We start from the raw sequence: 72,089 nt of genomic DNA, 5'->3' as shown, positions 1-72,089 counted from the left end.
AAGGAAGGAAGGAAGGAAGGAAGGAAGGAAGGAAGGAAGGAAGGAAAGAAAGAAGGAAGGGAGGGAGGGAGATAGAAGGAAGGAAGGGAGGGAGATATGGAGGGAGGGAAAGAGGAGAGGAGAAAGGAAGGGAAAAAATTAAGAATGTGCTAAGGAAAAACTCCAACAAAGATGTAAAGGGAGGCAGGAGCCAACTGAAAAGAGCATTCTTTGACTAAGCTGGAACAATCTGGGCAACAAGTGAAGGTGTTACACAGTGGATTATTACCTGAAGTATAAAATAAATATCCTTAAGTTCATACTCATACAAAGAAGTAGCTGAATAAATAAAAAACATGGGGGAGGAAAGACAAGTCTCCCACACGGAATTGTCCAACTATTTTATATCAATTTTCCAACTGCAAAAGATGGAACACACTTTCCCACACTCTAAGTATGGTCTGGCTCATAGTAACTTCCTTCATAAAGATCTCTATGGAAATTGGCAAAGAAAAAAAAAAAAAAAGAAAGAGTCCCTTTACATTGGGGACACCAGGAAATCACTACATCAGCCAGGTGATTAAAATCAATACCAAGAATGATAAGTTACATTGATAATATGCATACTTGCTATAATTTGTTTTAAGTGGCACTTTGCCTTTGTGGTTTTCTTCTAAAAACACATAACTCCAGTCTAATCATGACAAAAATAAGTCTGATAAATTCCAGTTGAAGGAAATAAGTCTGATAAATTCCTGACCAGTACTACTGAAAAGTGTCAAGGACACCAAAAACAAGTGAAGTCTAGAAACTGCTATAGTCAAGAGGAGCCCACAGAATGTAATATGAAATTTTAGATGGGATTCTGGAATAGAAAGAGGCTGTATGTTCAAATTAATGATGTCTATTTAATTTATTATTTTAAAAAAGATAGATTCATTCATAATAACTACAACTAAGAATGTACAGACAACTTCAAAAGGTACCAAATTTCCATCTTTCCTTTTTTCTTCTTTTTTGGTACTGGGTATTGACTGGGTATTGAACCCATGTCCAGTCATTTGTATTATTTTATTTTGAGATGGAGTCTTGCTAAGTTGCTAATGCTGACCTCACACTTAGGATTCCATTGTCTTGGTCTCCCAATTACCTAGGATTGTAGGTGTGCACCATCACGTCCAGTGAAAGATACCACCTCCTATTGAAGTTTTTGCCTGAAGAAATGGAGTTCATGGTGAGAGATTTAATCCTGTTACTCCCAGATCTCAGATGCCATTGAAAGTTAACTGTCTGGTTTTCCATTCATTCTAATATATGCAAGACAGGGTCAAGCTGTCTTCTCTCAAAAGCAATCTGTTCAGGATTTCAGCTCATGGAAAAACAATCCATATTCCCAGTAAATTGATCATATGCAAGGAAAGCTCTTTTCTGCCTTGACACAAAGCAAATACTTTGATTTCATCAATGTCATTATCACCATTGATATCTTTAGATAACAGCATATGTGGATATAGCTCTTAATGTTTTAGGAAGTCTTTGTCCCTACTGTATTCAAAGACTCTGTTCTTTTTGAAATAGTAAGAGTTAAAGGAGTTATAAAAGTCAGCATCTGTATATCAAAGAAAACATTTGGGACTTGGTTTTTTTGAGTTTGGCTTATTTCACTTAGCATGATATTCTCCAACTCCATCCATTTACTGGTAATATTCCATTATATATGTGTGTGTATATATATGTGTGTGTGGGTGTGTGTGTGTGGGTGGGTGTGTATGTGTTTGTATATATACATACATATATATATATATATAATATATTTATGACATTTCTTTATCCATCCATCTGTTGAAGGACATCTAGGTTAGTTCCATAGTTTAACTATTTTGAGTTGAGCTACTATAAACATTGATGTGACTGAGTCCTGGTAGTATGCTGATTTTAAGTCCTTTGAGTATAAACCAAGGAGTGGGATAGCTGGGTCAAAACGCATAAATGCATTCTACTTTCATGTATTAACTAATTAGAACAAATTAAATTAAATTTTTAAAAAGTCAGTGATATCGTATGCATGTGTACTCAAACATATACACACTCATATACATACATATACACATGTAAATATTTTATCTACATTAATACCATACACACATAGGCTCATACTTACAGTGTTATCAATGAGTGTATCTTTTATATGCTCTCATTCTTTGATCCACACTGTAATGGTAAATTTGAAGAGTCAACTTGATTGGATTAAGAGATGCTGAAGATTAAGAGGCTTCTGGGTATGTCAGTGAGGGTGTGTCTAAGAATGATTGGCATGTGGGATAGTGAACTGAAACCGACACTCTCCCTAAGCCTGAGCAGTACCATCCAATAGGTTGGGAGTTTGGATCCAATAAAAGTTGGAAGAATAAGAATGCAGCAGCAGATGTAAGCTTGATTCTTTTAGAACTGGTTCTAAATTGCTGCTGTGATTACCTAAAAATATCAGACTCTCACTCCTTCATTCTTCCAAATCAGACTCTACCATTGATTCTCTAGGGAGTTTCTATAAGCCTTTGGTCTCAGAATGGGGTAGCAATATTGATCCCTCTAATTCTGAGGTTTTGGTGTCTTGGATTGCCCAGGTACTGGTTCCTCCAGCTGTCCAGCCTATAGATGGCCATTGTGGACTATCAGCTTCTGGTTGTGTAAGCCAATTTAATAAGTTCTCTTTTTATAATCATATCACATGTTGGTTCTGTTCCTCTAGAGAACCCTGACTAATACACACACCTTTTCTCTCTTCCATATAAGCATGTAAAATTTTCTCTTTTTCTTTCCAAAGGACAAAAATAGGCACATTAATTTGAATCAAAGTATGTTAACATCGCTATAAAACTGACATCACTGCCTTATAGATATAGTGTTCATAAAGAAAGCCTTGCATTCTCTTTCTGTCTCTCTCTCTGTTTCTCTGTCTCTCTGTCTCTCTGTCTCTGTCTCTCTCTCTCTCACACACACACAAACACACACACACACACACACCATGGTTTCCATTCCTTCTTCTTGGAATGTTGCTTTCTGAAAACTACCTTCTCTTCTCAGTCTTTGTTTCATCTTTTGGGTAACTATAGCTCGAATATGATCATGTGTTGGGGTCTTAAGCCCCCTTGCTCTTCTTGATCAGTGACAAGGGAAGGGAACACTCCCCAACAAGTCCAGACCGGGATAGGTAGGGTGGCAGAGGACAATCAGATGCGTCAGGGAGACCAGTCACAGTAGGAACTTGTTTATTGAGGAAGTCACACAGCTTTCATGTAGGGTGAAGTCTAGGCAGGAACCAATCAGTTTAAAGGTCAGCAAGGCATGGGGGGTTCGCACAGGTGAGAGTCCCATAGGACTATATGGCAAGCACGAGCAGATCACTTAGCGGAACTGTTGTTAACCAATCCCTGATGGTGGTTCGATTTATCGTCATTAACTTTTGAAACCACCTTTGAGGCCTTGATCTTGCTCACTCGCCAGGGAGTAAGGAGTCAGCCTGAGTTAGTTATCGTGTCATTAGTCCCAACAATCATGACCATGATTTTTCCTGGTTCAAAATCTGGCTTCAACACTGCATGGAATTTTATATCTATAGAACAGAATGACACTATTATTTTTCTTTCTTCTAGTTCAACATCTCAAATGAAAAAAAATGGATTATGTCAATGGCTTATATATCCTTGGCTCAATCTAGGTATTTCTGAGCTGTGCTGTTAAAATATGTGGTCATGTGTGCTGCCCCTTTCTCAGAGCAACATGGGACAAGCAAATTCTCTCTTTTGTTCTGATGCATTGTACAGTTAATGCAAATCATTTAGGTATTTAATGTCTATTTACTAGTAATCATCTATCATTAAACTTTATTAGTAAAGTTTTTCAGTTAATTAAAAGTAGTTTTTCATTATGTGTTATGGATTATCACTACCTTAGACTCCACCAATTATAAAATATAATGCTAGGTTTAATGAAGTTTATGAAATAGTTGAGGAAGAAACCAACAGTGTATTTGAAATAATCAGTAAATAATTGCTGATTTCTGTAACATATAAATATTGTAAATAAGAGATAATTGAATTAAGGGGAGTATGATCTGAGCAAATTTCTTGGAGTAGAAAATAATTAATACTTTCCTAAAATGATAGGGCTTCCAGAAATTAGAAGGAATATATATCCAATACAAATACCTAATATAATTTAATGTAATTTAAAGTGACACCTAATATAAACTTTTCTAAAGAGAACTTAGTACAAGATGAAGAAAAACAGAACAGAAGGGGATAGTCTTGAAATAAAATTAAAAAGGATCATCAGAAAAGCCTATGCTCTAACAAGAGAGTAGTCAAATAATAAGAAAAACAAAACAATTGATCAAGGAGAGACTGAACTTAGACTTTCTGGAAGTTTAAATGTAAGGAAAAATCATTTATTTTGGTTGAAGGTAATGACTGTAAATATGAAACAAATATGAGAGCATGGGCTGTCAAGAACTGAGCAATCTGGAAGCAGGTGTCTGTTTCCAGACCAGAATCGGCTAATGGGTACTGTGTCCTGCAATGAGCACTTTCTCTGGGAGTTTTCTTCCAAATGATGCCTTTGTTATAATATTCTCTAAGGTTTCTTCTAATTTGAGACTGGTAGTGTTGCTGATAAATATTGAAGAAAGTCCTTACTATTGGAGTTTACAACAGACAAAGTAGGGGAATAAAGGAGAGAGAAAACTAGAAATCAAGGTATTTCTTGCTTGATTCTATAAATTTAGTGTATCAAATTTCGCTTAAATAACTATGGTTTTGGGTTAAAGTAGGTGCCATGTTAAGATTTTTATGCTGGGAGGTTTAATGCATGTTTAGTTTGTTTAAAAGAAGGCAATTTGGTTATCATGATTTTCATATTAATATGATCTATGTTATATTTTAGTAAAAGTGGAGTAAAAAGTTTATCATTATTTTTACTATTATTATCATCATCATCATTATTATTAATGGTTAGTGATCTAGAAAGTGTGGATATATGAGATTTTTGATAACATAATTCTGTTACAGTGTGGAAATTAGTTGTAGATTTCAGCAAACCTGAGTCCCTGCTGTGTGAAATAGGAAACCTGGATATAAGACAGATCTGTCAAGAGAATAAGTGAGCTCAATACTTTGATTAACAGGCAGCCAGGTGTTAAATTTAATTGCCTCTAGAAAAGTTTTGCTTTTCAGCATTAGTCTCACACTTTCTAATCATGGTGGACTTTTACAGACAGAGTACAGGAGATGGCATACGTGTGGCAAACATATATTTTAAAGAAATGCATTTGTGGTAGAGATTTTAATTATTACTTTTCTCTTTTTAAATAGATTTTATTATAAAATATATAAGACAGAATACTGAGTAATATACTAGTCACATTTATACTATTAAACTTTTAAAAATATTACCATTTATGATATTTATTTCAGATTAATTTCTTGAGAAACAAAATACTACAGATTAAAGTGAAATCATTGACATAGCCTCTATGATCTTATTTGTATTTTTCTCAGAGATATTAAGTAACTTAAATTCATTTCATTCATCATGAAGGAGAGATGATGGTTTTGGCAAGATAAAATATCAACATAATTACATTTTCATAAAAATAGAAAATATGATATTGCATTTGCATTTGCATAATTGCTTTTGAAAAATATTCGCAAAATTTATTAAACTAGTATCAGTTTTTCATTTTAAAGACAATTTCTAGGAATTATCTGTATAGGTATGTATATCTTGATTTTATTCCATGTATAAATATGCCACCATTTATTTATTCATTCTCTCTTTAATGAACATCTAAGTTTTGGCTTTTTATCATTAACTCCATAAACAATTTTCTTTATATCCCCATGGAGAGGCATATTACAGTTTCTCTATTCATCTACAGGTGCAGAGGGCTAGTTTAAGAATTTTGCACATGCTTCCCATTTACCTTTTCCAGACCAGTCTCCAAGGAGATTATATGAATGCATCATCTTATAAGGTAAATGCAAGATTTCTGCTTATTCATATCTTCATTTTAAATTGAATTATTCAGACCTTTAAATTTCATCAACATATTGGATAGTAAAATAAATAAATAAATATCACCTTGTTTAATTTACATTTTCTGGTTGTCAGTGGAATTAAACTAATCATATGCATTTATTGACTTTTCTGATTTCCTTTGGTCTAAATTGCCTTTTTGTTGTCCTTGCCAATTTTCATAATGATATGCATCAAAATTTAAAAATAAATTATTCATGCTTAACCTTCATTTGTAATTTTCTTCACATATGTCTTGTATGACAATTTAAAAACTCTTAATGTTCTCTTTTGTACACATAAATTTAAGTACACTCACATGTATGAAGAGTTTCCTTTATATGACATACTTTTCATTAGTTCTTTCAGAAATATTTCCCTAGGTTAAGATTATAAAATGTTGCCTCATATATATTTGGTAAAATTTTAAATGATAAAATAACTATTAAGACCCATCTAAAATACATTATTTTCAGCATATGGTTATTTTTTCCAACATTGATAAGCAACATCATTTACTGAGTGATCTCATTTTCCTACCAATATTTATGTGACTACTTTCTTAAATGTTTAAGTACATGTTGTTCATTTCTGAGCTCATTATAATAAAATGATATGTAGTAAGATTAATCCTGCCACTTGATACTTTTTTAAAATTATATTTTATTTCCAGTTTCCATATGAATTTATCAATAAGGTTATACTAAAAAGTGTAAGACACCTATTGAAATATTGATTGAAATACTGATTTATTTTACAGTTTTGCAAACTGAACCTACACCGCTAAACTACATCCCTAACTTTTTTATTTTTATTTTTTTATTTTGAGACAGGCTCACAGTAAATTGCTGAGACTGGCCCTGATCTTTCATTTCTCCTGCCTCAGCCTCCTTAGCTACTAGAATCACAGTCATATGCCACTGTACCTGGTTTAAAATATTGATCATAGTGACAATTAATTTAATAGTTTAATTTAGAAGCAATTTACATCTTTGTGACATTAAATCCTCTTTTTCATGAGAAAAGTAAGTATCTCCCTTTACTCAGGTCTTTTTATAACCTCAAATAATATCTTTATATAATTTTCTACATTTATTCTTAGAGATGTTATACTTGTGTTACATGGTACATAGGAATTACCAGTAAAACATTTTCAAATTAGAATTATAAACTTAGAATGCTATTATTATTTGAAGGCAAAACATTTAGTAGAAATATTACCAAATCCACTATAACTTACTAAGCCTTATCATGACATTTTTCATAGAAATTCTATTTTTGGAGATAGGGATCATATTTATCTCTTTATTTCCATGTATTATACATTTTATTTTTTTATTGGTATTATGACCCTGTCTAGGATTTATAATATTTTGTGATTTTTCCATAGATTACTTGGAATTTTCTGTACAGATATTCATATAATGTTTCTGGTTAGTCTGCCTCTTTTTCTTGCCTTGCCTTGCCTGGTTCCTAACCAGAACCTCCATTACTATTCGAAATTACAGCAGTGGGAGCAGAAACATTTCCTCATCTTAGAGGATAGGTATTCAGTCTTTACAATTACACAATTACATACAATGTTAGCTGTTGGTGTTTCAAAGATGCTTTTTATCTTTTCAAGGATTCCTCTATATTTTTAATTTTCTGAGAGTTTTTATGTTATGAAGGAATGTTGAATTTTGTCAAGTACTTTCTGTACATCAGAATGTTCATGTGATTTTATTATTTAGTTAATCTAGTAGATTATTCTGATTGATATTAAGATACTGAGACATCTCTACATACCTATAACAACCCCAAACTGTCCAACATCTCTTCTGAGGAGAAAGTATCACATTTTATAGCTTATTATTTTATAAGCATTTTTGTAAAATGAAAAATTAAGAAAAATCATTTTTACCAGTGCAAAATAAATTCAGTTAACTATAACTCTGGCATTGCTAATAGTATAGTAAGCTTAATTTTATGCATTTATAGACTTAAGTATTTATGTCCTTGCTACTTTTTTTTTTTTTTTTTTGGTTCTGGATATTGAACTCAGGGTGCTTTACCGCTGAGTCACATCCCCAGTCCCTTTGATTATTTTTATTTTGAGACAGTCTCTCTAAATCGCTCAGGGGCTTATTAAATTACCAAGGTTCACCTCTGATTGTGCTCCTCCTGCCTCAGTCTCTGAAGTCACTGGGATAACAGGTGTGAGCCACCATGTCTGACTCCTTGCTGCTTTCCTAAGAGTTATTTCACATCATCATTATGTCAATTTTCTTCCTTCCTTCCTACCTTCCTTCCTTTTTTTTCTTTCTTTCTCTCTGTCTTTTTCTTTCTTTTCTTTCTTTCTCTCTTTCTTTTCTGTCTTTCTCTCTGTCTTTCCTTCACCTTTACAGAACTAACTCTATTTGCTGAAGACATGTCCAATCTCAGATTCTCTGAAGATCTTTTCCTGGTTTCCATCACGTCTGTACCTTTGATATTTTTACCACTGCGATTTGGTGTTTTAGTCACCTTTTGGCTGCCATGACTAAATAACCTGACCAGCACAACTATAGAGGAGGACAAGTTTATTTGGGGCTCACAGTTTCAGAGGTGTTAGCCCATAGAAGGCTGGATCCATTCCTCAGGGCTGCAAGTGAGGCTGAATATCATGGTGGGAGAGTGTGGTGGAGGGAAGAAGCTCACAACACAGAAATCAGGAAGCAGAGAGAGAGAGAGATTCCACTCTCCAGATAAAATATATATACTCCATAGCCACACCCCAATTCCCATTTCCTCCAGCCACACCCTACCACTTCATTAATCCCATCAGGGATTGATTCACTGATTGGGTTAAGACTCTTACAACCCAATCATTTCTCCTCTGAACCTTCCTGCATTGTCTCACATGTAAGTTTTTGGGGGCCACCTCACATCCAAACCATAACATTTGGCAAACATTGAAGTCTAGTGCTTTGTTGTCTTATTATTCTATGTAATTAGTGTTGTGTGAAAGATTTTAGTTCAAGCTTCTGTTTTTCTCCTTTCTGATCCGAGTTAATCACTACCTTAAGTTTGATATGGACCAAGATAGGAACAATGTTTCTGATGATAAGAAACTTGAAAGAAATATTGGTTAAATAGACTGTATTTGCATCCTGGATCTGCCACTTATTAGTGGAAGGCAAGTCATTTAACTTCTTGGAGTCCTAATTTTCTCATGTACAGGATTGAATGGAGTCCTACCAATCACACAGAGTTGAGTAACAACAAGAAATAAATGATATAAAGTTTTTCACACTTAAGCAAATTTCAGTATAGGGTACAAATTGATGCTACTCATACTGTTTTGTTTGCTATCCAGTCAGGAAAATTTACAATGGAGAGATAACTATAAAATTTCCTTAAATTGGATAGATCTTTTCTTACGCTACCCAGAGCACTTCCCTGTAATGAGTGGAGTCATTTCTCAGGTTCATCTTATTTTCCAGCTTTGAAAGCAGCTGTGGTTAACTAGCTCAATGCAGTCTCAGAAACAGTCTTGTCCTGAAGCTGACAGTAGCCTAACAGCAAATAATAATATAAAGTGAAGTTCTTGGGTGGAAATCCTGAATTAAAGAGAGAATAATTCTGTATAATCATTGGAGGTTGGAACCCTTGTCAGCTTAAATACATGTCAGGAGACTTACCATCTGCAGCAACACCCCCCTCTGCCTTCCAAGTTGTGAAAGAGGGTTTGCTAAGTGCATTTGTTCTGTATCAAGTGCCATTTGCTCTCTTCTTGTCACAACCTTATAGTCTTTTTAAATGAAAGTGAAAGGGACATCCCAAGACATTTCTGGCACTGGAAAATTCATTTCAGGACCAACACATCTAGATGGGCATTTAAAAAAATTTTCTTTCCTGCAAACTGATATACTTGGTTTTCTCCTGCAGACCTCATTGGCAGTCTGGGACTATTCCAGCTAATCAATAAATAAAGCCCAGTTAAGCCACATTTATTTCTAGAAGCAAATAGCAATCAGTGCATTACTTCAGGAGCTCAGGCCCTGTCTATCCACTGAATCAGTACATAATAAAGGGTGGGACGTTGAGACTTCAGTCTGAAGAAAAACTGCTGCCTTGAAGGCAGGAAAGTGGGCCAGATCACTTAGATTTATACATATATCACCCTGCTTAATTACCTGGAGAATAAGCTCCACTCTGCATTTCACTTAAAATGCACTACCTCTTTGATGTATCATCTTTTACCAAGATTTTGTTGTTCTTGTTGTTTATCTTTTAATGACTTAAAAACATTTAATAATTATCTACCCTCCTATTTCAGGCACTTTTATTTATTTTATCCCATTTAATTTATGCCTACACTGAATAAAAAGGAGGAAAAGGTTTTAGTGGTGACAAGTTCTGAGATTATTATTCAATTGCCAGTTTATTAAAATGGTTGTTTACTTGTTTTAAGGTGTTTTTAAGCACCTTAAAGTCACATAGCAGGTCTCATTCAACTTCTAACATTAGAAACCTGCTTGTTAGTACTTAGTAAAATTTATCGATTGAATGAATGGACAGAAGAGTTCAGAATAAAGATTCTTAGAAGTAGCTATCTAATTGTTATACTCTTTTTCCTCCAAATGTAATGTTACCAGATGTTAATTTTAATTTATGGAATCAAGGGACAGATAGAATGACTATGTGCAAGCTATTGCACTTCTTTGGGCTTCATTTTCTTCATGAACAAGGAAGAAAAAGTCAATTTGTGAGTATCCTTTCCATTTCTAAACTTTGATGTAATTTCCTCTGGAAAGAGTTGCAACAAATCTTGCTTTATTCATAATGCAACCCCTAACATCTTTTGTTGTGATGGTACCATGGGACATGTCATTACAGGTTCAAATGTAGAAATGAAAGTGTTATAATAGGACTGATAAAGTGACAATTATATATTCTTTCTGTGAAATCTCAGAATCGTGGCCCCACCTAAGCTTCACCATGAAGTACAATAACAGTCATGTAAGATTTCCTTTGCAGCAATTATATTAGCAGAGAGTACACAGCAGAATCAAGATTTTAAAAATGAAGGTCCTTCCTAGAAGTTATTATTTAATAAGGGATGTAAAGAATTATTTATTTTTAACCTTTCGTCATAGATTGCACATTGTTTGAGGGCAAGAATAAATATGGGTTGTTCACTACAGCATAGTTCCTAGAACATTTAATGCACTGTGTGTGTGAGTGTGTGTGTGTGTGATTTGAATAAACACTAAAACTCTGCTGTCACAATTTACAATTTTGGTGAGGAAGAAATTTCTTAATTCTTTAAAATCTTTTTTGAAATCTTTGTTGCTCTACCACTGAGCCTCATCCCTAGCCCTATTTTAATTTTTTAATTTTTTTTTTATTTTTACAGAATGCATTTTGATTCACTTTACACAACTGGGGTACATCTTTTCATTTTTATCATTGTGCATGACGTAGAGATGTAGATTCATACCATTCATGTAATCATACATGTACATAGGATAATGAGGTCTATCTCATTCCACCATTTTTCATACCCCTCTCTCACTCTTATTTCCCTCTACCTAAGCTAAAGTTCCTCCATTTTAAGACAGTCTCACTAAGTTGTCCAGCCTCCAAAGTACCTGGGATTATAGACAGCCAACAGATTCTTTAATATCTTTAAAGTTGTATCTGGTTTTTTTATTCAGACTACAACAATACTAACAATACTTGACACACTGCTGCTGTGTATTATCATAAACAGAAAATTTCAGCTCCTAATGTTGTATGTCCACAAGCCAATCTGCAGCATCTGTTCAATTGTAAAACGTTGCCCCAAACTGCTATGGAGAATGATTGCTTATTTCTTTAAGGTACCCTCAGGGCCTTTCTAATAGTGATTTTTGTATATATTATTGAACTACTTTTTTAAGTTAAAGTATCAAACATTTTTGTTTTGAAAATCTGATGAAAATTCATCGAGACTTTCTTCCACTTGAAAAAATTAGATAAAAATATATACGTAAACATGTTTCTTTTACTACATCACAGAAAAATGGCAGTGAAAGCATAACCTGGTGTCACCACTGGCAGCAACAGTCTCGCGGATATTTGTTACCACCTGCAGCAACAATCTCGCGGGTATTTATTGGAGGTGGACTGGAAATAAACTCCTTCTATTCCTGAGCTGCTTCCTTGCTTGCTTGCTTATTCTTTAGCTTATAGAGGAAAAGAGGCTTGCTTGATTTTAGAGGAAGAGAGGCTTTGAGAGGGAGTTTTAGAGAAAGAGGCTTGCTACACTTTCAGAGATCTATTTCTTCTTAGAGTTCTGCTGCTTCTTCTTAGAGGTGCGTCCTGCATCCTGCAAACTAAAGGTACATGCTAGAGATGCGTGCTAAAGGTGCTGTCTATCAGGAGTGCTTCTTAGTGGTGCATCCCGCTTCCTGCGATCTGTCATCTGCGACCTAGAGGTGTGTTCTTAGTTCTCCGCTCTGCCATCTGCCATCTGCCTTCTGCCTTCTGCCTACTGCTTTTGCTGCTTTTCGCCTTCTGCCAACTGCCCGCTTATATTCCCTCCAAGAGGCGGAGGGTAGGGCCACACCAGTTAAGCGAAGATCAGGCGAGGACCCAGCTGCCCAATCATGGCAAAGGTCAAAACGAGCAGGCACAAGCAGGAGCACTCGGGAACACATGTGCACGCTGTCGTGTGTGTGAACTCACTTGAATACGGCCAATGATAAAGCACCTGAGTGTGTCTATGTTAACCGACTTCCTCACCGCCCATGTGATCAAAACAACTTCTGGCTGGCTGCCAGGTGCCATCTTGGCGTAGTCCGCACGGCATAGCCCCCAACAACCTGGGACTTGCTTCCTAAAATATTGCTTTGACTTCAGTGTGAAGAATTTGATAAGGGGCAAACAAATGAGGGCCAGATAGGAGCACCAATAAGACACACAGATAATGTGATGTGGGCACATAGCAGTTCACAAAGGTAGAGTGGGGGAAAAAAGCAGGTGTATCTGAGGGATGTTGGGTTTAGAATTCATTGCACTTGGTGTTTTGTAGGATGTGGAATAAAGTTTAAAAGATGACTCAATGTAACTGGTTTGAGATTTATAAAGATAAAGTTCATTTAGGTAGATTGATGAATTATCTATAAATTTAGACTTTTTAGATTAGATATTCTAATTCCTTAGTATTCAGTTTTTGTCTATTTCTTAGAACAAAGTCAAAGAGATGTATACAAGATTTTGTTTCTTTTGTTGTTATTATTGGATAGCAGTATTTCATTGTTTTTTAATTCATTATTATAAATTATATAGATTTGCTTTTCAGTAAATTTTTTAGACTGTTAAAAATCAGTGCTGGCTTTTTTCTTACCTCTATTTAATTAAAAAATATGTTCTGGGTTTTTTCTTGATGTACTATTCTTTTCATCATTTACTATGAGAATCTTTGTCTTTTAACAAAAGCATGATATTGATTTTTTTGTTTGTTTGTTTTTGGTGATATGTTTAATTTTATTAGATGAGTTATATATTTATGCTTTTTATGTTTTTTCTATAACTCTCTACGATGGGCACATTTTGGTTTTTCTGTTGATTTTCAAATATGTCAATAGTTATCTTTAAGTTTTTTCAAAATATTGATGAACCTATACAATCTGATTATCAAAAGGAAAAATAAAATGTACCTTTTCATTTCTCTTCAAAGAAGGAATTAAAATATTCCACCAGTGGTCGTAAAGAAGCTTATAACAGAATTATTTGAAAAGTCTTGACAAATTCCAAAGCCCAGCTATACTGCTTATCAATTAAATCAGATACTTGAAGGTAGAGCCCAGGCATGCACATTAAAACAGCAACAAAAACTCCTCAAGTGATCCCAATGTTCTGCTAAGGTTGTAATCCAGAGTTCCATTCCTCCTCTTTTTGCTACACTTAACCTAATGCCCTCCTTCAAATCCTGTCCAGCTGTCTTCTGCAACAAGATACTCCAAAACGGAATTTTTAATGCCCAAACAATTTTATTCTCTTTCAGGATTCTGTGTGTTGGGAATTTGGGCAGGGATCTATGGAGGGACAATTTCATTACACGTGATATTACAAAGACAACTTGAGGTTATTCTTCCACTATTGGTCTCTTTTGGAGGATTGAGATAGCTTTATGCACACATAAAACATCTTGGTGGGTGTGACTGGAGGGCTGGAATCAATAGGGTTCTATAACAGGGTGCCTCATCATGTCCTTTCCAGTATAGTTGACTTTTGTTTGTTTTTGGAATTATAGAATTACAGAGTATTTCTTACCAGAGAAAGTCAAGAATTGTGTTAGAATTTTTAACACTACATAAGTGTTTTATTTGTTTTTTCAGGATACTTAATTGAAACAGAATAACTCCCACTTTTATACTTAGCTATTTTTGTTTTTCATTTTCTAGTTATGGAATTTTTAAAAATAGTTTTTAATACTGCTTCTGTACTGACTATTCAGATTTATTTCTCATGAAGTATATTATTTTAAGTAGTACTTTAGCTAAAATATTACAAACATAGGATACCATAATGTAAATTGCATTACAACTTCAATTTTCACAATGTGAATTATCAAAAGAAAACATACATCCATACAAAGACGTGAGCAAAATGTTCATACCTCCTTGTGTTTTTGTAATATCCCCAAACTGGAAATTATTCAAAGATCTCTGAGCACATGAAAGTACAACTGATTGTACTATATCATTATATGCTATCATATGGACATAGTATATAAATATAAAATATACTAGTATACACTGTACTTGCATACAACATACTATTCTGTGATTAAAAACAACAAACTATTGGTACATACAAAAACATGGATGAGTCTTAAAATAATCATACTTAAGAATCCAGACAAAAATGCATGTATAATGAAAGATTGTATTTAGAAATACAGGTTTATTTCTATGTTTGAAGGAGGACATTAAGTAGAAGTGTAGAAGTTGATCAATAGATGCTTATGTAGAGAATGGAGGGGAAGAGTAGGAGAGAAATATGTTCACCAACTTAACTATAGTACTATTTTCATTGCTCTCTATATTTGTCAAAATGAATGAAATTGAACAATTTACATATTCACATTTATTACATGTCAGTTACATCCCAAGAAAGTGACTTTGTATTGAAATATGCAGATCTGTATAATGTGCATGCAGTTGAAGATGCAGAATGTTTTCTATACCAGAGAAACCCCCATAATGCCTCCTCCTAGGTAATATCTTCCCATACATTAACATTAAAATATTAAAATTAAGAGATCCTCAGAGACCTGTGTAATAATATTCCAGTTTCAAAACAAAGGAATAACCAGAGCCATCAAAGAATACAAGAAAGATGTGGGACCAGAAAAAATATTTTAAAATAATGACCTGAAGAAATTTCCAAATTAGATGGAACTATGTGTAAGTTTATAGCTCAAGAATCTCTGACTTGAGAGGCTGAGGCAGGAGGATTGAGAGTTCAAAGCCAACCTCAGCAAAAGCAAGGTGCAAAGTCACTTAGTGAGACCCTGTCTCTAAATAAAATACAAAATTGGGCTGGGGATATTGCTCAGTGGTCAAAGGCCCCTGAGGACCCCCCCCAAAAAAAAACCCCAAAAAACAAAAAAAAACAAAAAACAAAAACCCTCCAAAATCACCAAATATAATTTTAAAGAAAACAATGCCCATATAAAACTACTGAAATTCAAAGATAATGAAGAAATATGAAAAGCACCTGCAGAAGAACAACTTCCATACAGATTCTAGATGCCAGAGGTCAGGGGAACATATCTTTAAAATGCTGAGAAAAATTTCTGTCACTCTGAACTTCCAAACAAGAGGAGATATTCTTTTTTTTTTTTTTTTTTTTGTCTTTTTATTCTTTAGGCAGCAATACATTTTCAGTTAAAGGAAAATCAAGGTAATTTTTACTACCAGTTCAGTTCTGGAAGAAATGCTGAAAGAATGTGTTCAGGTGGAAGTTTAGTGAGGACAGAGGAAATCTGCATCTTCTCCAGTTAAGGAAGAACAAAAGAAAAGGTAACAGGCTGAGTTAATACAAATACATAATTCATAATAATACATATTTCTTATATTCCAAAGAGAACTGACTAAGCAAAAGTGACAATACTTTTCTCATGAGGTTGTCCATGAATGTAGACATGATGCATATGACAGCTGTGATATAGGCCCGTGGGAGATGTAAAAAGGACACATATGTTTGCAGGGTTTCTATATGTTATGCAAAATAGTACTTTATTAACTTTAAATAGTCTGTGAATGATTCAGAATGTATATTGAAATTCATAAAGCAACCATTAATTAAATAGTATAAAAACATATAAATCAAAAGCTAAAAGATAAATTTAAATGAAGTATTAAGACAAGATAGGAATGTGGGAACAGAAACAAAAGCAGGAGAGAAAAAAATAGGTCAGATATAATCAAACTATATCAACAACTACATTAAGTAAAAATAAATAAACATAAAAATAAAAGAGATTGAGAAGATGAATTAAAAATGACCTGCTTTAAATATAAAAGCATGAATACTTTGAAGTTTAAAGAAGATAAATAGTTTGTTAGGACTGCTGTAATAAAGTACCAGAAACTGTTGGCTTGAACAATAGTAATTTATTGTCCTGCTGTTCCTGAGTCTGAAAGTCTAGAACTCAAGTGTTGGCAGGATCAACTCCTACAGACTTTGGGGGAAGGATCTGTTATAGATAGGCCTCTCCTTGGCTTGTAGATGGCCATCTTGACATTCACTTTTCATTCTCCCTGTATGTGTTCCGTTTTCAGGTTTTCTCCTCTGTAAGGACACCAGTCATATTGGATTAGGGGCCCACACTACTCCTGTATGACTTTCTCTTAATTGCAACTGCATGATCCCATTTCTAAGAAAGGTCACCTTTTAAAAATTCCATCTATTCCTTGAGATTTTCAACTGATCTATACTAAATTTTATTACACAATTAGAGAACCATAGACCTGCTTTACTTTGTAATTGTCCTCTTGAGATTGGCCCCACAAAATTATATTAAAGAACACTGCTGTTTGCCTGTTTGAAAGAGATAATAAGAAATAGCATTATAGAACATGTCACCATGTTTATGTTAACTGTAAGACATTGGAGTATTATTCATTATTTTATCCAGTGTCTTAATGTGGACAAGGGGGAGAAATTTCTCCTATAGCTTAGTAGTAGTAATTGCTATTATAAGAAATAGGATTGATTGTGAAATTTGTAATCAAATGGCTTCTTTATATCTTATAAACACTCTACATCTTGAATATTGGATTTTTTCAACACAATCTCCTAGTAATTCAGAGCCACATTTGTTGCACACCTGAAACAAGTCAAAATCCCTACATTATTGCATTTTAAAATTTATTTATTTTTAATATGTTTGTATTTTAAGTCACTGAAGTAATATTTAAAAACTAGAATAAAAATTAAAGTAGGAAGTACCTGAGTTTTTTAGAATAAAGCATTTAAATTTTACACTGTTTCACAGTTTATATTTTTTGGTATTTCTGTTGAAGCATACATGAAAGAAAGAGAATCTACCAGTTATCCCTTCCTATTGTTGTTAAACAATAGATTTTTATTTATTAAATGCACTCATTGTAACAAACTCCAAGACAGAGCTTGCATTTATTAGGTTCAAATTTTTAAAAAAGACAAGAGATTTAGTAATATTACTGAACACTTACAATGTTTCAAATATTTATTATAAGTATTTTTGTCACATTAACTTTTTATAACAAGTAGGAGGTCTGTGGAGTGTAGCTCAGTGGTCAAATGCTTTCCTAGCAAGTACTAAGCTCTGGGTTTGATTCCCAGGATCATAAACAAGCAAAAACAAAAACGAAAGAAATAAAAAAACAGAGAATCTAGGTTTCCCTAGTACAGAGAGGCTTCTAGAAAAACCCACATAGCCAGGTAAGTGACACAGTCAAAATTCAGCTCCAAGGCCCACTCTGCCAGACATTGCATGGAACTACCTCAACAGAGTCACACAGGACCTTGCTTTGTATAGCTTTCACTTAGGAATTTCTGGAATAATAAAATATACTTAGAATATATTTGATTTACTCAATCTCTCCTTACAGAATAATTTCCTTTTGCTTTTCTATAACTGTTTAAAGTATCTTCTCAAATTTATAAATAAATATTTTATTGCATGATTACACCACAGTGTGTCTGTTTATGTATTAGTTAGGGTCCAATCAGAGAAGCAGAACTGCTGAGTGGTCTAGACTAAGAGGCTGGGCTTATGTGAATGTGCAAGCAGGGGTGGAGGTAAGCTAGTTATTCAGGTTGCTGCCCTTATATCTAGTAGTAACTCTGAGTCACTGTAGATCAGTCAACTTGTGGTTGGGAATGAAAGCATCCCAGGGCAAGGACAAAGACAAACTGTACCCTGTGTCTGTCTTTCACAGTCTCCAATCTCAAAGATATAAGTCAATTGAAGTGAAAAGCTGACAAACTTTGTCAAGGGGCTGCACATGAATTTGACTCAGGACTCAAATTCAGGGAGAGGATCTGACAGGATCTGGAGGAACTGCATGTCAGAGTGCTGAACCACATGAGACAGAGGCAGAAGGATGTGGCTCCTTCAGCACCCTTAAGATCTGCAACTAGAAGGTGGGTCCTTGTACGTTTGTCATGATTTTGTCTCCTAATTCTTCCCACTTGGAACAAACCCAAAGCTCAACTAAGTGAAAAGCAAATGGCAAAGCTATTTGGGAATCATCCAACAACTTTCATGTGATATGTTATTTAATAACACAAAATCCTCACACTATAACTTGGGATAAAGTATCTTAAAGAATTTAATCAAGAAAAATGTTTTGTTTTAGTGTTTTCATTTAGCTTGGGACTATCAGAAAGATTTAATTTCTTATATACAAGTATGGCTACTATATAGTGTTTATAGTACAACTGCTTGCAATGATAGCTTTTCTTTTAAAGAAACTCCTGTTACTTATTAATAAGATGACTATTCTGAAATATGACTATTCCTAGACACTGTTGAAGATTCTGTTCTATATCTTTAGTAGATCATATATCTGCTTACTTCTCATTTCCATCCTCAGGTCATATAGGAAGAAATAGTTTAGACTTTGAGTCAGATTTGCATGCAAATCCTATTTTTTACAACTTGAGTAAATGACAACTTTTAAAACCAAATCATTCATCTGTAAAATAGAGAGTCTAATCATACTTAGTTGACAGGATTACAATAAATAATTGAAATAACTCAGAACAGTCTCTGACATATAGTAATAGTTCAAAAGACTATCTCTGATTCAAGAACTTTAAGTAGGATTAGAGACAGATTGATTGAACCAACACATGTTGTTAAGAGTTTGGTTCTTTATCTTCTATCTATGGAATGTGTATTATAGAAGCAAGTAGTAATAGTAATAATATTGGCCTTTTTCTTCGTAATATTGACTTTTTCTAGGTCTTCAAAGTTCTAAATCCTGTAAAGTACTAGATAAAGTTTAGAATTTTCATATTCTGGAAAACTAATATGCATAATCAAACACTATGATAAATTATTCATGTGGGTTAATATAGTTGCAACTTTAATAAACGTGAAACTATCTACTTCTGTAGATGTGTTATTTTAAATAACAGTACTGTACATATTTGAGTATGGATTTTCACTGAGATAGTTAATGAGGAAACAATATTTATTTTAGTAGAGAAAATAATTTTCTAGATGAATAGAAATTAAAAATATCAATCTAACAGAAGCTGCTTTTAATTTCCTTGCTTCCTCACAGCTCTACCTGATAACTCCTAAAGAAAATGTTTAAATACCACACATAAAATTGTTTTGAAGTCAAGTGGCACAGGTGTTCACTATAAGCAGTATTTCTTTCAAAACAATCACTCTTAGAGGTGTTTTTTGAGTGAGCTCATTCTTGTTTTACTTTGTAGTCACTTGAAGATCATTCTGGCAAGGCTGAAATACATGGAAGGCCCTTGAGTCTCATGAATAACCATAGTGAATCAGCAGAAAGTTCTTTTTTTGACTAGGTGTTTCCACAATTGTGAGCAATGGGGGTGGGGTGCCTATTGTGCTCTATGACCTTCATCATCATCCCCATTCTACTGAAGCAAAGCCAAGGTGCCATATACAGTTTGCAATAGCCAGTGAACTTTACCAAAAGACATCTTGCATTTCATTTGTAGGATATAAAATTAAGCCTTGAATTGTGGCATGTAGCTATTCAACTCATTGAAAATAATACTTCCAATTTCCAAATAATTGGTGAACACTTAATTTTGGTATATAGCATATGACAACTATAGTTATCTATAAATCATAAAGAGTGTAAAAATACAAAGAACTGACTACTTTTCAAACTGCTTTTACCAATCTTCTATAAAGTTCACAGCCCTTTGAATTAGGCCAGAACCTTAATTTACAGAAGAAATTTGTCTACAAAAAAAAAAGAAAGAAAGAAAAATAAATATATATATATCGCTAAAGTCACTCAGTCAAAAAATGGCAAGGTATTGGGGATTAAAACTGGGCCACTTATTTTTGCTCCTTTCAATACCACATAAATCTGGCCACATATTGCTAGAGGATATCTCTTATTTTTATTGACATATAACTATTCAGGCTGTATAAGTACTTTGGCTGGTATTGGTGTTCCTTAAAACAGTAGCACAATTTAGGATGCCAAACACAGAATGAGATAAAAGCAACAGAAATGATGTTTTTACAAATGTTTGACACTGACTTTTACAAAGTTAAACAAGAATGAGCTCACTTAAAAAAATCTCTTACAAATACCTTTACAACTCCTTGTCTGTAGTTTCAAGAAGCTTCAAGTTAGTTTTGTTTGTTTATTTTTTTTGGAAATCAAATCAAATTTTGTGAAAAAAAATACTTAAATGCTTACTTAAATAAATTTAAATACTTAAATACTTAAATCATGAAAAACACATTTTAAAAATAGCAGATCCTTTGAAAAGCAGATACCCAGATTTTGCACTTTAAATTAAATACATGTGGTTTACCAAATGTAGCTCCACATGGTTTATTAAATGCAGTAGTCTAGATATTGGGGCTTTAGGGTGTATTCGCAAGTAAGCCTAATAACTACAATTTGCACCTGGAATCACCATCAATGGATCTACACTCCTTGCCAGAGGTGTGAGGAAAGTCAAGTGAGAATTTTTTTTTTCTTCCAGAAAAACCACCACAAATTAAATTAAATTTAACATTTTAAAGTGTTAAATTAAATGTCTGTCCTTAAGGACTTAAAGACAAGGACACTTTCCTTGAAAACTAAGAAAACCTAAGAATCTTCTCTCATATTCTCTTGACTCTTTGTCACTTTCTCCATGACCTGAATGATCAGAAATGCAATAACAAACTATTGGTCTTAATTCCATGAGTTGTGTTTCACTATTAACTTTCATTGAAAAAAATCACAAGAACAGTCTCTGCCAGCTCCACCATCGCTCTTGAAGTGCTCAGTACAATGTCGTAACTACAGTGAAAGAAAAATACATGTTTGTCCAATGAAGAGTAAAATGGTTAAAAATGCATACTACTGTATCCTATTTTAAACAAAAGGATTCAATATCTTTAGAAAACTATATACCAGCATTTTTAGAGAGCATGCCTAGATTTTACAAGTTTATGGGTGATTTCATTTTGTTCTTTGTTCTTAATTGTATTTGCCAATATTTTCATGATTAACATTGGTTTAGTCCATGCTGCTATCACAAATACCATATACTGGTAACTTGTAAGGGACAAAAATTGATTTCTCACAGTTCTACAGGTGGGCAAGTTCAAAGTCTATGTGCAGGAAGTAAGCCTTCTTCCTGTGTCCTCACATAGCAGAAGTGGCCAGTGCCATGTGTTTCTGTGGGGGATGGTGAAAGACCAAAAGAGTATGAATACTGTGTCCTCACATGGTGAAAAATCAAAGGGATAAAACCCCTACCACAAGCCCTTTTGCAAAAACCCCACTCCCATCCATGAGGTCTCCCTGCCTTCATGCTTTAGTCATCTATCAAAGTCCATGCTGCTGAATATTATCAATTTGGCCATTACATTATAAAATATAAATTGTGGGAGACACAGTCAGACCATGGCACCTATAAACATTTTTATTAAGAGGAAATAATTCTAAAATGAATTTCTTTAATTTGAAAGTATCATCATAAATCAAAGGGTTAAAGAAATTCAATGAGTGAAACAATTAGTTGGCTAATGAGAAAAACTTAGATCTTCATATTATATAGTACATGAAAATAAATTGCTCTCAATATGAGTTTAAATGCAAACAAATGAATGAAGTGGACAGTTGAAGGCACAAGTGAAAGAACTTTAGAGGTAAGGAGACATTACCATCATAAAAAAATTTATGAAAATCTCAAGAAAATATTGGTAGATTTAAGTTCATTAGAGTTGAACACACCCCTGTGTTAAGAAACATAAAATCAATTGAAGAAATATTTTGGAATTTTTTATAATTTAAAAACTACTATAAACTATAAGAAAAACAAATCTCCATTAGTTACCTATAAGAGTATTTCATGAAAGAGTAAATTCAAAAGGTTAATGAACATGGAAGAACATTGATATTCATTGAGTCAAATCCATATTAAAACATCAGTGAGATGCCATTCTATACTATCAAGCTGGAAGTTTTCAAAACTACACTTAATGCTGTCAATATTATAGTGAGACAGGAACTATTTGTATCACAAATTAGATCAACTTTTCTGGAAAGTAATTTAATGTATGCTAGAAGACCTAATTTAACAATTCTTGCTATAATTTGTTCCAAGGAAATAATTAGAAATACAAAGATGTGCATGCAAAGAGTATCATTGAAGACTTATCCATAATAGTGAACAATTGGACAACTTAAATGATCAGTCATAGAGTAATGCTTAAGGAATTTATTGTGCATCCTAATTCTCTTGCATAGGTATAAAAATGTTTTTAAATAATATTGTAAAATCTCTGTAATAGACTAAAGTTGAAGAGGAAACTTAAAAATTATTCATACTGAATAGCCCACATTGTGTTAAAACATATAAATAGGACTGAAAAATACATCAAGGGTAATGGTCTATTGGTTAAGGGTATTTCTCTTAGTGCTGAGGCAAGCATCACCACTAACACTGCTCTGTCAACCAGAGCTCACTGCTGAGCAACTTGAGTGCACTATCTACCTAATTCTCACACAAATCCTAAAAGCAGGTTATATTATTCTCTCCAGGTTATAGACGAGACTTAAAAATCTTAATTGACTTATTCAAGGTTATACAGCTACTATGGAGTAAAACAAGGATTCTAAATGTTTCCAGAAAGAACAATATTGCAACATCTCACTTATATGCCAAGTTTAAAAAAAAAAGAGATCACATACAGAGTAGAATGGTAGTTACCAGTGACAGGGTAGGGAAAGGAAATGGGAAGACGTAGGTCAAAATTGTAGTTGTATAGGACAAATAAATATTAATAAAAATACAGAGGGAAAATATTAGTATTAGATTTTGTTTTGCAAAGTTGCTCAGCATAGATTTTAAGTGTTCTTAACACACACACACACACACACACACACACACACACAAGATGGACTATGACTATGGAAGGTGATGGATATGTTAACTTGCTTACTTTCAGTAATTCTTTCACTATGTAAATGTACATCAAAACATGTTAAATTAATACATTAAAATTGTTTCAATGTATTTTTAATTAAAAAAACATGGTTTGCCACCACACAAGTACTTAACTTTTAATCATTATGAGTTTGTGCTTTGACAAATATTTAAAAAAAGTACTTAATGAATAATATTAGTAAAACGTGGCTATAATTATGATAAAGCATGTCCAATTAAATATCTGATATTACAAATATTTTCTAAATATATGATATATTTAAGTATTTTTTAACATAAGATGGTCAAATTAATAAAATTTTATATTTATCCCAATTAAGGTAAGAAGACAGTTTTTGTGTAAGACTGAAGATGGACTAACAATTGACCATTGACACAATGCAACTTACATATCTGATTGCATATACAAATTAAATTATATAGGAAATAATTCAGAAGAAAAGAAAGATAATGATATATACTCATCTCATAAATATAACAAGCATATGTTTGAGTTCTAAACTATGTGAGGGTTAGATTGGGATCAAAGGTGTAAAAAAGAACTTCAATCTATGAATGGTAAAAAAAAATCAATCGTCCATTTATTCAATCCTTCAAAAAACACTCAATATCACCTAATATATGCTAAACACTAAGGATTGTTAGTATAAAGAATTTTCAACACTAAAAAAGTAACTTTTAAAATACCTGACACTAATAGATTAGCAAAATGCTAATGAGTGTAATTAACAGATATTGTATTACTCCTGTTATATAAGAAAAACATTTTCAATTAAGAGAAACAACATAGGAGTGTTGGAAACAAGTAAATTTCTACACTAATGGTGGCATTGTAAATTGGCTCAGTACTTGAAATAAGTAGGTTGACAACTCATGATACAAGTAATAAAAATCATGGTCTTCTTTTACCTAATAATACTATTTTTAAAGAACTTATTGCATGGGAATAATGAAAGAAGACAGGAAAGCTTGTTTGTGCAAAAATGCTTAGAGTTATATTATATATTGTAACTTAAACCTAAAAAATGTCCATATCACCAATTCTGAGAAAGTTGTTAGGTAGAAAATGCTATATTAAATTAAAGGAATATCATATTGCCATCAGAATGACAAAAGTGAAAACTATGCACAAATTGAGTACAAATAATAAAATAGAAGAAAACACTTATTGAATACAATCATAGACTTTGTATATAGAGACAGAAACTTGAGTTTTCATAGTTCTTTTAGATATGATTGTACATAGAAAATATAACCCAGCAGAAGGTGATATAACAAGTTGATTTAAATACAGATTTGAAATCCAGCAGATGCTTGTTTAAATGCAAACTATCTTTACATTAGTTTGTTTGTAGGGAGATTAAATACCTCCTCATTAACAAGACAAATTAAAAGGGTATTGGACACTTTTATCACTGCCATGAGAATTGAACAGTGAATTCACCAATGAAAGAAAATTTGATGATTTTCCAAAATTTAAATTAAAAAAATGTCATGACTTAGGTAGTAATGCTATATAAGTGGATCATCAATTTTTATTTTATAAAATGATAGAGGGACTACAATGAATTCTATAAAAGGAATAAAAGGAATTAAGTTAAAGGTAGAATTAATCACAACTGAAAATAAGTACAGCAAAAAAAAAAAAAAAGAAAGAAGCCAGGTGAGGTGGCGAATACCTGTAATCCCAGTGGTTCGGGATGCCGAGGTAGGAGGATCAAATCAAGAGTTCAAAGCCAGCCTCAGCAACGCAGAGGCACTAAGCAATTCAGTGAGACCTGGTCTCTAAATAAAATACAAAAAAAAAAAATACTAATAATAGGACTGAGGATGTGGACCCTGAGTTTAATCCCTGGTACCAAAAAACGATAAATAAATAAAATAAATAAATGAGAAGAAACAGGAAGGGAATATTCAGTTTCCTAGAAAATCATTTTCACTCTCAGTAAATAAAACTCTCTGGAAAATATGTTGCATAACTAAATTGTCAAAACCCTCTATACATATTGTTCAATTTCTATATCATTCTTCCTTAAAATTTTTTTCTACTTTGCTCAAACACAACTGGATCTTGTCATTCTCATATTCATTAATACCAGCAGGAACTGGAAAACAGATGACATAGAACACTAAAGGTTTTAACGTCATTATTATGGTTTTATATTAGCTTGTTTGTTTCCATCCAAGATGATGAACTCTGATATTCAGGAGTATACATCTTAAGCAAACAGCATAGTGGCTCATATAACAACTCAATAAAGGGATGTTGAGTCTTCCGGGACTTTTTGAAGTAACATAGGTATTTGTTTGGTTATCATTGTCTGAGAAAGATATATCTCTGTTTTTCACAGAGAGAAAACTTTTCATGCACTTGTTTAAAATGAACATAGGTGGGGGGACATTTGAACAGAACATTATGAGAAAGGAGTCACTTTCATGTGATAATAGACTTAAACCTTCAAAAGTAGCTGATCAGAAGAAGCAGGTAGAAATGTTTTGTGTAGAGAAACGATGATACAGGGTCTATTATAAGCAAAGCTTAGTGCTAGTCCTAATTTATTTAGACTTGCAGAGATCAACCACATTTATTTATTCCAAGATTCTACTTGTTTACCTCAAACAAATTCAAAGAAAGTGCATGAGAAAAGAGTCTAACTTCTATGTGATTCACAGTATTGAAATAACCAAGTACCTATAGAAAAATACTATAATGATATATATAAATAAAGCCTAAATTGAAATTTTCTTTCATTTTCAGTGTTTTTTAAAATTGTAATTGGATTAACAAATTGTTCTAATCTCCTTATTATACAGTCTGATATTTATTCTTTCCCAGTTATATACACCCAACACAACCCACTAAACAGCTCATGCAGATTATATTTATTATTTTATTATTTTCACATAGCTATGACATTTATTTATAGTAAACAATGAAAATAATAAAAAACAAAAATATTTCCATAAAGAGAATCTATATTCATATATGTATAGAAAGAAAATTTTGGAGACTGACCCACCAATATTAGGGTTATTTTATGTATCTTTATGTGTAAAATGCATATAAATTGTTACATCACACAAACAAAATACCATGAAGTTCTTTCTTAGAAGACTATTCTCTAAAAAATACAAAATATGGATTTCCCAGTTACCATAGTCCCTACAGAAATTACACAAGAATAATGTTGTTAAATATTATTTTCTTGTATTTTGCTTCTGATATGGCACATTACCATTCTCTGTAAAGAACCATTTGCTCTTAACATTATCCAAACTTTTTGGGAGTGATCAAAAACTTTTATGAGTTAAGGAGTATGGAGAAATAGGCTGGAAGATCATCAGAAAATAGTTTTGTATTATTTCCAGTATTTTTTTTCTAGTAAAAAGTAAAAGTGGACTAGAAGTAAAACTTTTTCCTTCTTTCTCTCTCTGTACACACACACATACACACACATGCACATGTTTTATTAAGCCAACATCTTTGAACCTATATCTATATGTCTTTTTATTTTTCTCCTATGGCTCTATGTGTGAGGTAAATGCTAAATGACAAGTGAATTGTATTGAGTTCATTTTAAGTTTTGTATTATTTTATGTTCTTCAGGGAACCAGTGAAGTAAACTCTTTTTGTTGGAAAAAATTGGAAACAAAATGAAACTCCAAGTGTTTAATTCAATTAGAATAACATGGAAGTAGACCAGAAATGAAAACCCAGAGTGGTTTGAGAGGAATGAAGTCCTGAGAGAGGTGAATAGAATTAATTGCACCTTGTTTATGAGTAGAAATCTTATAGCATTAAGATATTAGCAGAAAGATCAATAGAGGGAAAGGAACAAGGGGAGGGAGGAGTGGATGGGAAGGGGAAGTACTGGGCACTGATTAAGAACAAATTATATTCCATGATTTTATAATTGTGTCAACATGAATCCTAATGTTATGTTTAACTAAACAAAAAAACCTATTTAAAAAAAAGAAATCATATAGCATAATGTAGATCTGTAGAAAGCTCTGATAGGTTGATGTGCACAAAATTGCACATATACCTTATTTGCCACAAGTGTGGGGATGGCTTTTATTAGAATACATTAAATTTAATCCAGAAGAAAAAAGTAACAGCCAGGGAAATAATATACACAAATGCAACTACACAATGAGCATGTGTATCTTTCCTATGAATGCGAAGACGTGCCCTGTTCGTTTGTTAACTCCGTACCTTTGAACACGCTTTCTCTGTGTCATCCTTCCTTTTCTATTTGACTCCAATGATTCTTGATTTCTCATTCTAGATATAAGCATACATTTGTTTTCCATTAGCTCCAATAGCACTCTCTGCTCATATTTATTATAACATGCATTTTCCTGAGTTAGGATTTCTTACTAAACTGTTTCAAGCATTATGTCTAAAGCTCCTAAGTTGTCTTCTCCACAGCAATCCAAGTGCTTTTACTACACAGCCCTGATCTAAATGTGTTAGTTTACTAGGGCGATTTGGTGGCTGAACAATGGGTATGGGTTGTCTTAAATATATGTGGGGAGGCCGGAAGTCCTAGATCAAGCTTTTGGCAGGTTTAGCTACTTCTGAGAACAATGAGGGAAGAATCTCTTCCCTGCCTTCTACTTGGCCTCTAAGTTGTCATCTTCATTCTTACTTAGTTCCTGTCCTAATTATTTACATTGTCTTTGTACTACTTCTGTATCCAAATTTTTCTTCTCTATAAGAATATCAGCAGTCTTAGATTAGAATCAACCTTAATAAGCACACCTTAATTACCCATGTAAAGATTATATTTCCAAAATGTATCACATATTGAAGTACTAGGGATGAAAATTTCAATATATAAAATTTGGTGGGACATAACTCAGTTCACAATAGAATATAAGATATTTGTCAAATCAATCAGTGCATGAATGATTTACAGCACTTATCAAATTTGCTTTAATTGTCCAACTGATATGTTTTCCTCAAAAGTCTGTGAGTTCCTTTAGGGCAAAATTTATATCTCATCCGTGCTTTAATCTGCAGTGCTTAGCAAAATGACTAACACATAGTTGGTGCACAAATGCTTTGTTAAATGATAGACAAATTGCAAATAATGCAGAAGTATTTTGTATAAAAATACCTCTCAAAGAATTTTTATATGGGTCTTGGCTAATGCTATGTTCAATGGTTTTTGCTGAAGACTGCAGATTGTGCAGTCCCTGGAGTTTCAAAGCCTTAGGCAATTTGACAAAGATACTACATGTCATTCAGAGCCTGAAAGTCTAAATATTTCTATGACCCTAATATCTTGTTGTCTCATTAGGGATGAGCTCTCATCATTACTTTTGTTGTCTTATTCACACAAAGTGTTGCTTTTTTATCTGATTTATCAAAATACAATGCTAATAGTAAAATGCAAATTGGCTTTTTATGGAGCCTGTCAGAAAGATACCAAAGTGTCTTTAGGATATAAAAAGAAAAATAATGAAAAATGGAAAATCTGGGTGTGGGGATGCCACAGAGGAAGAAATTCAGACTCCAGTGTTGTTGTCTGGTTCAGTGTGACCACTCCATTATCATCAGGACGAGGAAGGAGAGTAGAATATTAATTAGTTTCTTTAATTTAGCATGTATAATCAGCACCAGTGGTAATTAAACAAGTAGAGACAAAGCTGCTTTCTGAAGAAATTCTTGAACCTGAAGTAATCTAATAAGATGAATGTGGGCTAATTCTATTTATTGGAAGGAAGACATGAGACTGGGTAACAGCCAGGGTGATCTAAGGGATGTGAAGTGATTCCCTATTCGTATCTCAAGCTAACAAATCCCATTCATGTAACATTCACTAAGGATTTTTATAGACATTTTCTACTTATTTGTTTGGAGCAATGTCTCTACTGAGTTCATTTCTGAGTGTCTCAGAATGATAGCCATAGGTAGGAAAGAACACACAGATATGTTAGAAAGAAGAATCCAGATAAACAAGGTATTCATGAAGTTTCCTGTGAAGAGACTTAAATTATAAGAGAAAAATCTTTTGTATTTACCAAGCAGTCACCACTTTTACCAGTCTTCATTATTTTGTGTAGCTCCAATGTCCTCTCAGGCTCCCTTCAACACCTTTTGTATCACAGGTCTGCTGGTGATGAGTTTTTTTCAGCTTTAGTATTTGTGAAAAAATTTAAAGGCCTCTTTTAAGATCATCTCTGGTTTTAAATAATATGTCTACAATATGCCTTTGTAGAGTTTTCTCCATATTCCTTGTGTTTCTAATTAGTTGAGCTTCTTGAATCTTTGGTTTATAATTCATATTAAATCTGGAAAATTTCCATCTATTTTTGATTTGTCATTTTGATACATAATATTGGGATATATTATACCATATCTGTACCTGCACATAACATAATTTGATTAATCTAATTCTCCAGTAAGTATTATTTATTTACACGTTTTGCCCCTTTCTATACTTTGTTTAAAAAAATCCAATACATGTGTATATATATATATATATGTATATATATATATATCATTATATATACACATATTAGGATAATGTAATTTGTCCCACTTTAACTGTCCCACAAAGAAGTGATGATATTTCTTTCTTCTTTGCTTCATTTTTATTGTTTTCTTGTAGAATTTTTTTTCTGCTATACCTTTTCTTTATTATAGTTTTCTTTTGTAATGTGTAACCTGCTATTAATCTCATTCAATGAATTTTTTATCTCAGACATTAAATTTCATTTCTTGAGGTTTGGTTTGGATTTTTTAAAAAATTATGTTTCATGCTTTGTCTTAATATACTCATTCTGTCATTTGGATTCTTGAACGAATGTAATACAGTTATGATAACTATTTTAAGGTTCTTTTCTACCAATCCTTTCATCTCTGTCATATGTGAGAAGGTTACAATTGATTGATTTTTCTCCTAACTGTATGCCCTATTTTCATGCTTCTTTGCATATCTGGTAATTTTTAACTTATGCTAAATGTTATAACTTTTAAATTGTTGGTAGCTAGTCCTTTTTTGTATTTCTATAAATACTCCTGAACTTTTTTATTTGAGGTACAGTTCAGTTACTTGGAAACAGATCTCTGGTTTTGTCTTTTAGTTTTATACTGAGAATTGGAGGAGGATTTTATTCTAAGACTACCAAGGCAAAACTATTTTAAATACTGTACCTACTGCCTCAGGAATTATGGGATTTTTTTAGTACGACAGGTTTGAGCAGGCATTATTCTCAAGTGCAGGCCTTTGAAACTGTATTATTTAATCCTTCCAAGTGGTTCTTTCCTGAGTAGTTTCCTCATGTGAATGCATTGATAAGTGCTCTGCTAGAGACTGAAAGCAGATCTTCTGTGGATTTCCAGTGTTCACTTTCCATACATCTTCTCCTCTGTTACTCTGCCTAGCCTGCTTGGTCTCCCTGCACTGCTAGCTCAATTTCAACTCAAGGAGGCTGACTCATGAGCTGCAACTGAGTTCCCTTCTGTGTCATTGAAAACTTTCTCTATGTGATAAGTTAGGGCAATCTTAAAGTTCCCATATCTCCTACCTCTCAGAGATTGCTATCTCTAATTATCTTATACTTAGTGAATTAAAATGCATTGTTCCATGCATTTTGTCTTGTTTTTCACTTGATTTCAGTAAAAGAATGAATCAGATCTTTTTATTTTAATCTTGGTCAGAAGCAAAAGTCAGACTGAAGTTTCATGAAGGTGTTCAGTAGTTACATGATAGGTAAGTAAAATTTTCATGAAAAGACTAAGAATTATATGCAATTATATCATAAAATGTAGACCATGTAGGAAAAATCTATTTCTTGTGAAGCTTCTGTGTGTCAATAATGTTAATATTGAGGTCATCACATAACATGTAAGTCATCTTAGGGCCCTCTGCACCCACAAATTTGAGTATTTCATAACTTTTCTTCTTTCCTATTCCATTTCCTATCCAAGGAGAATTTAGTTTTTGCTAGATTGGTTCCTAAGGCCTCTATAATATAAAATCAAAAGAACTAATGTAATCAGCAAATATTTATCAAGTGGCTGTTTTGAGCTAAGCACTAGTCTGAGCATGTGAGATATATCAAGTGCCCTCAGGGAATTTTTATTCAATAAAAGGAAATTAACATTAAGCAATTAAAATAGAAAATAAAGTTTATAATGTGGTATAAAAAATGTGTATTTCAGAAAGAAAATAAAAGCCAGAAAAGGTACATCGATGTCTGAGGAGGAGGAGAAGCACAAAAGAGACTGAGTTTTAGAGATGTGTTACGGGGGAAGCTCTTAGGCATTGTGACATGTGAGCAATTTGTACAAGAAACAAAAGGAGCTGTCATGAAGAACTGCTGGATAACAGGAACTGGGACCTTAGATTTTCTCTGAGAGATTCAAATAGATATTGCAATTGTTTGGTGATCTTTGAAATGCTGGATTAATCTTCTGTAGAAGTTATCTCATGTTGATTCCAGGAAAATGCATGACCTTAGCTCATATAAAGGTTTGTTAAACATTGTTATCATTCTTGCCATTTAAGAATATATTTTATTTATGTTTTAGAGATGAGGAACCTAAAGGTCGAAGATTTTAAGAACTTGCCCAACTAATAAGAGACAGGAAGAACTGCAGTACAAGTTGACCTGTTTCAAAAGTCTCTGCTTTTTCTCACAGGTAAAACTTTTCTTTGATCTTATTTATGATATAATTAAGGTACATTATAATGAGAATGTATTGAGAAGTGCTCAGATACTGTTGCCATAAATTCTGGTCTAATTATTTCTCCATGGATTCTGTAGACAATTTTCTTACCTAAGCTGGTTCCTAAGAATCTCCAAGAAATTTTTTGTTTTATAGCAAGTGCAGCCCATTGTAATATTTTCTAAGTGAGTCATACTGGAATACAACTATAACCATTGTTTTCTTGTCCATGGCTGTTTTGCATCTACAATGGCCCAGATGAGTTCTTGTAAAGAGACCCATATCTTGTAAACCTAAAATATTTACTACCTGCCTCTTTACAGGAAAAGTTGTCAACCTCTGAATAGAAGATATTACTTCTGAAAAATCACAGTGGTTCTCAATTTTAGGCCTTCCCTCTGCTGATTCTGGAGTCTGGGGGATTAATTAGTGATTTCCTTACTGAGACAGATTGAGAAGTAAGAATCCTTGGCCGACCTTCCCAGGTGAGAGTTGCCACCCTGAGGAAATGCCCTGCAGCCTTCTCCTTGAGAAAGTGCTAGTCAGTCGGCTGCCCAATTACTACCCATTCTCCTCTAACCTATTGAGAGAGCTGGAGGAGGCAGAGCCCTGAGAATCACTGTTACTGTTCTTTGCTCAGTTTCTAGAATATACACTAACAAATAAAATATTTTTAAAATTGACAATACCAGATTAAAATATCTGTATGAAACTGGATTATTAATAATGTCTGAAAGAAAGCAACCTTTAATCTGTTTATGCTGCATTGCTGAATATAGTCCTCCTCTAAATATCTACTTATAAAGAATTTATATGTAAAATATTTGGTGTCCTTTTGGTATTTAAAATAATAGAAACTTATTTATCAAAATTTGTATGTCATTATGCTATTTAGAAATGACCCAGGAAAAGGCATTCGCTTTTGATTAAAAATTAACCTTTTATTCTGAATGAATTTTAGACTTAAACAAAAGTGGCAAAATCATACAAAACTTTTGTATTTGCTTCCTCAGTTTCCCCTAATGTTAAGATCTGTATAGATATTGTACAATTAGGAAAACTAAGATATTATGATCTGTGAAATGTGATTGATATCTTAACCACATTTAATTTCACTCTTTTTCTATTAAAATAATCTCATTTTTTTCCAGGGTCCCATCCTGCATTTTATCTGCTCCAATCTGACAGTTTCTCAGATTTTCCTCATGTTTCACAATCTTAATATTTTCGAAGAGCACTGGTCAGTTATTTTGACATAGATTTATTTGTTTCCTTTTGCAAGTGACAAAATAAAATGATAGAACCTCATGTTCTCAAACTGGTCAAATAAATAACCTGCATGTCTTTGGGGAGCTCCCGTGACAAACAGCTAAACTCACAAGTCCACAAGCTATCTGTATCTGTAGGCCCTTCTCCTGGAGTGCACCAGAACTGGGAGGATATTAAAAAACTGATGTTCTTTTCTAGTATTTATTATGAGATATTCTGCAGAATATTCAGATTGATGGATGGATGGTCAAAAAACTGGTTATTTTTTGTACTTGAATTCAACAACTTACTACTTATCTGAATAAAAATGGACAATATTCTCCTAAGATTGAAATATAATAACCTAATCAAAGAAAATTTTATTTGAAAAGAATTTTGAAAATGAATACGAAAATAACCATATTTATAAGCTCATAATATGACCCATGTTATTAAGTTTATACTCCCAAGCAAATGATAAAGTTATCCAAACTATTATCCTTTGAAGAATATTGCAGTTTTAAAAACAACAATAATGATGAAATATAGAGAGGTTTCAACAATGCACTATAATCACACAACCATTGAGAAGGGAAGTGATTGCTTGTTATAAAAAAAAATAGTCATAAAATTTAAAAATAGAAATATATCAGGGAATGATGATTTTTTTAGAGAAGAGAGTATTAGATTAGTATTTTCAGGCAACTTGCTCCTTAATTTATTAGAGTTATTCACCCCTTGTTCAATTTTTTTTAAGTATAAAACTACAGGGTTTTTTTTTATAGCCTGATATGAAATAAATTGTTGCCCGAGAGACTATTTACCCAGTAACAAACAGATTTGCATTTTGAGTAATTAATCTTAACCTGTCAGGTGACTGAATTCATTAATCATTTGTTTTCCTACTGGAGGATTGGACTTTAAATGAAGAGAAAATCACCAGGATGAAGTTACATCTCCTTATTAATTTGAATTTTAGGGGGTCCAAAGAGAGAGGCAATGGAAGGATAGCATGAAAGGGTGATGTTCTAAAGAAAAGTTACTTTTATTCCACTCTCTCTAGTGTGAGAGAATAAAGTCTTTTTTTTTTTTTCCCTTTATGACCTATTTTCCCTAAGTAGTTGACAGATAGGGCCCTTTCCTTCCCATTTCCAAATACTGATTTAAAGAGACCTGATGGAATCTCAAAAGGAGAATCAAAGCAGGCTAACAGAGCACACAGGGGAGTATGAGGAAAAACAGAGAGTTTTAGTCAAAAGGAGGTGACAGAAAGATCAGAGGCTCATGCTATCCAGAATAATTTAAGAGAAGGTAGTGAGGATATGGTCAGAGGACAAGGTGGGCAGAACGAGTTCTGTTGAATTTCTGCATATGTGTTTGCAGAAATACAGCAGTTTACTATCTAATTCAATAGTCAAAAGTGCCCCAGTTCTGGGTCAATACACTTTGAATGAGTTATGATAAAATTTTTGCCAAAATGTCTTTATGCCAGTATGTCTTTATGCCAGTAGCAGAATAGAATACACCCAGAAGATAAAATAAACTTTAAAAATTCCCATTGCTGATGTGAGAAATCATAAAGATTGAGAAGTCGGAAAAAGTGATCTCTCACCCTACACAAAACTCAACTCAAAATGGATCAAGGACCTTGGAATCAGACCAGAGACCCTGCATCTTATAGAAGAAAAAGTAGGTAAAAATCTTCAACTTGTTGGCTTAGGATCAGACTTCCTTAACAGGACTCCCATAGCACAAGAAATAAAAGCAAGAATCAACTACTGGGATAGATTCAAACTAAAAAGCTTTCTCTCAGCAAAGGAAACTATCAGAAATGTGAAGAGAGAGCCTACAGAGTGGGAGAATATTTTTGCCAACCATACCTCAGATAGAGTGCTAATTTCCAGAATCTATAAAGAACTCAAAAAACTCTACACGAAGAATACAAATAATCCAATCAACAAATGGGCTAAGGAAATGAACAGACACTTCACAGAAGAAGATGTACAAGTAATCACCAGATATATGAAAAAATGTTCAACATCCCTAGTAATAAGGGAAATGCAAATCAAAACTACCCTAAGATTTCATCTCACCCCAATTAGAATGGCGATTATCAAGAACACAAGCAACAATAGGTGTTGGCGAGGATGTGGTGAAAAAGGAACACTCATACATTGCTGGTGGGGTTGCAAATTAGTGCAGCCACTCTGGAAAGCAGTGTGGAGATTCCTCAGAAAGCTTGGAATGGAAACACCATTTGACCCAGCTATCCCACTCCTTGGTCTATACCCAAAGGACTTAAAATCAGCATACTACAGAGATACAGCCACATCAATGTTCATTGCTGCTCAATTCACCATAGCCAGATTGTGGAACCAACCTAGATGCCCTTCAGTTGATGAATGGATAAAGAAACTGTGGCATATTTATACAATGGAATATTACTCCGCAATGAAGAATGATAAAATTATGGCATTTGTAGGCAAATGGTCGAAATTGGAGAATATCATGCTAAGTGAGATAAGCCAATCTCAAAAAACTAAAGGACAAATGATCTCACTGATAAGCGGATGAGGACATATAATGGGGGTGGGAGGGGTTAGCATTAGGTTTAGGGTTAGGTTTAGAGTTAGGCTAAGGAGAGCGGTAAGAATGAAGGAAAGAAGGACTGTATAAAGGGAAAAGGGTGGGAGGGGTGGGGGGGAAGGGAAAAAAAAGAAACATCATTACCCTATGTAAATGTAAAAAAATAAATTAAAAAAAAAACAAATATTTTAAAATCTGGTTCTTTGTGAAGGATTTAAGATGTTAGGAAATTTATTTTTTTAAAACAGTTATTCAGAAAATTATTTTATACTAATTGATTTAAAGTAATTATTTTAATAGGGAAAATCTAAAGAAAAAGAAATTTTTCTTTGTAGGTCAGAATGCCTGCAGAAGACATGTTTGGGTAATCCTAAAATGGTGGCTAGCGTTGAGTCAAGAGATGGTGCATAGTTAGTGTTAACACAGTGTGATCTACTTTTGCCTGATTGGTTGATGTCTCCTTTGTGCTAGTGGTCAACAGATATTCCTCATTCTTTCTTGATTGGTACCGAGGGGCGTGCCTCAATTGTGCTAATCCTAAGCTGATTGGCTGCCTTAGGTATATAAGACACACACCTATAGGAAGCACCGGAGGATAAGCAGCTGGTAGAAGGGATAACCGGATAAGCACGTTTAAGCAGCACCTCTGATAGGTCATGGAAGGCAGATGGCAGATCACAGAAGAAGCACCTCTGATAGCACGCACTTTTAGTTTGCAGGATGCAGGACTTTAAGAAGATATAGGTCTCTGAAAGTGTAGTCTCTCTCTCTTAAGCAAAATCTCTCTTTCTCTCTTATGCAAAGCCTCCCTCTCTCTCTCTCCTCTCAAAGCCTTTCTTCCTCTATAGGCCGGGGAACAGATGAACAAGCAAGAAAGCAGCACACTAAAGAGAAAGATAGTAGAAGTAGCTCAGTTTCCAGTCCACCTCCGATAAATACCCGCACAATTGTTGCTGCAGGCAGTAATAAATTGCTGCGGTCGGCGATAAATGCCATTTTGGAATCTAGAGGCAAAGATTAAAAGAGAAATTTTGATTAGTTTACTAAATTTACAGATAGTTAAATGACTCTAGGAAATTTCTTAATTTCCTAAAGTTGTCTGTTAGAAATAGAGGCTATTTTAGTGTTTTTTCTGTAGCTGTGACGTGACTACGATACATTCAGTTGGCCTTTATGATCCTTCTTGTTTGTCACCAATACATATTCAAGTTTATTCAAAGTGAATGAGAAAGTTCTTTAGCTTCTTAACTTATCTGTTTCTATAACAGGTAATAAATCACAGCTTTCCACCTTTATTCTTTAAGCTGTGAGCCAGGTGTGCTGGCACACGTCTGTAATCCCAGCAGCTCGGGAGGCAGAGGCAAGAGGATCGTGAATTCAAAGTCAGCCTCAGCAACTTAGAAAGGCCCTAAGCAACTCAGTGAGACCCTGTCCTAGTAAAATATAAAAAAGGGCTGGGATGTGGCTCAGTAGTTAAGAGCCCCTGGGTTCAATTCCTGGTATCAAAAAATAAATAAATGAATAAAAATCAATTTAAGCTGTGGTATATCAGTTTATTAGGTTTTGCTAGCAGAAGGCAGGCCATAAAACAATGAACACAATTATTCCTAAATCAGGGCCTTTTATATGGGTTACTATCCAATTTACAATGAGTCACCTAATTGATATCCATAAAATGGTTACATAAATGAAAAAAAAAAACCAATGATCTTATCAACTTTCCATCATTTTAGACTTTCCCTACTCATGTTGTATTAAGTAAAAGAAGGTCAAAACATCATTTTCTGATATAAATATTGGAATTTTTAGACTTTTTCATAATGTAGTTATTATTTTAAGAAGGTTTTTGCATGATCTGATATTCAAGGGTTGTGTTTTTCAAATACTAATCAATGTGAGGATTATAATCTGTAGCACAGTGAGAATGTTAATGTCTGAGAAATGAAAATGGTTACAGAAAGCTAAGAAGCTCTGCAATTCTAAGGAATTAGAGTAGGTGTATAAAAATTAGAGCAAAGGTGACATAAACCTAATGTGATACATTCATGAAGTTGAGTCATTCAGATTTTCTGTTGTGGGATATTTTGAGATTTTGTTTCTTCTTCCAGGAAGGCACAACCAATGTGATACTATTCCAGTACCTTGTTCATTTTCTATAGTACCCATAGTCTCAACAGTTCCAGGATTGCTCGATAGTACAAGTTCAAATCTCCTCTGAGACTCAGAGCAAGCTTGCATCATGAGCTCCTGTGATGCAATTTACATGTATCCCATATATAAAGGTACAGAGTAAGCATTTCCATTCACAAAAATAGGGGCATAGAAAGAAGGGATAGGACCAAAGCTCCACATCTGGGATCTGGGGCACACGGCATGGTGATGTTCTGTCCAAAGGCCTTGTGTAGCTTGGCCTCTGTGGCCTTGTTGGTTGCAGCCCAAGTGGCCTTTCTGTTGACTTGTCTCTGCTCAATTCCTGCAGTTTTCCTCGGATGATGTCCCATGTTACTGGCATTTCTTAATCTTGGGAGTCTCTACTACAGCTTTGACTTCCTACTCACATCTCCATGCATCACTCTCTCAGGTAGTATCTGCAGGTACTCTGACCCTGATGCATTTTGCCTGGTCTCCCAAGCCTTCTAATTCTAGTCTGGTCTCCCATGACTCCCTAATTCTTGCATTCTGAATTTCTGCAGAACAAACACCACATGGTTTATGCCAACATCTGCTGCCATTTTGAGCAGTAGTCAAGCCTCCAGGGACCCCTACTGCAATAGCCTCTGAGTGGTTGGGTAGCTGAGCATGTTGAAAAAATTTCCTAGGTCCCCCTGTGCAAAATGGGTACTCCACTGGTCTCTTCTCAAGATAATTTTTACTTTTACTTCCTTGAGTCTGAGATGGATATGATCTTTCCAATTCCTGAGATACCCTCAAGCTATCTTTCTTATAGTCTCTGGGCAAAGTGTTTAGCATTTCTTTAGTGGTGATAATGTCTTTAATAACAGCAACTTCCTTAGCCCCGGTTTTAGTCCTATCTTCCCAAGTTTTTCAAATCTTTCTGCTCTGCTTTTTACTCCTAAATATCACAATAAACTTGGATAAAAGCCAACAGCAATACCCATGCCACTTCCTGAATGCTATGCTGCCTAGAATTTCTTCTGCCAGATTAAGAAGTCTATCACTTATAAAATCAACATCACAGAAGGTATCAGGACACAAGCAAAATGCAGACAACTTCTCAGTCAGAGCACAACATGAATGACTTCTAGTCAAATTACCAAGAGTCCTGCTTTTCCTCTCAAACCTTATGAGTTCAGTCTTTACTCTGCACAGTCCTATTGGCTTTCTGGTCTTCCGAGCTCCCACCAGAATCAACCCTTAGCTCCACTTACAACAATCTAAAGCGTTTCCAGCTTGAACTGCTATACATCTCAAAACTCTTCCCTTCAATTCCCAAAAGTGCAAAAAGCTTCTGAACCACCTAGTCAGGTTAACCACAGCAACAACCCCACTTCTGATACCAATTTATGTTTTAGTCAGCTTTTTGGAGCCCTGACTAAAATATCTGGTAAGAACAATTAGAAGTGGGAAAGTTTATTTGGGGACTCATGTTTTCAGAGGTCTCTGTCCACAGAAAGATTGGTTTCATTCCTCAGGGGTCCAGATGAATTAGAATAACATGGTAGAAGAGTATGACAGAGGGAATAGCTTATATAATGATCAGGACACAGAAAGAGATTGCACTCACCATATACAAAATATATAAACCAAAGACACGCCCCCAAAGACCTACCTCCTCCAGCCATACACTACCTCCTTCAGTTTCCACTCAGTTAATCCCTATTAGGGGATTAATTCACTGATTGGGTTAAGGCTTTCATAACCTAATCATTTATCCTCTAAACCTTTTTGCATTTTCTCACAGAACTCTAAGAGATGATAAAAATGGGAGGAGGAAAATATTAGAAGGAAGCTTATTGTGAGATCCAAATTTTTGTTTGAAAGAGCTATAAGTCATACAGAATATGCAGTTAAAAGTATGGTAAATACTGGGCATATTGGTGCATACCTGTAATTCCAGTAACTTGAGAGACTGAGGTAGGAGGATCATGAGTTGGAGGCCAACCTCAGGAACTTTGTAAGACCTTGTCTCAAAAATTAAAAAAAGGCTGGGGCTATAACTCATTGGTATCATACCCCTGGGTTCAATCCCTAGGACCTAAATAAGTAAATAAAAATAATTTAGTAATCAAAAAATAATCAGGAAGGTAAATGGGAATTGAGTCCATCAACATACCCTGAGCAATTCTAATATTTATTTTCTCCTGTTGAATAGAACTAGCAAAGGCAGTTAGAAGTTAACCAGGAGAAGGAATGGAGGGAAACTAGGAGAGTTACACAGTGCTGAAGGTGCCAGATAGGGTCGGGAAGGTCAATTGAACTGTTCAACAGAGAACTCAGGAACTGGCATCATGTGGAGCTGATCAGAGGGTGATAGAGAAGGAAGCCAGAAGTATCTGAATATTGCCACACCAAGGCCATGTAAATTTCCTTTTCACTCTTCCACTGAGCAATAGTGTGAATCAGAAGGGAAACCAGCCCCTTCATAAATGTTGCAGAATAGATCTTAGTAACTGGAACAATAGACTTTATAGGACCAAGGACTGTCCCCATTATATCTTTTCCCTTGCTGTTTAGATTCCTGTGTGCTTACTGAAACAGGAAAGCTGGTTTTCTTCTCTTGTGTCTGTAGGGTATTGTGTTGGGGCTGGAAAGTGGGCATGGCATGTGAAATGTCTGTTAAATCCCAGTAGAAAGTAAACTGGATTTTTCTAGGTCTGATGTTCATGATATTCCATTTGTCCATCTACTTTCCAACTGTGGAGTAAAGAATATGCCTCATTTCCTCCTTTTATTGGTTCAGGAGGATGAGTGGAATTGTAGTGACTACTGTTTTCTAAGTTAATGAAGCACATAATATGAGTTCAAGAAAAACTACTCACTATCCTGCCTTCTAAACTAGGAAACAGCTCCTGAGCACTTGTAGTTGACTGGGTTGTCACTGTTTTGAAGGTATGGCAGGGTCATAAAGCCTTCAGGTAAACAAAATGAAAAAAAGAAAAAAAGAATTCTGTAGAACACTTTAATGTGTAAAATCAAATCAGAAATAACACTATAATAGCACTAAAATACAGTGACAGACCAAAGTATGCTCCCAGAGTTGTGATTAAAGGTGTGAAAATTCTAGGACATATTTCACAGTCATGGTTTTCTCATGTTGTTTTAAATCTGAAGAGACTGTTTTCTTTTTATCTTATCCTTCCCTATTTGGCAGAATCACTATGGTTGTTTCATGTTGTCAAATATTTCTCTTACCTTCATTGATGCTCTATTCATGTCATATCTACTTTTAAAGGTAAACTGATTTCTAGGCTATTTACTTTCAAAAGATGAACATTTTACTTCCTCTGACTGCCCTAACCTGAGGCACCTGTTGCTTCTGTGCCATCCCCTCTCTTTTGAGAAGCCCTACATGGGACTAAGTCTGCTCAGGTGTACATATGCAGAAGCTTTGGAAGCACCTAGACTTTGGTCTTTGGTCTTATGTGTTTTCAGCTAAGGAAATCTTACCCAAATTATTTCACAGCTTTTTTTCTCCATCTGTGAAAGGGGACCATAATAGTCCTAAGTATCTCATGTAATTCTTGTGAAATTTTAATAATTTTTAAGAAAGCAGTTTTTAAACCATAAGGAAATAAGCATTTTCATTTATTGCTATTAGAATAAATATTTCTTACTTTTATAACATGAACATAGTATAGAATGAAGGACATGGTTGTTTAAAGACTGAGCAGAATTTGAACACTTCCTGCCAAACACAATTCATAAGCACCATAGTAAGTTAAAGTTTTGAGATTTGCTTTTCTAACTTGTGAGTTGGGATACTATTTTTCTTCCCCATAAGATTTTTGAGGTATTTAAATGAGACTAGACATGACAATTGTCTAAATCTACATAATGTACACATTAGGTATTTGGTCAAATTAATACAAGCAGGCCCCATTTTATAAAAAAAAGGTCATGGTTGAAACCTGGAAAGTACCCCCATGAGCTTTAAATGGATTTTAGGTATGATCCCATTGGAAACAATGGAACTTTATTGTTTAGTAAGAAAAAATATTGAACTTTAGTTTTACTAATACTGGTGTGACTTCTAATATAAGGCTACATTCATTCTAAAGGAGATATCTTTAAGCAATAAAAAGAATAACAAATATTCAGTAGAAAGTCAATCAGTGAGATATACTTAGGATAATTTATCCATGCTTCTCAAATGACATGAGTAGGCACTTCATTTCTTTTTGAAAGTGATCATTTTGGAAAATCAAGTATATATGTCTCAGGTTATTTTTTAATGCAGTATATTTTTCCTCTGCTATAGTTGGAAAAGTGACAAGGAGTCACTTTGGCTAAAATCCCTGTCAAAGCATGGAAGTTATTCCTTCAATCTTTTACAAGTGTGCACGCATGCGTGCGTGCGCACACACACAAACACACACACACGGAAAGAAAAAAAGAGAGGTGTCTTACTTTCCAGAGAATGACTCTTGTTGAACGCAATATGCAATTCAGTTCCCTTCAGGAAAGGGCCATATCAAACTTTTGTATTTAAGGGTTCCAGTGAAGATAGTGATTAACTTGGAAAACATTCTAAGATTCCTGTGGAGGAAGATGTGGTGCAATCTATTGCTTGGGTGTAAATGGAATCATCCCTTTTAATTTTCCAGGACTGATATGAAAAGCAGTCAACTGTATCCTGGTTGAGTTTCCAGAGCCAGGAAAGATGCAGACTCATGTAAGTCCTTAAAGGCAAGACATTCACACTGATCTGACCAGTGCCTGTGAGGAGAATGGCTGTGTGTTTAAGTGGGGGGTCAGTGTCGAAGGTTAGGGCCTGGGGACAGCAGTAGGGACAGCTGCATGAGCAAACACTCAGGCAACAAGAGTTTCCACAGAACAGCCTTCTGTAAAGGACAATGCGAATGTGTCCTGGGAACCAGGCCAGGGAGACCCAGCTGCAGCTTGTATCAACCAGCAGGTCAGATGTTGGAGGACCAGCATTCAATAGTGACACCATGTGGCTAGGGGCCTTCTCTCAATTTGACAAGTGGACTCTCTAGACCATTTTAATCTGATGAAAAATGAGAAATTATAAAGTATCTGAACATAAAGCTATAAGACAGTTCTTATCTATTTCTAAGAACTTTCAGCTATTTAGGACTGTCATAATTGCTTGAAGATTCTACTTTACCAATCATAAAATTACCTCATGGAAAGGAATTTCATTATCACCCTAATCAGTTAAAACTAGCTTCTATATTTATGTAATTCAGACTAATCTAAACTGTGCTCTTCAAGTGGGCAAGTACACGAATGAAATATGAATAAAATGTCCCCTTGTCAATACGAGGAGACTAAAATTGGAGACTATCTGTACAAATAGATTTTGGCCAACCCCATGAATGTGGGCACAGAATTCTAAAAAATATTAGAAATAAGTATATCATATGACCAAGGGAAGCAAAATAGAAAAAGGATATTAAAAACGGATACCTCCTTCAGCCATTTCAATTAAAAAAAGGGAAGAAGTTCACTGAAACAAAGTTTTTTGCCTTCCTACCAACAAACTTAGGGTACTGAGTAACTGACGTGGAATTAAAAAGCTGCATCAGTTTCACATAAAATTTTATGAGAGGGTTTCAAATGCTGTTCATTCATTGGAAAGGGAACTTCTGAGCATCCAGTCACATGGCTTATTAGGTAGACTGCTTTCATTCAAAGATAAGTAAAGAGGAAAAAAAAATGTGTGATGGTACCACATTTAAAAATATACACACCTGAGGGCACTTTTTAAAAAATTATTTCATTAAATGTAAATGTTTGGGAGAGCAATTTTTAGTTTCAAAAATTAACAAAAATAGAAAATCTATGTTCATATTGGCACTATTCACAATGGTGGAGAGGTAAAACAGCCCAAATGTCCCTGAGGGATGAATGGGTAAACAAACCGTGGTGTACATATACAGTGCAATATTATTCAGCAAGCTATGGTTTGGGTGTGGTTTGAATGTGTCACTCAAGGTTTCCTTGTGTTGAAATTTAATCACCACTGTGAAGTGGAAACTTACATTATGGTGTTAGAGGAGAGAGTTTTGGAAGGTGATTAAGACTAGGCAACGTTATTATGGTGCAGCTCTCGGGACTGAATCCTGGTGACTTTATAAGGGATAGAGACCCAAGAATAAATGTATATGCACAAGTTCCCTGCCTCTTGCCATGTAGGCCCTGTACCTCTTCCAGATTCTGCAAGCAAGAAGGTCATCACCAAGTGGAGCCCCTCAAACTTGGACCAGACCATGAACCAAAATAAACCTCTTCTCTTTATTACTTCCCCTACTCTGTGATATTGGGTTATTGGTCATAATATAGCATGGATGACCTTGGAAAGCATTATGATAAGTGAAATAAGCCAGTTACCAAAAGCCATATACTGCATAATTCCAGTATTTGAGGTATCCAGAGAAACAAAGGGAAATATGCTGCTTGCTAAGGCCTGGGAGAAAGAAGAAATGGGGAGTAATTGCTTCTTGGTGTTATGGTTTTGATTCTAAATATCTTTCAAAAGTCACATGTTGAAGAATTGGTCTCTAGCCTGTGGCACTCTTGGGAAGTAATGGGAAGTTTAGGAGGTAGGGACTAGTAGAAGGAATCTCATTCACTGGATCTGTCCATGAGGTGTATATTGGCTCCCTGGCCCCTTTCTCTCTCTCTCTTGCTACCTGGCCACCATGCGGTAAACAGCCTTCGCCATCACTTTCTTTTGCCATAATGTACTTTATTTCCACAGGCCCAAAGTAATATGGCCAAGAGACCATGAACTGAAATCTCTGAAATCATGAGATAAAGTCAGTCTTTCCTCCTTTATTTGTTTATCTTAGTTATTTTGTCACAGTAATGAAAATCTGACCAACACCTTTGGGTATAGAATCAGTTTTGCAAGACAAAAGATATTTGGATATTGACTTCCTAACAATGTGAATATACTTACATTATTGAATTGTACATTACTAATGGGTAAGAAGGAAAAGTTCCATTATGTTCTGCTTTACAATCAAAATAAGTTTTATAAAATTAATGAAGATGCTAGGACAATATGATAGCTTATTACATGAAATAACTATTGAAATATAAAAGCAGAACTTGAGAAATGGTGCTACAAGAGATTTCAAACTTCTATTTTGGTAAAATCCACACAACACCACAAATCCAAATCAATAATGAAAACATCTCTCAGATATACAAAACATCATATAAAAATTCTCCCAGTATTCAGAGAACAAAGAAAAGATTTATAAATTGGAAAAATCACCTAGATATTTGATATTCAACATGCAATATAGAAATAAATAGAACAGAAATAGAGGAATAGAAAAGAAGTAAAAAACTGAAGATAAATTGAATCAGAATATTTGGCAGGCTTATATGATTTTCATTAAAAGAATAAATACCTATTTATGGAAAACCATAATTGTTGAATTTGAAGGGTAGAAAAATTTAAGAAAGGATCCTGCAAGCATTCAGCCAAAATTAAATAGAAATTAAGCAACAATTTTACAAAACCAATTCTAAAAGCCTTCTTACCCATCATGGTGGGGGGGAAGATTACATCTCTTCTGAATAAAATTACATAGGATAGTATTTTAAGAATAAAAGATGTGATCTAAAACCTATATACCTACCCAATGTGAATGTGAACTGATATCTAAGACACAGCATGAAAATATATGCACTTAAGTTTTAATGCAGACTTAGTTATGGTGTTTTAATCATCCCAGGTTAACAATGATGGAAGGTATAAATTTGTGTTAAGTGTAGTGATTCAGTAGCAGAGAAAATAATTGCTAGTTTAAAAGTAAATTCCTGAAATCATTAGTATAAATTAATATTGAACTTATATCATCAACAAAGGAAATAAATTTAGACTGGTATCTATATCTAAAATATCCCATATTTATCATTGTAAGGGGAAAGTGTCTTCAAAATAATTGTGTAAATACTTTAGGTGCCCTCTGAGACACATAATAATAAATTGGTACTTGTAATCCTCAGTGAGTGGGAAGATTCAGAAGTTCTCTATATTTGAATATCCAGCTCAGAATAATATGTATAAATGTTTATAATATTATATTTGGTTTAAGAAAATGTAAAATATATTCCTAGATGCTAGATAGTGCATTTGTGTATACTACTATTTGTTACTGTGATTTTACCATTCCCAGCACTTTTGAGAGGAAAGTTCTCCTGAAACCAATGAGGAAAACTGGATGAAGTCCAGGAGACAATAATGAATATGTTTGAAGAAGCTATGCTTCACAGATGATGAGAAATGAACCAAATGAGAATTCTTTGCCATGGAAAGAAAGAGGTTACTGGAATCTCCAAGGGGAAAAAAAAAATAAAAGGGAAGGGAAACATTACAATTAGTCTCTGCTGGTAGGCAAGGATAGGGAGGAAGCTAGAGGGGTGCACAGGTGGAGAAAGGTAATTCTTCAAACAATAAATATCTACTACAACAATACAACCCAGAAAACAGTAAGGAGAACAGATGGCCATTCAGTCAAGTTCTGCAGTCCAAAGTGGTATGCTTTAATTTATATTAGCCACTGCTTATTTTTCATGAGAATTTTATGGTTTGCTAATTCCTCACACTTAAGAGTTATTGAAAAAACTAAATCTACCTTCGAGTGGAGGGTGCTGAGGAATGATGGGCAGAAAGGTCAAGGAGATGTGCCTGTAAAGGGAGAAAGATACCCAAATGCACAACTTCGGCATTTTTCCCCACATTTCCTCTCAACAGAAAGCCTTGGCTACTGGCAAAGGCAGGTCACTGTTGGAAATCTATCAAGAGTTTAATCCCATATGTCATCTCCTATGCCCATAAATTTGGGAACTTGAGATGAGGTTGGCTTTGGATAAGAAATTGAAAAATCCTGGGTCATAAAACTACTGTCAGTACAGTCTTCCAAGAACAGAGGATGCAATTATAAGTTTGAGAAGAGGGGGCCAGGAGAGGAAGACATGGGAAGTCAAAGTTGAGATTTCAATCTATTCCTTGCAGACTTGGAAAAAACTGTAATTGTAAAAGCAGACTTCTTTTGCTGGGTAGGACATTTATTGAGGGAGTGGGAAGGAGAGGAAGAAAAAAAATTTACAGCAAAGTTGTATGGGGAAATGATGAGAGGCTAAAGGTTGTCATTGTTCACAGAATCTGAATAACTTACTTCTAAAATGGAACTTTAACTAATGGGTAGAATGGATCCTGATGTCATTCCCCAATCCCCAATTAGCATAGGAGAATATGATGATAGCTAGTAAGGGTCAGCCCAGGTCCTTTCTCTTTAATATAGTCATCTGAATTGCATGTATATTCATGGACAAGATGTCCCCAAATAACTTCATTATTTAGCTAGAAAGACTACTGGAGTGTAGTATAATAAGTTAGTATCTTAAATATGATAGTATGATAGATAACAAAGTATAGGATAAATTTTTAATGGTTGGACTGAGAAAGCCTAATTATATAAAAATGTATATATGTGAAAAATTATTTTTCTCTAAAATCATCACTTTAAAAGACAATGTACTTATTCTAGTGGTGCTGTCATTGTTTGGAGCATTTTTAAAATTCAAATTTAGAAGTGAATGCAGAGCCTAAGTTAAAATCTTTTAAGTTTGTATTATGCATTTCACTCTTCCTTCCCTTTAAAATTCACATCTGGATGGGGTACGGAGATTCCCTTGCAATCCCTCCTGTGAAATTATCTCATTACATTTTTCACGTACTTACTGCCTTACTTTTCACTTTCTGTTTGCTTACATATCCCCAGTGGCAGGTTTGGTTTCCCTCTACACTCTTGATGTCTAGCATCATCTCTGATACATACTTTCTTCTGGGGCTTATTAAAGCAATTCCTTATATGTTTTGAGCATTGTCAATTGTTACACGTTGGGTTCTCTGGAAGCAGATTCTATGTCAACATTTGGAATATAAGTTGTTTAACACTGAAAGGAAGGGGACAGTAAGGGTGCAGGACTAAGTAGAGAAAAAAAAAATGACATGCAGGCTAAAACAGATGAACTCTTGGTCAAACAAGTGGGGCTCCTAGAGAGATAACAGTTCACTAAAGTTCATATAAGGCCGGTCATATCAGTACACCCATCTTGTTCAGTCACTGAAGGAGACTTGAATGTGTGGGATTTGGGGCTAAGTAGCTGTCTGCATCTGGTGCCACCCCAAAGGAGCTGTCAGCTAAAGACTATCTGTGATCTCATTCCCTACAATTGGGAGTGAGATTAGCTTGAAGAGAAACCTAGGTGGTGGCCCATCTCTGTGTCTCTTCCCTTAACCTCATCCACAAAAAAAAAAAAAATAAATAAATAAATAAAAAAAATAAAAATAAAAAAATTTGGTAGATGGTGAGAAATAAAGGAGAAAGTATCTGTCAAGTACTCAGTATCGCATCTAAAAGAATAAGCATTCATAATTTTAGCTATGACTATTATCAAAATCTAGTTTTGTTAAAACCAATATTTCCACTCCCTTTTCCCTTGTTTCAAGAGTGATTTCATGAATCACCCAACTGTCAACTTCAGAAACGTACAAAGAACTTTCATTCTCTCTGTCATCAGTCCATCACTTACAGATAACAGAACAAGGAAAGTGGAGTGAGAGATTTGCTTCAGCTCTGTCACTTAATGGGGAAGAACTTCAGAGTTATTTTCTCCAGACATTCTTGTCTTCTTCCTTAAAAGGTGCTTAAAGATACTTACCCTGTAAGGTTACATGAAGATGAGAAAATATACTTCTAAGTATCTACCGTAGGACCAGGTGGACATTAAGCACCAATGAATGGAAATGATTTTAATAATTTTCATTCTTATTTCACTCCTCCTGTACTCACCTACTTCTGTTAAAAACCTTCTTGGTGACAGTGAGAACTGGGAAGATCTTCTTGCAGTCTGTCCTGTCCAGTAGCCAGTAAGAGGTCCTGTCCCTAACTCTTTGTCACTGTTGAATCACCTCTTCTCTGACTTACAAAATAGAGTTAAATATTTAAGGCAAATAAAAATATTTTATTTTATTTGCATACATTAACAAACATTTTAAGTATGCTGACCTCTTTTTTCCTTTATAATTTTCACAACAAACCCATTAGATAGAGATGATAATTACTCTCCATCTTTACAAAATGCTAAGTATTTTATGGAGTCACTTGACTATGAGTCAATTTGACCTTTTCTGTTTGGAATCCAAGCCCAAAGTTCTTTGCCCTATTCTGATGCCTCCTGGATGATTTTCAGCATGAACAGTACCTTGAATTGTAGGGTTTAAATCCACCATGTCTTTGCAAGTGCTTGTTCTGAAGTTTCATCCTCTATATGCAAAAGAGAAGCTCTGGTCTGCTGGGAACCTTGTCATTGGCTTCTAATGGGTTTTAATGATCCTGCTGCTCAGACCATGGAGCACAGACTTGCACGCTGAGCTCTAAAAAGATGCCATGGGGAATTGGGCTGAAGTTCTGTGCTTCCAAAAGGGGAAGCAAAACAGCTGTTTCAAGGCCTGCAGTTTGGGGCAGTGAAACAGTTATAGGAGCCATTGGTGACAGCTCCATGAGCTCTGCATTCATGGCTTTACTTCCATACTGTGCCTCCTGATCTCAGAGGCTTTATTATGATGATGATTCTATTTCTAGTGAGCCCAGAGAGCATAACAGAGATTATTGTTTGGGGCACTAAAGGTATATAGGATTTATCCCTCAAAGGACCATTTCAAAGGTTTTGAGTTTCAACCTTCCTGATGCTTTAAAAATAATCCAGGGATTTAGAAAGTCTGAAAACAGAGTTGTGCTCAAGATAACAATATGGTACACAAAGTCCTCAATTTATCACAAGAGACAGGAAGAGGTCAGGGCATATTATTATTCCTAAAGTATAGGCCTGGATCAACCAAAGATGGTTTATGACTGGGGTTGTGAAGTGTCTGGTGTCACAGAATCATTATATTAGGGGAAAAAAGCAAGTAAAAAGGAAAACTTTTAAAAAGAAACTTGATCTTCTATAGGGCATTGAGTTATAGTTTAATATTTAAAGTAAAACAAGCTGTAATAAAACAAATTCATAGATTAAAATGAAAAAAATATTATAGATTTCATATGGTGGAAGCAAACAAGGACAAAGCTTCCATGTAATGCATTGGGTGGAATCACTGACTGAGGGAAGTCAAAGTATTTTCATACAGTTAACATTCATAAACATAATTTCTTTCATTGTGACACTGTGGGTTGTTGCTTTTATATATGAATCGGTGGCACTGGGAATCAATATATAAAATTATGTTTAGAAAGTGAATGTAATCTGGAGATAGAAATAAAGAATAATATTTTGATATTTTAAAAATTTTATTTACCCAGTTATTTAAAATAATTTTATTTTAAAAATATTTAGATCCTATTTTTTCTAGTAAAATGCTACCATATTTCCAGAACACAATTGTAAAAATCCTGGCTATAAGTGCATGTAATAACTGCAAAGCAGGTAATAAAAATCAAGAAACCACTTACATATCGAAAAGGTAAATATTGTGACTTGGAGAAAAATACACACTAAGAAGCATTTACATCCCAGAAATGACAGGAAATTTTCTTTTTGGGATTTGGGATCTTGGAAAATACATTTTCAAATATCCAGTAAATAGTAGTTGACACTTTTTGTGTTTTAAAAATATTATGTCAGATTTGTTGTTTTTTATATATTCAAATTTTAAAATCTGCAACAAACCAACATTTAACTTGAAAAAAAAAAAACAAAGACAATAGAGACAAGGGAGGAGAAAAAAGAATCAAGTTAGTTAAAAATCTCAATACCTAAAGGCCATTACAGTAAATAAAAAATCTATATCTTCACTTTAATTGCTCTATTTTATAGATGTCATCATTTATTTATTTATATTCATAACATTGAAAGGGTTTGAAACATTTTGTTATATCAACACTATAACAAATACACTTGTATGTATTTAAGCTCACGTTTGAGTTATTTTTCAGTTTTTATGAAAAAATATAATTGAACTGTCAAAATTATACAGTATATAACATAATAGTTTGGTGAACATCTTGGGTTCACTAATCATTAACAAATTGCTATATTTTCTTTACCTTTCTCATTTATTATATCACTCTCATTCTAAGAGGTGCATACTATACTTTTTACCACTTAAGAAAATGTTGCAGATGTAATAATACCTTACCCCTAAATATTTCTTAGAAAGTATTCTAAGAAGAATACTTTCCCACATAAGCACCATCCAAATAATGCACTCACAAAGCCAATTTAAAATACCATACTAGATGTATAAATTAATAGATCTGAATGGTTTTTTAAAATTTCAAATGCAATCAGGAACCCTTCAATATTTTCATGTTCGTTTAGCAAGAAAGTATTTAGATAGATGTATCCTGTGCTGTTCAGAGCAGAAAGCAACTGATTTCACTTTCTACATAATTGACAATATTAATTTGATTTTCTGATTTAGATGAGATTTACTATACATGTTCCCATTTTAAAGGTGACTTTTTAAATATATGAGAAAGTGATCTATGATGCTTTAAGATCTGTGAATTTTTATTTGCTGACAAATTTCAACCAATATTTTAGTATCTATTGATTGGTTATGAAGTTGGATTATTTAAGGATAAATATGTGCATACCTGGTTCATGGATGTAGTCACAGTCTCTCTGATGTGGGTTAATACTATATTGCTCTTCCAGCAATACTTTTGAGCACAACCTTACCAATAGATTATAATTTCAAGCCTTTACATATTTGAGAATCTGACTGGTGATAAGCAGTAGCAATATAATTTATTTCCGAGCGTTGTATTTATTGCTTAAAAACTTTGATTGGACTAATATGACCTCTGTTTGCTTGTGCTAATAGTGTTCTGGAGCCACAGTTACTGGTTTCTTAGAGCTGGAGCCAATAATGCACATCTCTTCCCAGTTTTGCATATAGTGATATCACTCTGGCAGCTTGAAACAGGCTGTAGTGAATTTTTTAAAAGTTAGAATTCAAAGTCCCCCAACCCTTTACCTCAGAAGAATAAACATTTACTCTCTCATTATTGTTTGTGACTAAAGTGAGTATTTGGATTCCCCCCAAATTCTACCCCCAGTCTAGAACTTGGAAACTGACTGGGAGGAAAGTTGGGTCAGCAGCCAGTTGAGAAGGTGATTGTGGCCTGAGGCATGTGTAGGTGAGAGCAGAGAGCCCTCCAGAGAAGGTAATACTTTATGAGTGACCTTTACCATGTTCCCCTCCTGTCAATAGAGAAATGTAGATGACTATCAATCTCAGGCCACCAGGGTCGGTGTGGGGGAGGGGGAGCAGTGAAACGTGGAGCTGGCAAGATCACAGAGAGAAGGAGGATATGGCTTTTCCTGAACTTTGATTTTTTTTTTTTTAATATCACATTGCCCCTTTCCAGTTTCACAGATAAAGAACTAAAGACTCAGGAAAATTAGTGATTGTTTTGAAAGTAAAAAATTTAGTTACTGTTTTAAAAGCAAATGAAGAACCAATTCAGGGATAGTATCTTTAGATCCTCCTGTATTTTAGCATGTCAAATATGGACTAGAGTATAAAAGCCCATTAGGCTAAACCTTTAATGTTTCAAACAGAGCAAGTACACAATCAAACTCACAAGTTGTTAGTCCAAGAACAAATAGCACTTAGATAACAGGACCAGAATGATAAGCGGTCATCTGCCTCTCAGTTCAGGAATTGCCTTCCTGAACTTATGGTATTTATTCTCTTGACTTCTAAGCATTGGTGTGTAGTTCTAATTCAGACTCCATGAAGGAGAATTAAATAATAATGAATTTCTCATTGTGACTTGTGAAAATCAAGAGATCAGAGTTAGAACCATAAAGCAAACAACAATGTTGAGGCTAAATTGTAATGTGTTGATCCATTTTATTGTAATGTACTTAATTTATTGTTTTAAAGGAATGAAATGTACACTTTTGGTGTACAGTTCCATGATTCTGACAGATTCATCCAGTCCATGTAACACAAACCTCTGTGATATCTCCATTGAGATAATCCCTTCCCCAAATCTCAGCCTCTAGCAATTACAGATCTATTTTCTGTTGCTATAAACTTGTTTTCACAGAGTTCATAAAAATGGAATCATGTAGCATGCAGTCTTTTGAGTCTGCCTGACTGATTTTACTTACAACAATGCACACATGTTTTTTCACATATCACTGATTTCCTTTTTGTTGCTGCATATGTATGACTGTACCACATAGGTTTATCCATTCATAGTTGAAGGACACTTTGGCTGTTGCTTGTATTGAAAAATTACAAGTAAAGTCATGGTAAACATGTATGAACAGGCCATTTCTCTTAGGTAAAGACCTAGGATAAGTTCATAGGATCCTAAAATAAGTAAAGGTTTACAATTATTAGACAATGCCAAAGTTTTTCAAAATGTCTGCTGCATTTTGCATTTGTATCAAAAGTGGAGGTTCTTCCCAAGTATTCTGTATTGTCAGGTTCTTTTTTTCTTGAAGTATTGTATATTTGGAAATATAACTTGCTTTTAATGTTTATTTGCCTTTCACATACTTTATTGATATGAACATCTTTTTCTATATTTTTGCCATCCATATATTCACATTTTTTTGGTGATGTGTCTGGTCAGATATTTTTCTATTTTTAAATATTTGTTTATTGTCTGGTTATTGATTTTTAATTGATTTTTGTATATTTCGATAAAATGTCCATTGTCAAATGTGTTTTGCAAACACTTTCTCAAAGTTTGTAGCTTTCCCTTTTCATTCTCTAACAAGTTTTACGAATTAGTTTATAATTTTTATAAAGTCAAATTAATATACCTTTTATCAATGTATTCTTAGATATTGTTCATAAGAAATATTTGCCTAATATAAAACCATAGATATTTTGCCTTTTATTTTATTCCAGACCCATGAGATGTTTAGTATTTATAAACAAATATGCAATTTTCAATAAATTTTTGTATTATATGAGCATGGATAGGCCTTTATAAAGATTTTTTTCTGTTTTTTTCTTTTATTTAGTGCCTTCTTTTTCAGTTTTCTTCTTCTCTGCATCCTCCTTTTGCTCCACACAAGATGCTCAAGCACTGTTTGTTGCAAAAACTGAGTTTTTTTCTCTTCAATTTACTTTGCCCCTCCGTTAAAAAAAATCAATCAGTTGCACACATGTTAGTCTCTTGGCTGTATTTCTTATGGCTCATCTGAGTATGTATTTATCCTCTTGCAGATATCACTCTGTTTTCAATATTACATAGATTTATATTTAATGTTTAGATAAGAGCCCTTAAAATAATTGTTTAATTTTGAAGCTGTTTTGAATAATCTATATCCTTCACTTTCTGCACAAATTTTGTAATTTTTCTTGTGACTTTTCTAAAAGTGGCAGGGAGATAGACCAGTGGGATAATGATTAAAATTGTATTGAATTTTTACAGTAATTTGGGAGATACAATGGTTAAATGTATGTCAACTCAGTGGGCCATGATACCCAAATATTTAGTCAAATATTTTTCTGTGAAAATGTTTTTGGATGAGATTGACATTTTAATCAATGGACTACATTGTTTTCCATAATATGGGTGGGCCTCATTGGATTGCCCAATGTTCACCTAAGCAAGAAGGAATTTATGAAATGATATTTCTGCATAATGGGATGATCATGCCACATTTAATTACTTCATATAATGAGTTACATTTACTGCTTTATGAATTTTGAAACAGATTTCTTTTACTAGGAAAACCCCATTTAGTCATAACATTAACCTCTTACGTAATGCTGGATTGATTTGCTAGTAACCTAGTGGGGAGAGTTGACAATTATATTTATGAGGGATTCAGGTCTACAGTTAGTGTTCTTTTCTTGTGATGACTGTGTTTCCTTTCAGTGTAAGGGAAGAGTTGGCATTATAAAATGGGGATGAGATTTAGATGATCCTTTTCTATTTTTTTAGAAAAAGTTTAAGCATAATTGGTATTACTTCTTCACTTAATGTTGGCAGAATTTATAAACAAAATGATCTAGAGATATCTTTGATCGTGATTGAGCAAGGACTGTTGAAGTCTCCAACTTCATTTGTGAACTCATTAATTACTCCCTTGAGTTTTGTTGGCTTTTACTTCACATATAGTCATCTATCAGAATGCACAGAAAATTGGTTCTAAGACTCATCTTCTTCAGATGCTCAAATCCCTTGTACAGACTGGCATAGACTATGCAAACAATCTACCTTCATCCTCCTTCATGCTGTAAATCATATCTAACTTACTTATAATAACTAAATGATGTGAAAGCAACATAGACAGTTGCATCCCATACTGTTTTGGGAATACAGAGAAGAAAAAAGCCTGTACGTGTTCAGTATAGACCCAATCATCACAGGCCTGAGAACATTTTTGACTTGCACTTGACTGAATCCATGGATATGGAACCCACAGACAAGACTGTAAATTGTATTTTGAGTTCTGGTGCTTGTTGCTATGTACGTTCACATTTGGAATTGTTATGTATGGAATTGTTATGCAAAACTAAACCTGTTACCTTTGTGCAATGCATCTCTTTATTCCTGTGAATATTCCTTCATCTGAAGTATATTTTTTGTTATTACTTTGCCAAAATGACTTCTTTTGGATTATTGGTTCATGATGTATTAATTTAATTTATCTACTTATTATCACAAAGCTATGGATAGATATTATTTTAATCCAATCTGGCATTCTCTATTTTTATTGTTGTGCTAGAACTTTACATTTAATTTTATTGTTGATGTGGTTTAAAATTTGCCTTTGTATTTATCCCTTCTGATTTTAGTTTTTTATACCTCTTTTCTGGCTTCTTTTTGAGTATTTGAATGTTTTTAATGTGTTATTTTAAATTATCTGTTGAATTTTGGCTTTATCTCTTTTTTTATTTCTCTCTCATTGGTGGGAAGATTATAATATGCACAAATAAGCTTCTATAAACTGTAGATCACATTTTATCAATTTTGTAAGAATAAAAGATGCTTTACAATCTTGGAGGTTTCTTTTTACTTCCCCTGTGCCCTTATGCTATTTTTATCATACATATTGTATTTACATAACTTGAAAATGTAACCAGCAAATATTTTAATTATACATCCACAATTTACATATACTTAAAGGAACTAAGAAAAGAAAAATACACTTTTATATTTTTCACATATTTTACATTTCTCTTTCTCTTGTTTTTCTATTTTTCTTGATATTTGGCTATTCTGTATCTTTTCTTTTGTTCTTGATAATATTATTTGAAGGCTTTCAATATTTTTTCCTTTGTTTTATTTTTGTAGCAGTTTGAATTTGAAGCATCTGAATAGTTTACTTTGATTTTTCCCTGCTTTGTACATGTCGACCTTCAATTTTGAAATTAAAATCTTTCACCAAATTCTATGAATTTCAAAAATTATTTCTTTAGCAATTTTTACATCATTTCTACTTTCCTACTGGTATAATAATGACAAATAAGTCATGATTCCTTATTTATTTATTTTTCAGACTTTTGTATTTTGTTTCCTAAAGAAGGAAAAATTTTTATTTTCCTATCTTCATTTTCATACACAATTAATCTATCACTTCTATTCTACTATTCAAATCGTTCCTGTGACTATTTTTCATGTCATCAATTATACACTTTAATACTACTTTATGAAATTATTTCAAGTGTTTGCCTTTATTTTTATCTAAAAAATGGTCTTTATAGATATTTTAAAGCTTTTGTCTGATTGTTATGGACTGAATTGTTTTCAATCTAAAATTCAAATATTGAAACTCTACCATACAATGGAACTGTATATGGAGATTTTTAGGGAGGTTATTAATGAAGATAAATACATGAGATCGTAACTATAGAAACCTAATGTGATAGGGCTTGATGTCTTCATTTTATGGTTTGGATCTAAAATGCCTACTAAAAGCCTGTATATTGATCTTCAACCTGGTAGAGTTCATAAATGGGAGGTGATTGGATCATGAGGTCGCCAACCTCACCAATGGCTTAATCCATGGTTGAATTCATAATCTAATACGTTACTGAAAGGTGGTAGAATCTCAGAAAGGGCCAGTTGGAGGAAGTAGATTTTTGGAAGCATGCCCATGAATGTTATATTTTGTCCTTGACCATTTCTTCTCTCATTCTTTGCTTCCTCGCCTTGATGAGGTTAGGAGTAATTTTTTTCCATGATAAACTCCTCACCTTGATTTTTAGTCTCAGTTTAGGTCTGGTCTGGGTTCGAAATGTCAGTGGACTAAGACTTATGAAACTATATGCCAAAATAAATCTTTCCTCCTTTAAGTGGATTTTCTCAGATATTTTTCCATAGCAATGGAAGGTTAATCAACAAACTGAACAAGGAAAGGAAGAGACACTAGAAATCTTTGTCTCTCTGTGGGCACAGAAGAAAGACAAGGTGAGGATGCAGGGAAAGGAACCATCTTTAAGTAGGAAGAATGGCCATAGCAGTCACCAAGCTCAACACTTTGACCTTGAATACCAGATCTGTGAGATAATAAATTTGGTTATTTAAGTCACCCAGTTTGTGGTATTTTATTAGGGTAACCCTAAGATACTGATAATTCATCATTTGCTTTTTCTCAGAGTTAGCATCTTTTGGTTGCCTTTTCTCTTGAGAATTGGTCAAACGTCTCTGGTTCTTTGTACTTACAAATTTTTGTAATATATTCTGCATATTTTTAACATTATATTGTTTTAGTCAGTTTTTTCACCACCGTGACCAAAAGACCTGATGATAACAACTTCATAGGAGGAAAAGTTTACTTGGAGTTCATGATTTCAGAGGTCTCAATCCCTAGATAGCCAGCTCCATAGCTCTGGTCCTAAGATGAGGAAGAATATCATGACAGAGAGGAATGGCAGAAGAAAAGCAACTCAGGACATTCCTCCAGGAAGGAGAGAGAGAGACAGACTAAGCTCCACTCATAAAATATATATCCCAAAAGCATGCCTCTAATGACCCACCTCCTCCAACCACACCCTACCTGCCTATAGTCTACACCCAGTTAATCTTTATCAGGGTTATTAATATACTGATTAGGTTAAGGTCCTTATAGCTCAATCATTTCACCTTTAAAATTACTTGCTTTGTTGCACACATAAGTCTTGGGGGAAACCTCATATCTAAACAAAAACATATATTATTTTGTAGACTTTGAATCCTGTAAAAATGCCATGGAGAATTTCATCATTCAACATATAGTCCTGTATTTCAATGTAAAATGTGTTCAGTTGTGATGGATATGTTGAAGTTGTCTTGCTGTTAATTCTGCATTTTAGGAATACTATTCTGACCTACATCGTAAAATTTTACTTGATGTGTTTAAGTGGAATTGATGAATATTTGAGGAAACAAGGGTCCCTACTCTATACAAATCCACCCTTCTTATTATTACTGGTATCTGATAGATTGGGATTGTAGCAATTTCTGTGATTTGAAATATAACCCTTCTGTGTTAATTTTATAAAATTAGTTGCTTTGACTAATTACTTAGTGCTTTTTATATACTCTCCCTAAGTCATGAGTAAAATTATACAATTATGTACAATTTAGAAATACACCTTTTTTAGGTTAACAGATGTGTTTCCCCCACAGCATGTTACTTTCTGTTATTTGAGGCATCAGTGTTTATGATATGTAACATGGTATTATTTTGATATAAAATTTAAAATATTTTAAATTTTTATAGGCTTCGAAAAAGTTGTTTCTGCTATCAACGTAGTTGGTAACCAGTATATCTGACAGTTGAGGTCTATTTTACATGCCTGCAAACTATTAGAAAATAACCCCCCATATCTTCACAGATAGCTTTTGTTTGTGTTACATGTTGTATAAAATATGTTTATCATGATAATATTAAGTTGGCATTAGCATAATTTTTCAAAAGTCTCAGTTTTTCTTCTGTAAACCAAAAGTTTAGCTCTCAATTTATATAGGCCCTGTAACTTAATACATTCCAAAATCTCAGCATTAGCCACAGAGTTATGAGATGAAAGTCTAGTAAGCAGCAACAAATTCCTTCACTTGTAGGGAATATAAATTAAAAATGTATCAGAAAAAGACAAGTATCTTAACAATTACACAAATTCCACCATGCCAAATTATAGTACATTAACAGAACATCAAATCACAAATGATCATTTACAATAGTTTAAAGGTCAAATTGTCTATATTCTACAGAATTCATGCTATTGAAACCCAGGCACAGGAAATCATACATTCAGCAAAGTGGCCTTCGAATGACTGTGGAGTATGTGGGGGACAAAATAGGCAGCCTAACTCCATGGAATTCAAAGAGCTTTTGGAATGCAAATTTCAACTGTCAAATCTTAATTAAAAAGTACCAGTCAGCACTATTTAAAAATTGGAAGAGAACTAAGTGGTGGGTTGTTGGAAAAATGTGCAACTCGCCTTCTAAATAGAGTAGGTAAGTTGACAGGTATGTAATTAACATCACAGCAAGTGAAGGACTGAAGCCGACTCTAGTTCCTTGAAAGGAGGAGCTTCAACAATTTTCAAGGCAGAGAAAAAGTTCTTTAATCAGATTTAATTTATAATTCCTTTTATTTCTGAAGAGAATCCACTTTTTTTGTGTTGAACTTCCTTGAACCTCAGAAAGCAGTGACATTTGCAGAGTTGAGGTTTTATTTTAGGAGGTTAACATTAACATAAATGCTTTGGTACCTTGTGTCAATTAGAACACTTTTCCAGGCTTGTTGGGTTGCTGGTGTCTTTTCCTTACAGTGCTGTCCAACTCAGCCCTTGATTTGTTTGCTGTATTATTTCACTTATTATCTAAGAAAGGAAAGTTGGCAGCCATCATTTCGAAGAAAGAATGTTCAAATTTCTGTTCTCTCCTGTGGAAAGATCCTGGAACACTTAAAATTCACAAGACCTAGGACACACTTTGGCCACCATATGATATAACACTCTTAGGCCCAGACTGGTTTGTGGCAGACAGAAAATTGCTCTGATCTTGGTTTTTCTAAGAGTTGTGTGATGTTGTGAAATATTTTAATGAGGTTAATCATGAGACCCATCTCTGGATACAGATTAATAGATAATCCAACACAGAAAGCAGAATTGAAACTGTTTTCTGAAAAATGTCTCAAGAAGTTTTACCTCATGGATAGAGACTCTTCAGAAGAGAATTGGGGGAAATGATTCATTTAAGATAGTGAGTCAAGATTCTGGGTCAGGGGTCTTGATAAGAGGTGGAACCCAGAGCGTAGGAATTGTGCAGACACTAAGGTGAAAAGTGGACATGCACTCTTTTAGAACAGTAATCATACCTAATTTTGTTGGGTGCACTGGGAGTTCAGCGTTTCTGTAGGATCAAAATATCCATAAACATCTGTTTAAGATAGTACTTTAACTTTCTGACATTACATTGCCTTTAGTTCCAGCCAGTATACGCAGAGAATTTTGAAAATTGACAATTTGGATACAAAACCTTTCAGTAATTCTGTGGCAAAAGACAGCACATCTTCTCTCACTTTCCTTGGTACATAATGTGTAAGCTCAGCACATTCAAGTAATGGGAGCTTTTTAGTTATCTAACTACATGGAATTCCTCTTATGTTATAATGCAGATCCTCATTGAACTCAGGATTGAAGAAATAAAAGCAAAGCAGAAGAAAAACAAAAACTAAACTCACGCAACTGAGCCACTTTATTCTTTTTTTTTTTTTTTGCATTAAAGCCTCTACAGAAAGCAAATAATGAATATCTCTTGCTTATTGTAAGTACTAACTGTGGACAATGATAGAGGAAAAGATCACAGTGTGCTACCTCCAGCTGCTAATTCCTACACACTTCATTAATTACTCAGAATTCAGAGAAGCAGAGTATTTAATTAGTTTTTCAAGTGTAAAAGAATCAGCCACCATGCAAATGCACATCATAGTTGTAGCATGAACAATTTTCATGGGAACACTGTAGACAGTAAAATATCAAGTAAAGCAATAGCCTTGACAAAATAAAACCCATGTGTGTGAGTGCCCATGTTACCTAAAATTATATAACACATTTACAACAAAGAAGCATATTTAGCAAAATATAATTTGAATTGGGGATCCATTTCTAGTTTCTCATGCTAAGACCCTGAGAATTAGTACTATGGTCACCTGTACCTGTTCTCCCTTTGGGAGTATCGTGAATACCTCTTTCACCTTTCACAGCAGAAATTTTCCATGAGGGCTAGATTGGATAACTCATCTGGGCAGCCTTTTGAAAAGGTCATGCTCACTAACTGCTGGGAAATTAGTTGTACAGTAAACAGTAGGGAGAGCTTTCAAAGATCAAGTTAAGGCATGAAGAAAAAATAGGAATTAGCCATGCTAAGTAAGGGCACTGAAGGATAGTGAGGGAGAATGGTGGTCCACCCAGTGGAAATAGTATTTACAGTGACCTGACTGTGGAAAAAAAAAAAAAAAGGTAGTATACTTGAATCAGTTTATTATCAATAAAGTAAAATTTAGCTGATAATTACATATATTCTGAAAAATACTAAAAATAATAATGATATAAAATGTTAACAAAAGCAGTCCAACACCACTGTGAATGTCTTGGAAAAATGTTGATATCTTTATAAAATGTCTCATGATCACTAAGTAGGAAGATAAAGACAATCTGTCACACCCTACATCTCTTAGAACTTTCTTTTTTACTTTTTTTTTTTTTTTTACACAAATCCACTGTTCCTTTCTTATAGAGAACATTCAGCTGTTTCTATCACCCACACAACTTTAGCCTTTATGTACCTCTATGAATACTTATGCCTATGAATATCATTGAGCCAAGTAGTTCAGGGGTAAACTGAAAAACTGAGAAAGAATAGAACCACCTCCGTGTAGGGTATCTGAACTGATTCATCTCATTATCAGTCTTGGCATTTTGATGTTTATGTTCATACCGAACAGAAACCGATTGTATTTATTCTCAATTTTTAAATAATATTCACATAATGTTCACATAATTTAATCAGATAGGGATTTTTTTTTTGTTTCAGAGATATAAATAAAAAACCAACAAGTGATCATTGAATTTGCTAATAAAATGCTGTTTCATTTGAGATAGGAAAGTGAAAAACCAGACTTGCAGTAAGTTTACGCATCAATTGTAGACAAGGATGTAAAATCTGTGAGGATAAAAATTATTCCAATAAAATGGACTGTGTAAAAAGAAAGGATATAAAACAGTGGTAAGAAGTGACATAAAGTCAAGAGATCTTTTTTTTTTTTTTTTTTTTTTGCCATTAGTAAGAGATTTAATTAAGCATGTTATATACAGAGGGCCCTCAAGAGTTAGAAAGGGTGAAGACACTGGGAGAGACAGTCATTAAAGTATCCAACAGGCAAGCTTTGGCTTAAAAATTATAGTGTTTAAAATCATATATCTGAATTTATTTTAGAACTTTGTAACTAATATCTGTGGTAAAATTATTTAACATCTTATTCCTTTGCTTCTAGTCTTTATTACCTAGTAATACTATCTATTGATTCATGAAAAGAAAAGTAACTATTAAATTGCCCTATGTTATGGCATAAACATAGACAAAATTACACATAATGTTATTAAATCATTTAAACATAAGAAAAGCATTGAAGTAAAACATAGAGAAGTTTAAAGATATTTCATTTTTCCTATGCCAATTATCTTAGACAATAAGATAATTGAGAGAATTGATGAAAGTTACTTTTAATGAAAATTTATTAATTGTGTAAGTAACAATGGATGATCTTTGTTGTTGTTGTTAACTTTCTTGAGCTCTTAGAAAGACAAGCTATCCTAAAGAGAGGAGGCTAACTGTAAAGTAAATTCAGATGAATTATTCAAAGACACATAGATCAGTGAAGCACAAAAGTCTCTGGGGATTTTAGGGAGTCCTTGGTCTGAGTTATACTAAGTTGCTTCTCATGGGTAAGGCATTTAATGTATTTACAGAATCAGTATATCTTCATACTTAGTACTAAAACAGTGATTAGTTTGATAATTACTATTACTAACGAAAAACAAGAAAATGGAGTGATCATGGACTTAGTTCTTTAATAAGCCCATTTTTTTGAGTTTTGTATCACTTGTCACCATTTGTAATCTGGCAGATTCACTAAAATAGGCTTCTAATCACAATATTCCGTGGTCACACCTCCTTGAATCCAGCACATAACCTTTCCTATAGCCAACTACAAACGTTTGATCATCCCAGTCATTCACTCTGAAAACCTCAACTTCAGTGGAGCTGCTTTTCCTTGGATCCTCTGTTAGACTTACTTCCACCTTACATGAGTGTCCACATTAATTTTCTCCTAAAGTAATATCCAGTCCTAATTCTTTTGGAGATTTCATTCTTATATGGTATAACCAGAAAGAAATTCATTGTGAAGTTTAAGCTGAACCTGTCACTTTCATGGACCTTGTCCAGGATACCCCAATTTTTTATTTGTAATATTACTTTATTTTTATTGAAGAGAACCCTTTAAATTGTTAAGCTACAGGTTCCATAAAGCTCAGATCTGTCTATAATTTTATACACACACACACACATACCCATAAATGTGTGCATGTGCATGTGTGTGTAAATACATTTAATATAATTTTTCAAATTTTTGCTGAGTTCTTTGACCTGAGAAAATCCATTAACTTTTGATTAAAACTAGCTCTTCTTCCTCCAAGCTAGCTCTTCTTTCCTAATTACTCATTTCCATGTTCTCCATCTATCTGAATGAAAACTTGGGAATAGAGATTGAAGTCTCTTGCCCTCATCCTGTATTTGCAGTTCACAAACCATTTCAATTTCCACTTAGTTCACACATTTCCATTTCTATTAGTGCCATCAAAATCCAGGTCCTCCTCATCACTTCTTATGCCCTTCACTGCTAACATCCTTGCCACTTGGATGTTATAATCTTATATTATTGAATTAGGCATCTCAGTTTCTACCTGGTCCTGCCATGTCTGAGACTCTATTTTCAACATAAAAGTCTTAATTTTTTAAAAAAAAACTTAGTTATTTCTTTAAAACCTTATTATTTCTTTAAACATCAATTTCATCAAGTCATCCTTCTGCCCAAACCCTGAACAAACTCTCCATTTAAAGCAAAAGTTTTAGAGATTCCATCAAACCCCTAACTTCTTCCCAATCCTCCTTCTGTCCAATCCCACATCCTCTCACTTCATTCACCTTGCTTCAGCAGCATGGCTTTCTGATTTTGTCTTGAATCTGATGAACACACTTCTTCTAAGTTTTCTTTCCTGGTCATTTCCTTTGCAGGGAACACGTTTCTTCCAGATACCCTTTTCACCCACTCCCTCAAGATTTTCTTCAAATGTTGCTTTTAAAACAAGGCTTACCTTGACTGCTTATTGAAAATTGTATTCTCCTCATTCCCCATCCCATGTTTCTGATCCTTCTGTTTAACACCTCCTAACAGTATGTTAGGTATGGTGGTATTGGTTGTTTTGCTGTTATGTTTTACTCTGTCTCCTATTTCTCTATGTAGTTGGAGATTTTGATTTTTTTTAGATCAGTTTATATTCTGATTACCTTGAAAAGTGTTAAGCAGATATTAGAATCTCAGTAAAAAATTTAATATGTGTTTGTATTAGTTTTTGTCCTGATCTTTTGCAATATTCATTTAACTAGTTTCCCAGCTTCTCATCTGTTTATTTTCCCATTGAGTCTTCCTGCAGATTGGTATGTAGCTCAATTATGGTTATGTAATTTCCCTTCAATTCCTTAATAACTTCACAATTCCTGTCTTAGAAAGGTAGAAAGGTTGACTTGTTGGCATGCTACTCTATACACACATTGGATTCCAAGCTTCCTGTCTAGCATTAGCTATTATCGCTCATACACAATAGCCTCTGACATTTCTTCCCAAAATATTTCTCAATCCTAATATTTTGCTTTGCTGCTTTTCATCTCTCATTGGGTCTTTGAACTCACCTTTACCTTTGAAATATTACTTGTACTTTTTTGATACCTAGCTGAGAAACCACTGCCTTAAAAAACTATTAAAACTTAGTGTCAACTTAGATCCAGAGTTCTTTTAAGTATACAGTTATATTTATCGGAAATTAATTGAATAAGTATCAGTTACTTAGTACATTTTTTTTTTACTGTCACAATGACTGGTTTCTACTTGCAATTGTACAAATGTTGGAACTTTGATGACAAAAAAATCAGATAACTGATACCCTGATCCTACCAGCAGGCTGGCAAATACATTACATATATAGCGCTGATGATAAAAATTAAGTGAAAATATTTTTAGAATTTTTTTGTAGTAGTAGATGGACAGCATGCCTTTTTTATTTGTTTATTTTTTTATGTGGTGCTAAGGATTGAACCCAATGCCTCACATGTGCTAGGCAAGCACTCTGCCAGTGCGCTATAGTCCCAGCCCTAAGTGGAAATATGAAAACACTTATCTACAAAATTGTATGAGACACAGGAAAAATCAGGCTACTAGTCTATTAATTTTCATGAAAGATTTTCTGAAATTCTTAGGTCCCTGGAAAAACCTAGTTATATTCCAATAAAGGGTTGAATGTTAAGTACATATATTAATAGGATAACAAGGTGCTTCTCCAGTGCTGCAGGAAAACATGAAGTATTCTGTCTGATATTCTTTTAATGACAAATTTATTTAAAATGACATGTGCATTTTTCTGAGTTGATGCAATATTTAACCTCCTTCATTTTTTACCAAAATTGTAAAATATATGTTGTTTATGATAATTTGAAAGGTATCTACCAGTAATTGGTTTTTTTTTTTTTTTGGTGACATAGATATATTAGATATTTTTAAAATGATCCTGAAAGAATAAAATTATTCCTTTCAGTGTTTACATAAAATCAATAAGGGTTCCAGGTATTCTGTTAAGCCAGATGAGCTTGAATCACAGACACAATTTTCCTAACATATATAATACTGAAATTTTACTCTTAGGTTCAAATAAGAAAGCAAAGAAAAAGAAAGTGAAAAATCAACCCAAAATTCCAGCTGTTGGAGTTAAAGTGCTTTTTATGGTGAACTGTTTTTGAATCAGGTTTGTAGGGCAAAAGTTCAAACTGACTTTTGACTTTTCAAAAATACAGAATCTGTTATTCAATAGAAGAAATAGCAAACTTGAAAAAATAATGATTAATATAATGTTCTAAGCCTTCATAGCCAAATCAGATTAATTGCACAACTGATTCTATCAATTATGCAAAAATTCTTCAACAAAAGATCTGAAGAGGGAAACAAAGAGAAAGCAACCCAAATCCACTTAATCCCATGGCTACATTTAAACTCAAACTCAAAGAATATTAATATCAGAATAGTCTATCTCATAATCACTTAGGGGCAGGAAAAATGGGCTGACGTTTGTTAAACTACTTAGAAGAATATTTGAAATATCATTAAGAACTGGAATAATGCCAAGCATTGAAGAAAAGCAGCCAGGGTGCAAAACTTCAAACAGAAGAGAGTAGTCAAAGTTACGTGATATGTGTGATGTCAGTACTATTTTTTTCTTTAAGTCCCACATATTGAAAGGGCATCTAAAAACACCCAGAGAACAATAGACTCAGTAATATGGCTATAAGGGCTAATAAAAAATACATGATGCCAAACATTGTAACTGTTTGCAGAAAGACAAAGCTAGTAGCTTTGTGAAATACAGTCTGAGTTTTATTGGGATTATAGTTGAAGCATGTAGTGTAGTGTCTCAGAAAAGTTAGTATTCTGACCTGTTTCAAGTTGGCTTGGACTTGAACACTGTCACATCATTTGGCACATTGGTTGAGCTAGTGCAAATGAAGGTGGTGATAAATGGGAGCCCGTCCAGTTGTGAGGAAGTGGCTAGTAGGGGGGCTGCAGGAGTTTGGCATGAGGTCAGGTTTTATTTTCCCTCTTTATTAATCATCTCCAGGGGGGAATAAATTGCTTGCTAATGAAATTTGCAGATAGCCCTAAATTTTGAGGTGTTGCCAACACAGTTAACAAAGGAGAAATAAATATAAATGGACTTAAGCATGCTATTTATCATTTATTTGGATTTAATCAAAATTGTTCCCAGGACACATTTATAAGCTATTCCCACAAATTAAATTTTGGGGAGGGATCTCCCTCACATAGCAAGACAAATAGACTGATGGTAGGGACACCCTCCATAATCTGCTAAGTTAGAAGGTAAGGAATGTTCCATAATGAAAATGCACTGGTTAACATTCTCTTTCCACTTCCATAGAGTGCCAATTTTGAAAATGGTAAAATTACCATGCCCTGAAAAATATCACTTCTAAGAATTTATTCAAATCACAGGGATTAAAGACGGCAAATATATCTCCTTTATCTTCCCTTTCTAACTTGGCCATATCCAGAAAACTCCAATTCTGGTCCTTTAATCCCTTCCTACATACCAGGTAGAGATCCACATTGCTTCTTGTTGCAGTTTCTAGACCAATATTAACTAACTCTTTCTCTTTAAAACAAATACAAAGAGATGCATAAACTATCTGTACCTTGGAATATCAGATATTTTAGTTATCTATGACCCTCATAACCTCTTCCTTACTCCTGATTTGAACATTTGATGTTTTCTCTTCATCACTATATTCATTTTGATCACAGCATCCCATTTTAACCCAACATTCTGGCTTCTAGTGTCTTCATATTCATTTTCTGATAATGTCTTTGTTCATATCACCCTGATCACATTCTCCCTTGTCATTCTCTGGATCTTACATTAGAAATAACTCTAATTCCTAAGTCCTTGATCCATTTTGAGTTTAGTTTAAAGTGTCCAAAAAAAGAAAAAAGAAAGAAAGAAAGAACTCTGTTGGGGCTAGGAATATAGATCATTGGTAGAGTCTTTTCCTAGCATGTACAAGGCACTTGGTTTAATTTCCTAGAAACACACACACACACACACACACACACACACACACACGCACACACCACATGCAGAGTAAGAGCAAGAGGGAGAGAGAGAGAGAGAGAGAGAGATCAATGTCAATGAGCAAATCTTGGTACTGTAGCTCCCTATCCTCTATCTTTACCACTTACCTTCCCTATCTTCCAATTTTAATAATTATTTGACTTACCACTTGATCTCCAATAAGTTGGTCACTTCTGTTTTTCACTATTATTTCACATTCTTTAATATTTTTTTACTGTACCTTTTGTATAGTATAAACTATCACTAAGTTTACTCCTTAGCATAGTCTCCAATGCATTTGCTATTATCTCTGTCCTGCGTTCTCCCGTTATAAAAATTCTAACCTGTATAAATCTATACTCCAAATCAGCACAGAGCAGCTGAATATAGACAGCTACTAACTGATGCTACTTTACATTTATTACCATAAAATTAAATATATCCATGGCACTTTTTAGAAATAGTATTATATTTCAGTAGCCAATTTACTACTTTCTGAAAAGTCTATTTTTCATTTTCTTGTTTCTCCTCAAACTTCATTTATTCTTTTAAAATTTTTTCTTATCTCTCAGATGGTTTCATAGATTTTATTTAATGGAAAATATTACATCCAATCTAAAAATATTCTCACCATCTCACCACCAAATATACTGACCTATTACAACTGTTTCCATGAACTCCACTTTCCTCCCTGTGGAAGAGATGAACTGATCCTAGTTCATGCCTTCCCTTTGTACACTAGATTTAATCTCATTTCTAGAAGCTGGCTCCAATTATCTCCATCTATCCTGCAATATTAACCTGCCTTTACTTTGTCATTGTCATCAGAAAAAAATAACTAAAACCCAACACTTAAAAAAAGCAAAACAAAACATTCCCTTAACTCTGCATTCCTCTCTGTTATAGACTTAATTGTGTCCCCCTAAAATTTATATGTTGCAGCCTTAATTCCCAGTGAGTGCACTGGGATACGGGGTGTTTAGGGAGGTAATCAGATTAATAGAGGTCATATGGGGGGACATTATATGATAGGATTGGTGTCCTTATAAGAAGTGGAGGAGATACCAGAGATCTCTCTCTTCATGACCACAGAGAAGTCAGATGAGGACACAGTGAGAAGGTGACTGTGTACAAGTCAGGAGGAGAGCCCCACCAGAAACCAACCCTGACAGCGCTTTGAACCTGTACTTGTGTGTAGCCTCCAGGATTGTGAGAAAATAAGTTCTGTTGTATTAGCCACCAGGTCTGTAGTATTCTGTTTTGGCAGCTGGAGCAGTATGTAACTACTCTTTCATTTCTATTTTCTCCTTCAAAATTAAATCTACTTTAAATATTTTCTTTTGTTTTCTACTTTTTAAACTTCCATACTCTCTCTCCCAGGCCCACACCATTTAATCTTTCAACTCCACTACTTTCCTGAAACCTCATTTGTCAGAGTCACCAAGGAATGCAATATTGATATATCCAATGGTTAAATTCAATCTTTGCTTTATCAGTTAACATTTGATAATGTGGACTGGCCTTTCATTTGGGGAAAAATCTTTTCTTCTGATTTACAAGATGTTGTCTTCTCCTGTTTTTTTCTCTCTCTCTCTCTCTTCTCTCTCTCTCTCTCTTTCTCTCTCTCTCTGTTTCTCTCTAAACATTCATCATTCTCCATAGAAGAGTTTTCTTCCTCCTGTTTCTAACCCTTTCTATGCTGTCATTATCTAGGACTTAATACTCATCCACTGCTTAATTGCCTCTAAAACTCTCTTTAACTGGTATCACTTAATCCTATATCTTCAAAAACCACCTCTAGGTTGAAGATGTTCACATTTAGTTTTTTTCTCCAAACATGCCTTATTTGAGTTATTTTGTCTCAGTAAACATGTTATTGATCACAGAAATTTAAGGTCCCTGATTCCTTTGTTTTCTCATTTATACATCTAATTTATTGGCAAATGCCATCAACTGTGTACTTTAAATATATTCCAATTTAATATATATTTAGTATGTATATGTATCCACATACATATATTAGCATAATTTTTCATTTATAGAAATGTTGTAAGGATAATACATAAGGATTCTCTTCTAGAGCTCCTGAAAAAACCCAAGCTCCCTGACACCTTGTGTTTGTGTAGTGATATCCTGGCTAGTTATGTATAGTAGTATTGAATTAAAAACAAATCACACAGTTTTAAGCCATCAAATTTGTGGAAATTTTTCAGAGTAGCAAATAAAAGACCTGTAGTTGCTAAGTAGTAAACATTTTTCTATTTATTTATCAACTGCTTTTCTGCTGAAAACCAATGTTGATATTTATTCAGAAAATCAAAATAGGCTTCACCAGGCATGTTTGCAAAGAAAATCAAAGAGATATTATATGTAATACAGTAAACCATAGGACCTAAAGAGAATCACAGTATGCTAAATAAGCAATGATGTGTTTTTCTGAAAAATATTCTGTATTCCTAATTTATCTGTTGCTTTTTATTATGGATGCATAAAATAATTCAATTTGATATAGAATATGTTTCTTGATCTATTTACTGGAATTACTTCTATTGTTATTTTTTCTTAATATTTCCCTTAATTTTTAATTTTTTAATATATTTTTATTGGCACATTATAATTTTAGGTAATAGTGGGATTCATTTTGCCATATTAATACATACCCATAACATAATTTCATCACTTTCATTTTCCTTTACCTTCCCCAGATCCACTTGGTCTACTTTATTGATCTCCCTTCCATTATTGTTATTGTTATTATAATTATACATGTGCTGGATTCATTGTGCTACATTTGTAAATAGACATAGCATGATTTGATAGATTTCATTTCCCCACATTCTCCCCTTCTCCCTCCTTATGGATCCATTTCATCTACTCTATTGTTCTTCCTCATATTTTCATGAGATTTCTGCCCATCCCACCACCTTATTTTGTTTTCCTTTTTGCTTTCTCTTTTCCCTAGTTTGACATGTGAAAGACAACTTTCAACCTTTGACTTTCTGAGTCTGGCTTATTTCAAATAGTATGATATTCTTCAATCCCATCCATTTACCCAGAAATGACATGATTTCATTCTTCCTCATGACTGAGTAAACTTCATCGTGATGTATACCACATTATCTTTATCTGTTCATCTGTTGATAAACACCTAATCCTTTTTATTTTTGACCAGGATGAGCTTGAATAGAAAGATTTTATTCAATATCTTTATGTGACCTTGTCTAAGAAGGTATGTACAAAATGCATATGACCAAGATAATTCAGGGCTTCTTATAACCTGTGTGATTTTTTGGCACAGTGTCATAAGGAGGATCCAGAAAAATCCATAAGATCTTATTTTTTTTAATCACAACTATTTCCTAGAGCTATTTGGGGGAAGTACAGAAGGAAGTATTTTTGTTTGTTTGTTTGTTTTTTTATAACAACAGTAGGCTCATACAGCTATTTTATAGGTAAACAGTTGTTTTACAATAAAGTTCACCCCACTTCCTTTCCAGACAAGGATGAGGTGATTAATTGTTGACTTGAAGAATTGATTGATGGTAATCAGTTTACCTTTACAAAGTCAATTATGAAATTTTCTCTAATTAATTCATCAGATGTTTTCTTTTCATCATATTTATTGCTCTATCAATGAGGATTTAGTTTGAAAAATGAGAGTATCATGAGTGGTATTATAAAGATTTGGATTT

General features: G+C 33.9%; 1 long non-coding RNA gene across 1 annotated transcript; it reads left to right on the top strand.

Annotated features, from left to right (window-relative positions):
* The first annotated feature begins 18,428 nt into the window (after positions 1-18,428).
* Positions 18,429-35,360, top strand: LOC124960422 (uncharacterized). Its single transcript, XR_007104073.1, has 3 exons — positions 18,429-18,699; positions 32,273-32,383; positions 33,562-35,360. It is a non-coding gene; the product is annotated as an uncharacterized LOC124960422 (long non-coding RNA).
* Positions 35,361-72,089: the final 36,729 nt, after the last annotated feature.

This window comes from Sciurus carolinensis, chromosome 11, assembly GCF_902686445.1.
Source record: "Sciurus carolinensis chromosome 11, mSciCar1.2, whole genome shotgun sequence".
Classification (NCBI taxonomy): Eukaryota; Metazoa; Chordata; class Mammalia; order Rodentia; family Sciuridae; genus Sciurus; species Sciurus carolinensis.
Note: the sequence above shows the minus strand (reverse complement) of the source record. Positions and strands in the feature narration are given on the sequence as shown.